Genomic DNA, 72089 nt, shown 5'->3' on the forward strand with positions numbered 1-72089 from the left:
GATTTTTCACTTTCACCAGTTTTATCTCGTTTTCTTTCAGTGGCCAAATTGGTATCTGAAACTTCCAGATGTCGACTGACAGGTGGATACTCAAGATCTGGAATTTCAACTATTTCAGTCTCTGTTTCTGATGCCGAACTTGTATCCAATATCTCCAAATGTCGCCTCACAGGTCGAGCTTTCTGATCTGGAGTTCTGTCTGATTCACTCTCTATGTCTGAGTCTGAACTAACGTCTTCCTCTTCCAGATGCTGATTTTCAGGTTCTGGTACTCGGATGGTGTGGCTAGCGTGCACCCACCTTTTCACACCTGTACGTTTTACTGCTGTAGTGCTGACCAGAATCACTTGACGTGGTTTGTGCCAACGTGGAACTAGGCAATTTCTCCTTCTGTGCACCTTTATTCAAACTCAGTCTCCAGGGCTCAAATCATGGCTGGATGTTTTTCCTGAGTACACGCATCAGTTCCAACCTGGTGAAACACAGAAGTCACGACATCAGACAAACCCTTGCAGTAATCCAGTATGATATCATCATTTATAGTTAGCAATTTGTCAACAGGTACAAATGCTTTTCTCATTACTCATCCCATCAATATATCATGAGGACTCAAACCTGTCTTTTTGTCTGGTATGCTTCTTAAGGTCATTAGAACAAGTGGCAAAGCACCAGGCCATTTAAGTCCTGTGGCCAAACACATTTTTCCCATTCTGTTTTTGATTGTTCCATTTACTTGTTCGACTACCCCAGAAGCCTCTGGTCTTTAAGCACAATGCAATTTCTGATGACTGTCCAGTGCTTCACATATCAATTATATGAGTTAATTTTGGTAGTGACTTCCTCTTGTCTGTTTAAATTGTTACTAGAAATCCAAATCTCGGGATGACTACTCTCAAAAGGGGTTTTGCTACTGTAACTGCATCATTTCTTCTTGTTGTAAAGGCCTCTACCCATAGTGAAAACAAGCAAATGATCACAAGGACATATGTTAGCCGATTACATGGTGGCATCTCTATGAAATCTAACTGCATTCTGGTAAAAGGACCTCCCTCTCGCCCTATGGTTCCCAGACTCACAACTGTTTTTCTTCCTGGATTCAATTGTTGACATACTAGACATCTTTGACATAGTCTCTCAACTATTACACAAAACTTTGGATTGTACCAAGTCTGTCTGAAAAGTCTAACCATTGCATCTCTGACAATATGTGCCTCCCCATGGTACATTCGGGCCATATTAGAGATCATGTTATCGGGCATGACTGGTCTTTCATCTCTGTATATCTACATTTCATCTTCCTCTCTTTGTCTACAACCTGATTTTATCCATCTGTCTTTTTCCTCGTCACTTGCCTCTTCTTGCAATTGTTTCACTTCCTGCCAGGTCTCATCTATGTTAGTAAGCATTAAAGGACTTGAAGCATGTTCTTTTTCTCTGTTGCGATTTATAGCTGATAGGTTTCTAGCACAATATTGGGCTATAGCGTCAGCAAATCGATTGCCCTCAGTGACCTAATCATCTCAATTTTTGTGAGCAGCACATTTCACAACCGCTGTACTTTTTGGCAGCTGTATCACCTCAAGTAACATACTCACAAACTCACAATTACTGATGGGTGATCCTGCAGAGGTCATATACCCTCTTTGGAACAACAGTTGTCCATAATCATGCACAACTCCGAATCCATACTGACTGTCAGTCACTGCAGTGATTCGGACATCTTTTCCCAATTTGCATGCTTGAATGAAAGTAAGCAACCAGCTCAGCCACTTGGGCGAATTGTATTCCCTTTGAACAAGATGCTTCCATGACATCTGCCAGTGTTCATACAGCATATGCAGCACTCAAAACTCCATCATCTGTTCTCAAACATGAACCATCCACAAACAGCACATAGTCTGACTCTTCCAAGGGTTCGTCTTTAATGCCAGGTCTTGGCTTTGTACAATACTCAAGCACATCCAAACATTTATGATCAATGTCATTTTTGTTTTTGACTTCCACATCCAATGTATCAGGCAGTAAGGTGAAAGTGTTCACATAGAATCACTTTTTCATATCTGGTCAAACGACTATTTGTCATGTGTTGCATCTTTGTTCTAGTGAGGAGTATTTCAACTGAATGTGGTACATAAACCTTCACTGGGTACCCCATCACAATACCTTTACTTTGTTCCAAACTCACACTCGTAGCAGCTACAGCTTTCAGACATCCAGGTAATGCCCTAGCTACTAGATCCAAAACAGCTGAAAAAAAACAATTGGTCTTCTCATTCTTCCATGCCTTTGAATCAGAACTGACAATGCACACCCATCTCTTTCACTGCAATACAATTCAAATTCTTTTTCCAAATCAGGCATGCCTAGCACTGGTGCTTCGCATAAACTGTTTTTTAGTTTTTGAAATGCTTCCATTTCTTTTTCATTCAGCACTATAGGGTATTTTACATCTCCTTTAGTCAATCTTTGTAAAGGCATTGCAATTAATGAAAATCCACTTATCCACTGTTGGCAGTAACTAACCATTCCCAGAAACATTCTCACTTCATTCTGTGTCTTTGGTGGATTCATTCCTCTAATAATCTTGATTCTTTCTAAGGTCACTTTTCTCACCCCTTTTCCAATCTTATGGCCTAGATATTGTACTTCTTGTTGACAAAACTGCAATTTTGATGAAGAACCCTTATGACCTCCTCTTGCCAAATGGTTCAACAATGCAATTGTATCAGAAATGCAAGCTTCTTTGGTCTTTGATGCCACTAATAGGTCAGCTATATAGTGAACCAAAACAGATTTCTCTGGCATATTCAGACTTTCTAATGATGTCTTCAGTATCTGATTGCAAATGGAGGAACTTTCAGTATATCCTTGAGGAATTCGGCAACATGCCAAAATACCCTCCCCAAACCTAAATGCAAATATTGGCTGGCTGTCCGGGTGCAATGGAACTGTAAAGAACGAATTACACAAAACAATAACTGTGTACCATTCTGCATCATGTGGAATTTGATATAGTATCACAGCTAGATTTGGTACAATTGGACAACATGGAACAACTATTTTATTGACTTTTCTAAAATCTTGCACTATCCTAAAAGTTCTGTTTAGCTTTTTCAGCCCCATGATTGATGAATTACATGGACTGCTCATTATCTCTTTCAGGATCCCTTGCTCAATCATTTTGTTAATTACTGGAGTTACTCCTTCAATTATTTCTGGTGTTAGTTTATACTGCGGGACATTTGGGTATATGGCATCTTCCTTTACAGTAATTTTTTCAGGACTTATTCCTTTCATTGGACCTATCTCTTCTCCTGTGAAGTCCCACACCTCCTCTTTAACTGTTTCTTTTAATTCAATAGGGATCTTCTCTTTTTTTTTTTTTTTTTTTTGGTGAACCTTTATTAGTCTTGCAATCAAATACAGGTATGGGCCTACAACCTTCTCGGCCGGCCGCGAAACAGGGTAAAAGTATAGCAATCAATACGGAGAATCAGAAAAGTTCAAAAGCCGGAATGATATATATATCAGGAGACAACACGTGGGCATACGGTCAGGTCCGAAGTCAGGATTACAGAGGTTCATTTTTAATATAGAGAACTGAAAAAGTGCCATACAATCACACGTGGTCCTACAACACAGCACGCAAATCAGGATATCCACAATTAATATAAATACAGACGAAGTAGTGGGGTTAAGGCACACAAATCAGGAGAGATGTTGGCACAAATCCGGTGGAGAGCAAACCCCGACCCCACCCCTCAAGAGCAATACACATTACAGGAACCACGAATGAAGACGACACTGTAGAAAAAGACAAAAGACTAAAGGGCCATGGAAACAAAGAACGGACAAACCCCGCCCCCCTACCCCCACCCTGCACACCCGCGGAAGGCCAAGGCCAACCCCCCCTCCCCCCGCCGCGTGCCTGTCGCCCTAATGGAACCCAAAATTTAGAAAAGAAAAAGACAAAAGACAAAAAGCATAGATGGAGGAGGGCCCTCAAAGTCGCCGCCCGGCCCAGCCCATCATCCCTGCACGTGGGGAAATTCCAAAAGCAAAATGGAGTATCACGGAGAATGTCAAGTACCAAGTACATCAATAATACAATCCCAGTACAAACACACCCAAAGCACCGTCAGTTAACATGAGGGCCACCGAAACCTAAAATGCATCACCCCTGGCCTCGTCTAGCAACGGAACCACACAATGACCCCTTGTCAATCGATATACAGTACTTTTTGGAGGATCTGGAGGATCCGAGCGAATCAGGCCCGAGTAATACCAAAAAAAGGTTCAGCAGCTCGAGTCCATCCAGACGTGTGCAGCTGAAGTCCAAGGGCGGCAATACCAAGCCCGCGGGTGCCACAAAGTCCAAGCACAGTAATACCATCCATAAAGAGGAAAACTCACTGTCCGGCAAATGCCGCGGTGTTGTTGGTGCGGCCTGAAAAGAAGAACAGCAGCGCGTCCCTAAACTCAAGGTAGGCACGTGTCCCAAAGAGGCACTCACGTGTACATCCGCACTGTCCAGGGAGGACGAAGCAACCAGGTCTCTCGGCAGTTCCCAAAACCCCGGCAGGCCCAGAGTCCTCCCCAAGGAAATAGACACGGGCTCAGCGGCACTACATTGAAATCGGACTACGCCCATACCGAGCGGTGAAACAGCAATGGCGGCCAATCTTCGATCCAGGTCACAGGCATTGCAAATCAGGGACTCGCGTAGATCCGTTAGGGCGGCCAAGACATCTTTGGGTGTGGGCTCCATTGTGCGCCGCCAGCATCCCAGCTCCGTGTCTACGGCAGCCGTCCGATCAGGACATGGTCCGTGATGAGGGTGTCAGCTGCCATCTTTGTCAATTCGGCCCCGTCCCTCTGCACCTCACTGTAGGGACCGGCCCCGGCACAGGGCGCCGCTAAATGTACGCCCGGAACACAAAGTTATGAGGCGGGTTCCCCAGGGAGAGTCACCAAAAGGCTACACAAAAGACCCTACCACTCCCTGGGGGCAGCCCGCCTGTCTCGGGGGCGATCCTTGGTTATGTCCGGGCGCGGAGTCCGAAGAGGGGGGCCAGGAGCCACACACCCCCCTCGACTCCAGTATGCCTTTCAGGCCCCCAGGGCTCTTTGACAAGGGACTGGGCTGATGCTGCCTTCAGCGGCACTCCAAGACAACGGCACCCTCCGACCGACTCCTCACCACCAGAGGCGGCCGCTGTTGTTGAAGTTGCGGCCGGCTGCCCGCTGCAATCGACACCCCGGCTTCGTCACCGCACGGGCCGCTGAGCAATGGGTGGGAAATTCTCCGGATTCACAGCACGCAGGAGTCTCAGGAGCAGGTGGTAAGTGAACACTCTCCTTCTATTATCCAAACACACTTTTGTAGTTCAGAACGAACCGCAGGATGGGCGTGCAGGGATATAGGGCTCACGGAGCCGAGCGGCTATGCGGCCATTTCGGTTGCTGGCTTGGCTCCTCCCCCAATAGGGATCTTCTCTTTGTCAAACAGAGGGAATATTTTGCTCTTTTCTGAATCTATTATTGACATTGTCATTTATTTATTTATTTATTTAGAAGTTTGTAGAGCGCGCATCTACCTCCGACGGAGGTGTCCCGGCGCTAAAGACAACATCTGGTGAGGTTCAGTGAAGCTTAGGGGGATACCGAGTGGGCTAGATCAAGGAGAAGAGCCAGGTCTTAAGTTTCTTTCGGAACAGAAGCTCGGAAGTCAGGAATCTCAGTTCCATTGGTAGATGATTCCACAGTCTGGAAGTGGCCACTGCAAAGGCCCTTCCTCCCGTTCGCGCTAGACGAAAACGGGGGCAGTTCATTAGGCGAAGATGGTTAGATCTGAGATTACGGGATGCTTGTGAGATCTTCAGTCTGTGTCTCAGGTAAGCGGTGCCACGACCATTAAGAGCTCTAAAAGCAAGGGTCAGGGATTTGAACTGAATACGTAGTCTCACTGGGAGCCAATGGAATTTGATCAGATGAGGTGAGATGGAGTGACGGTAGGGAACATTACAGATCAACCTGGCCGCAGAATTCTGTACAGTCTGCAATCGATTTATGAGATACGCCGGGGCTCCAACGTACAGACTGTTTGCGTAGTCCAAATGGGAAGTTATGAGGGCGTGGACTACTGTCTTGCGTGAGTCTAATTGAAGGAAAGGGATGATTTTTTTAATCATACGGAGCTTTCCAAAACAAGACGCTGTGACTTTGTTAATTTGGGTTTTGCAGGAGAGGGCAGTGTCAAATTGGAAGCCCAGATTGCGGGCAGCTTGGACAGGGGGAGGGTCTAATTCAGCCGGCCACAAGAGGCTAGTAGAGATGGGGGATTTCTGATTAAAAAATAAGACTTCTGTCTTATCTGTATTCAGTTTTAAATTGTTTGAGGTCATCCAGGCGGCAATATTTACCATACAGTGGCGAAAGTTTAGCAGAGAGCGTACAGAATATCATCATCTGCTGTTTGGAAAGCAATGCCATCTGGTTAACAGTAAATGGCACAATTCATTTTACAGAGTATGTCGCTTCCAAGCAAATTTACAGGACTGCTGTCACATACTACAAAGTGATGCGTTTCTTTAAAAGAGACCATTTCCACGTCCATAGGCTGTGTGAGTGGGGGTTTAATCTGTCTGTTCGTTACACCTACAACTTGGATGACATCTCCGGAGAGAGGAAGGTTTTGAATTTCTACTGATCTAACTGTAGAACGGGTAGCACCTGTGTCCACTAGGAAAGTAACATTTTCACCATTCACCTTTCCATTCACAAAAGGACCAGATTGATCTATCTCCAGAGTTGCGCCAAGCACGCACTCCACATCCTCTCCTAGGCACCGTCAATAACTCATCGGACTCGTTTCCATCCAATCTTAACCAATACTGGAGAACAGCAGCCACACGCGGCAATCTTTTTACCTGCTCTCCTCTGTAGAATCCTGTCTCTGCACTGTATTTATTAAGATTAACACTCTGTGGGAGAGGTTGTAATGGCACCTGACTCTGCTGTGTGACTACATGTTGCTGTAGTGGTGATTGCTGATTTACCTCATTCTGCACCTGTGGATTTAATTATTTATTCTCTGGATTAACTTTTGAGGGTAACTTACACTTTTTCTTCCAATGCCCTATCTTTCCGCAATTATGACATGGCCATTTCTTTTTAGCTTCTTCTATAATCATTTGTCCTTTTCCTTTATTCATACTACTTTTCATCTTTGCCTGACCCACATCATTAATTTGATTAGTCAATTGTGCTTCTTGTTGTTCTGCAACTTTTATTTGTGCCCACATTGCCTTTTCTTTAAGGTTACGCTGCCTAGCTTCAATATCATCACTACAATATTTTGCATACCTCAAAATGTCATCAACGGAACTAGATTGCCAACACATCATGTGATGTCTTATCATATCCCCTATTTCAGGTCTCAAACCAAACACGAACCTATAAACAAAATGACTCCTATCTTTTTCACTCAGATTTTCCTATCCACTGTATTGTTTACAAACTAGAAGCAGTCTTTCATAATAAGCATGTACAGATTTTTTAGGTTCTTGTCTAGTCCTATCAATTTTTAGCCTATCCGTTTCTTTTGGTGGAAATTTATTTTTCAAAAATGTTATGACTTGGTCATATTTCCTCATTACCTCTGGACCTGGGGCACCTGTTTTGGGATCTCTTGGGTATTCTTCTTTCAGCCAATCAATTGTAATTTTACATTCAGTCCATAAGTCTGCAGGTACAACTATATCAAACAATCCATCTAGATCCTCCCACAACACCTTGGAAACTTTTACAAACCTGTCTATACCATTCTAAAGGTTTTTCTAGTAATCTTGGAAAATCATTTGTAAATAATAATATATCCTGTCTGGTCCATGGTACATGTACATAACCTCCTCCTGACATTTCTCTCATGGGGTATTCTGTTGCCACTGGTTCTTTTTCATTAACGGGGAAAGCTAAGGATATTTTATCATTCGCCTCTTCCTTTTTCTTTATCCACCTGCTTCTCCATTGATCTACATCTCCCCATTTTCTTAGTAATACAATTAATTATTTTATCTGAGTTAATCTACCTGCTGTGTTCAAATTATCTATGTCTTTTCAGTGAAATCCACTCAGTAAGGTTTCTGTAATAATTTTACCTTTGCAAATTCTACTCCGAATTCATTTGCTGTTTCTTCTAGTTTATCATGTAGATTTTTAGCTATCCAAGTTATGCTCATACCCATGAACATCAATTCATCATCCTGATATGTTTTTAACTTTTCTGTTCCAATGGTTCCGATAATTAGTTCTTCCATATCTATTTTAAGTCTAACCACATCTAAATTTTTAGGTTCTGAATCTTTCTTTTGTAATGTTTTAACCCAATCGCTTAGTTCTTCTTCTGTTGGTCCTACTCGAGTTTTAGTCAAATTATACTGGCTACACTTTTCTCTGGAGTTTCAGTTGCTGATTATGCTCCCATAAGAATCTTATATATTGTACTCTGATTCATAGTTCAATATGGAGGTGTCCTAATTGTACTCTTTGTTTCATTCAGATCTGGATACATTTTTTCTCTTACTTTTTGCATACTAGAAATAAAGGAATAGTTAACGAATGCTTATCTATTTTCTGATTTTCAAAAAACTGTATTACAGGACCTATGGTTACTGGTACAGTTTGAGCTTCTACATTTTTATTTAATTCTTAAATTTTCTCGGCCTAATTCAGATTTACTTCATTTTTCAATCTGTACTAATTCTTGTTTTTCAAGAGCACTTTTTACTTCTAAAGGTTGTTTTGGGGTTTCTGTTATTCCAATTTCCATTGGCGGTGCATTTGGTGTCACCACAGCAGACGTTGGTTAATATGGAGGGGGATTCCTATTTAAAACGCTCTCCAGCACCTCGTCCTCCGTACCACTCATGCCACATCCACTCATTTCTGATACCTGATGTTTTCTTTTCTTTGTACATTTTCTCCCTACAATTTCATCTACTGTTCTCATTGGATACATACCATCCCACATATCAGCACACCTCCATATTTTCATCCTACTCTCATGAGAAGTTCCCCATAATTTTCTTGAACTGCCTAATTTTTCTCTTACATCTTGGAATCTCTCTTTTCTTTTTTGTACATCTCATCTTCCCATTCAAGCATCAAATTGTGTTGGCCTAGGTCTCGGCTCAAGTTTAATAATTTTTTCTCTTAAATTTTGTAACACTGCCGTGCTAAACAAACATATTTCTGGAAATGCCAATACTCTGTCGTATTTTGTGTATTTTGCCAAATTTTCCAACCATATGCAAATATGATAGACATATTTTGTCAACATGCATGATGCTGGCATTTTTGGTGGAGGAAGTAATTTTCCCTCTCTAGTAAATATTTATTTGTCTTTCTTAAATAGATTATTGTTTTTCTTAAACTATGAAGGTTTCTCCCTGTCTTGCTCATAATAATAATCAATTTTCATAAATTTTTCTCTGCAATACGATCGTACACTTCCTTTCAATACCTAGCGATATTCTGTCCTATCCCAGTGCGTCTCACTCTAACGCGCCAATCTGAGCAGTTTACGTCACAATCTGACTGACCTATTCCAGCGCGTCTCACATTAACACATCAATCAGAATTGTACATGTCACAGTCACGTGGACCTATCCCAGCACAACTCTTGCTGATGTCAGCTTCACTCCTGCTTCTGCTGACCCCTCCTTTACAAAATTTATCGGCACAATATTTATATATTTTACACTACCTAAACTTGTTAATTACAACATAAACACATTTTCACTGTCTGTTTCATGGAAACCAAAGAGCTAGTTTGACCAAACTTACAAGAATTCTGTATTTCCAGTAGACAACGCTTACCTTTTCCTTGCCACAGAATTTCATTTCGCCGATAAAGTAGCACTTCCCTCTACCTTACCCTTCTGACAATCTTAGGGGAAAACCCGTTACTCTCCCAGGGATAAGCGTCAATCAGAGCTATAAAATAAGCATATTTTTCTTTAGAAAAGCACAAGTCTAAGCATTTATTTAGTACATTTAGGAAATAAAGTTAGAAAAGCATATTACCAATCTGTCATAGGTTAATGACAGAGCCGCATTAAACAGGTTCCCAAGCTGACTGTCTCTCTATTCTCCTCGATGTCTCCCTTCTGACATAAAATCTCTGTAATCGATCATCTTCTCTGCCCCATCAGAGTTAAAGTCCAAAAATATTTGTCTTTTGCACCATAACAATCGTTCAAACCGACAGCATGTCGTGGTGCTAAATAAAATCCATGGAACCAACTCTAACCCTCCTTTGCACAAGCTCTTTTATACCCTTTTTCTAACTAACTTAAATCTGAAACTTTTAGGGTCCATAGTCATTTCAGATTGGTCCATTAGAAAGGTGGTGATGATCACCTCATGTCCTCCTTGTTCAAACCAGTTCAAAAATCTGCTGTGTCACTCTCAAGGCTTCCTCATGATTTCATACTTAAAGTTTGTACTTCTCGTTTAGTCTTTGTATCATTTGTTCATAATAAAGATTTTTTACTTCCTTTCCCAGGCTTTTAGATGCAAGCATCCTTTGGCACATCCTTGACATCTCTTGCTCCGAGCACAGGCCGTTCACTCACACTTTTTATATACACTGCGCATGCATGGGGGCCATCTTTCGGAGTCCTTTTTCTCGTTTCACTTAAACAGCCATTTTCAGACCAGGCTGCGCAGCCCTCAATGGGAACTAATGCAAAAATAAACGCAACAGAAATTAGATTTTGAATTTTAACCCTTCTGTTTACCTCCCACTATTCTAAGTGTCCCGGTTAGATGTTAATTAGCAAAAGCACACAAATAAGCGCCATTTTACTCACCATGTGCATTCTCTATTGCCACAAATACACACGTTTATTCAGTTAAATCTAAAATGCCAAAGGTCTATATTAGTATGACTCGTTTGTTTTCATTAGTATATTATTTCTGCAAAACAGCAATTAGTTTTTCCATGTGTTGTCGACTTTATGTGCATTTTGTTGATTAGTTTACATGCTTCACTCTATTCGTATTATTATGGTTATGAGAGATTAACTTTACAAGTGGTACACAAAAATGTTTTGTCTCTCACCTGCTCAATCATCTAGTATCCCTAATGCATTCACCCAACCTTGTGTTATTTTATATGTAACTACCTGATGGTGAATCTTACAGAATATTAAGTTTTTTTCTAACCACACCTTTTGTACAACTGATATTCTGAACTCACAAATTTTAAAAGTGCTTTCATACATGATAATGAAGAAATTGATTTTTGTAAAATACAAAAATTTGCCTAAGATAACAACTTTTAAGTGGGGTAGACATGATTTAGCAATATTTTCTGGTTTTACTTTGTACAAATCAGCCACTAAATTGTAGTGTAGTTCCTATATCCCTGATAGGCTCTGCGCATTGGAATAATATACACTATAGATTTGACATAGGACTGAGGTCAGTATGTCTCTATCGAGTACATTAAACTTAATTACTTGTGTGTGATCGCTAACTCAGAGGTCCCTAGAAACTTTCTCGAATGAACAAGAAGGGATTCGTTTCTGACGACCGCATAAACATGACAACTTTGTTTCCCTTAGAGTCTGAACAATATCTTCACAGTCGTGGAAACAATAGATTACAGTTTCACTCAGTCAATCGTGAACGCTTCGTTTCTACAGAGTTCACAGAAATAGAGAGACGGGTGTTTCAATAAAAAGAGTTTATTGAACAGTCTTATTTCTCATGCAAGAGATATGAACTGCTACAATCATAAGACAGAATGCGAAGTATAATGTGCACAGCGTTCGCAGTAAGATAAAATAATACTGCAATAGCATGGTCTGTTGCTATGACATATGTAAAAATACATACTTAAATAACACAGGCTACAATACTCAACTGGTGCTTCTAAAATAATTCTACCCCAGTGTACCTAACCTAAGTCTAGTATGAGGGAAGAAGTAGGTACTGTCTAGCTATAGTTTAGTTTAGTTTTCCAAGAATTGCCAAAAGTTTCTCTAGGGTCTAATTAGCGCCATACCTTAGAATGAGAGAAGTTGGTATCTCTTTCCCGGGACACTCTCTCTAACACCCCGCAAGGGGAATTAGAAACACTGGAGCTGGATTCTCAGCGAGGAGGATGACAGCGTCTGGTCAGTGCGTCAGTTGGGGAGTTGACTTCCTTCGGGACTTGCTGTACGAGCCACGTCGTGCAAGTAGGTAGCTGAACCGCACTGTGCCTTGCCATACCAAGTGAAGGTATATTTATACTGTGAAGGTGTTTAGGAATGCATGTATTGACATACAAGTCGGGCATATGAACGTCATGAATGAAACCCTAAGGAATAGATGTTCATGCATAATAAATGAGTTCTTGGAGAAATCAATATCCAGGCAAGAGGAAGTCCTAAAGGCTTAAGAGTCCGGTTTTCCTAGAACTCGTGACGGAGAGGATCGGATGTAGTTGACTATGCCTGTATTTTATTAGCATGAGCAATGCCTAAATAAGGGCTGGATTTCTATGCCTAAATAAGGGCAATGTGAATTGTACCTATAAAAGGGCATATATCGGGAAATCTATATACGATATCTAAATCACAACACTCACTCCACTTTTGTATGAACGGCATTACTAGATCCTAAATCTGATAACATATCTAATATATATCTACACACAGAGTGCTAAAAACATGTCAAAAAACATATTTCCAAAAAATGCATTTCAAAGTGTTGCTGTACGCTGTAAAGCAATGTTTCATTCTAAGCATATGTTTACATTTTAATACTAACTGAGTGAATCGTGAAAATATACATTTAATGAAATGACTCCTAAATATAGAACAAAACAAGCATTGGCATAGCCAATAGGTCTCGCTTTTTGGACATAATAAGTATTTAGTTATGCAGCACAATATCCTTGGTGCATCAACATCAACTGTTGCATGGCTAAACACATATAAGGTCCCAAAGGCGAGACTTATTGGCTATGCCAATGCTTGTTTTTTCTGGCCGCCAAACAAAGCCTAAGGAGGGGAAACTAGACAGATGTAAGTATCAATCCCAACCTACAATGGAACCTTTCTAGTACTGGCCCGACCTCAAAAGGAGAGAAGGGGGAGGGGTGAAGAATCTGCAGAAGATAGATTGGACACCATAAAAAGAGTTATCGGACACAGGGGATACTTCTTTGCCAGACACCTAATCTTAAGAAATTGTCTCAAAGCAGTACCAAACAGGTGGCACTAAAAAGTGCCAATCAGACAAGAAAATCATGCAAAACTGGCCAGGCAAATGAGTTACTGCTCCTCTCCTGAGAAGCCAGACAGTTGTCCTTGGCAAACACATGCCCCGTAGTTCCCGAGTCAGCCTTGACATGTTTAACTGTTCGAATTGTTGTCTTTTTACCGAGCGAGCAGAACATCAAGACCGGTCAAGGGGCATTGCAGGGAGAGCTTTGAGACTGTTTGTGGCAAGTTTGTAAGGAATAAGGGTCGGTGTCCCGGGTGATTAGCTCCATTTGGGAACAAGTTGTTTACACGATTTACAGCAGGCTGCCAGAAACAGATGAGCAAAGCATATAGAATCTGTATTACACCCACAGGATCTTAAGCTAAATGGGGTAAAAAATTACACACATCGATTAAAAAACACGTGTTGAAAATACATGCTTTGATCAGAAACATTAACATTTAATTTCCATTAGGAGAAAAGACTTTTCAATATTAGAAATTATAATGTTTTCTAGGGATATAGATTTAAATAAAACTTTTTATCGCCCTTAAAGGAAAAAATATTTCCTAATTTGACATTCTGGATGTAAATGTTACGATATTCTTAACACCTTAAATAAAGATCTCATATTTTTCTTGCGTCGTTCAAACAGTACTTAATAGGGAAGAAAAGGCAAGTGTTTCGGGGTGGGCAGAGGAAACAGATAAACGTAAAAAGACGAGTGTGTGTGCTTTAGACAGACAATGCCACAGAGAGCAAAAAAGAGACACAGTGAGGGGATACAGAGATGGAGGGAGAAAGTGCGAGACTAAGAAAGGATGAGAACATGAGAAAGAGGAGAGGACTATAGTGAGGGAGAGAGGCAGTTAAAGAAGGGGAGAGAGAGAGCGAGAGAGGAAAACGAGAGACGGAATGCGCGCAAGAGAGCGTTATTCCAGGGTGATGAAGAGTTAAACTTCCGGAGTTTACAATACCTCACCACACAGAGTAGATATTCATCTCCTTGCTGCACTGTTTCAAGTCCAGGATTGTACCCAGTGGGAGTAGGGGAACTGCGGGCGGAGATTCCAGGGGTGGGGATAACCCAAGGATTGGATCAGGGGCAGAGTCAGAGGTGTGGCCAGAATGTGCCAAACATCCCAATTTATAGTATTTGTTTGGCATTTCACTGACCAGTTACAGCTTATTGTGTTATTTAATTCAACCAATGGATACACTTAATTATTTAAGGTTTAATAGGAATTATTGACATTTAAATACATTCACAAAGTGTAATATATTTCCAATCACACAATGCCCCAAATACGCTTAAAAGTGGAATCACCAGCCATTTGTATCCAAGCCATGCAGTTTCTCTCATTAGCACTTCTCCCACAAGAGCAGTTCAAACATGAATGGTAAAATATCCTAGTTTGCAAATGTTTTCTATATAATTATGGCTCTGCCATATTTGTCACATAATACATCATCCACTGCATAATCTTGCAGTTTTAACTAATCATTTTGGTAGCTCAAACTGATAAAAAGTTACTAAAAACGTGACTTGATTTGCTGCAAAGTGGACTGCCCTTTGCAAAGGTTGACTGATCACCTTTCTCACTACTGCATTTGTATCTTATACTGATACTAATGAGGCAGATTCTTTGCAGAGACTTAACATGTGTAAAAATGTCTAAATATTAAATAATAAGAAAATATATTGCATTACGCTGCAGCCTTTTTTTTGTTGCATAATTTAGTCAACACTGTGGCATCATTTTGTCCCCCATTGCTGCATAATTCCAGTGACTCCAGAGCAGCTAGCGCATGTTAAAAGTGCTTGTGCATGAAGCAGAGAGTGTGAAGTTTGTAAACTTAGTTTGTTGTGTGTGCAAATCCTGCATTGCCGATCCTTGGTGAGTTGCAGCTACTACTGCTGAAACAAGGCCAATGAAGGTACCAATGGGTGAGGCAGACTGGCCTTTATTGCTGTTGGCGCCCTGTGCAAAAATGTTTGTTGGTGCCCCCAAAGATCACCTACGCCTTGGACACTGCACAAAGACAATCATTTATACTTGTGTAAATCAATGTATAGGAAATGTTACATAAGACAAAGGACTACAAGGTGTAGAAGCGACATGACAACCATACTAGTACCCAGTATAATTTAATAGCTCACTTCTATGTTAGGATGTTAACTTATAAACTGCAAGTAACAAAAGGATCTCTCTGACACAAGCAGTAACCTATTAACCTAGTTAACATTATGTGCCCTTTGTGATCTGCATGGTACATGTTCTTTGCAGCAGGCACATTAACCCTCTGTGCCACCTTTCCAGGAGTCAACCCTTCCACTAGACAAAACTCTGATCTCTCTCTAGGAAGAACATTAATCACCAAAGTTATCATGACATTTTTATTGTTGCTAAAAGTTGCTGGAGGCCAGAAAGGAGGCAGCAAGCTTTTTTAAAACCATAATATACTTAAAATAGGTAACTAGTTCGGTCACACTGTTCGCACCGCCCTATCCTGCTCAAAGTTCATGTGACCTCAGTGACAGAGTCACAGTGACTGGATCATTCTTGCTCTAGGGTGTGCTTCTTCGTAGGCCTGCCTGCAAGGCTGGAGATGAACTTCAGTATGGATTGTGGTGGACAGGCCTTCAAGGTTAACCCACACTTGCCACTGCAATAGTCCACCTGCTGGTGCTAAGACACCTGGGCTTCTAAGGCCTAGTGGGGATTTCGAAGGTCTAGTGGGGATTTCTATGGTGTAGCATGGGAAAGTGCTCCCTCAGGAGAGTGGTCTGGGGACTGGTCATGAAGGCTGAACCCGGTTCCAAATTTGACACATCCTCTCCCCCACTGAACACCATACTGCCCCACTGAGAAAAACTCCCACTTCCTTCAGCTACAACCCAATTGTGCCCCACTATAAACACCAGGATGTGCCTTAATTCAAATAATGCATATGATAGGAGTAATATGCTGCCTGAAATAAAAAAAAAGTAAAATCAAACACTCATAGGGAGTGCACGATTAAGTAAAGCATGTGAAACGTAAGCAGAAACAACATGGTTACCTTAACGATCTCTCACTCACTATTCAGAAATCAGCGAGTGGTTTTACCTGAAAAGTTAAGGACATGACTACAGGGCCCTGAAGGGAACCGTTTCAATGTTCATTGCTTATATCCTTAATAAACATAAACAGTATGGTTTAACCCCTTGCATGCTTGTGACGTAACCGTTCCGTCACAAGCCTCGGGTGAGCTGTGCTTGTGACGGAACGGTTCCGTCACGGCCCGCTCGGCGCACCTGCGTGCGCGAATTCCGCGCCTGCGCTGACTATTTAATGGGCGGGCGGGTTCGTGACGGAACCGTTCTGTCACAAGCACAGCTCACCCGCGAGCCGTGACGGAGCGGTTCCGTCACAAGCACGGAACCGCCGCGCGGCCGCCCCACCCCCTTAGCGCTGCGGCAGAATAGCCGCCGCAGCGAAGGGGTTAAAAAAAACACATCCATAAACACAGAGGTACATATTTTGTTTTCCAATCCACCCATCAACCAGGTATTGCAATACATCCAGGAATGGTGCACTTCCACACCTGGGGACAACAATGCTGTTCAAAGAAAGACAAGAAAAGTAGCGCTTCACTGCAAAGTCTGTAAAGTGCGGCTGATGTGTTTGGATGTGAATAAAACCAATCTGGCCACTTTGCAATCACTCTGCATTGCTTTATTTAGTTATGTATTTATTTTTCATATTTAAAACCTTTTATTTCTCTCCATCCCGAGGCTGCACTTTAGAATAGAAAAATGTCAGAAAAAGGGCATTTCCCACAAGAGTGTTTTTCTTTTTTGGATCCATTTCACAGGGAAGCAACTAAATGAAAGAAGGAAAGAGAGGTTGTGAACCGTTTCTTCAAGTCACGGTTTTCAGTAAGTGAGGAGCAAGACCGAAAGAGAGGGAATAATAGGAAGGGGGGAGGGGGGTGGGGGTCAGCTGCCAGCACAGAATAGAAGAGGACATTGTCTGTGTCTTCTCTGGGCAGTAAGGAAGAGACAGTGTACTTTTCCTTCACTGCCCGTCCCCGATCATCCACAAAAGCAACTACGATCACACATGTTGCCCCCTGCCCCTCTCAGAAGCATTCTTGAGCCTCATTGTGTTACAGCCTTAAGAAAAGGGGAAGAAGGAGAGGCATAGCGAGCATTGGAGAGGAGAAGCGAGTTGCGCACCCTTGTACGCGTTACCGCAAGCTCTAGGCTGCCACAAGCAAAAGCGTGTGGTAGCATTTTCTGGAGCCACACACTAAGGGGCAGATTTACAATAACTGGTGCATCCCTGCATATCAGCAGGGATGCGCCAGTTATTGTGCATCACCGCAGTTACCTCTTGCGCCACCATGGATGCGTCGCATTTACAATGCGGCGCACCATGGAGCAAGAATAGACAGATGCGTGACGCATCTGCTGCAGGAGTCGTGTCACAAGCGCAATGCACTTCCAGCAAGGCTCGGGGTGCCCCTATGCCTAACATTCTGTGTCAATCCTTAAGCCTGCTTCAAGCAGGCGCAGGGTTTTGACGAAGCATGGCCTTACAAGGGACTGAGAGAAATCTTGTAGATTTCACTCAGCCACTATTAGGAGGCGTTCCTGCGCCGGAACGCTCCCCCCCTGCACTGGAACGCCCACATGTGGCGCAGGGCTTTACAACGTGACGCATCTCCCAGATGCGTCCCATTGTAAATACCCCGCAGCATGGTGCTGACTTTGCGCCACCGCTGCGTCACAAAAGTGACGCAACTGCGGCGGAAATGTGGCTTACGGGGCTTGTAAATATGCCCCTAAATGTCTTGCACACTTGTGTGCTTAACCTCAAGCTCTAGACCGCCACAAGCAAAAGCGTGTGGTACCATTTTCTGGCGCCACACACTAAATGTCTCACAGAGCAGTGCATGCGCTGGCTCAGCGAGACCTAAAAAGGGCCGAAACCATTTCATGTCCAATTACATAAAACTGTTTGTTCTGTGGACAAGGTCATATATTGTCTCTGGAAGTATTCAAAAGAATTCTGTTCTCTATGAATAGTTCTACTATAAGCAGATTACTTGTGCCAAAAATGAAAAATACAAATTTGGAAGAAAGGAAGAAAAAAAATTAATCATAGGAAAAAGTTCCAAAGTCAGTACCTTGTTTTGAAAAATGAAGGTCAAATTCAAAGTTCTCTCAGGACACTGTGTGCCAAAATCAAAAGTCAGTGTTAGGGCTTGGAGAAAACATGAAATCTTCTATTTCTGTAGACAAGAAGTCTTCTACCGTTGTAGGTGAAAGTTGGAATACCTTGTTTAAAAGATTAACCGCTCATAGATGGGAACTATCGCCTTCAGCATTGGTCGCATCAGCAATGTTTGAATTGGATGTTACCTGCACTCCTGTTGTTTCCTCTCGTACCTCAGCAGTTGCAATTTGCGTCTGTGAGAAATCAATGAATGCCGTCATCAGAATTGGTAGCTACTGGGGACAACACAGAGCATGGACCGTTACAGGGTCCAGCAGAGTATCAACAACCGACAGATGTCTAGCACGCATTCTTCACTGTATAGCAGGCAGCGTAGAACAGGTAAGATGAAATCTTGCCAGATTGGTCTGAATGACAGAAACCATGTGGTATTTAATTCTTGTAGACGAGGTAAACCCAAAATTTGGACGATGCACTCACGACACTTCATCTCCTGCAGGGCTCTCTCCATGCTGAACTGGGTGTTGCTGGTGCTTTGGCTTGGAATATCGCAGCAGTAGGAGCAAAAATAATATCCCTGCAACGAGTCCCAAAAGTAGGGGCTGTCAGCCAAACAGAGAATGCACGAAGTTTGTAATGATTCCGAGGACTGCCTGAAAAGGTACTAACAGTCTGGAAAACACTGTCTTAAATACATGTACAATTCCGCTCGTATCAGACATGTTTAAGATACGACCTAATATTTCTGGGAAAAGGGCATGTATCTCGGCAGAAGTCCTTGCAATTTGTAGATCATATGTCTCTTTGGCCGAGGTCAGTGGCACAGTTTTTTGCAAAAGAATGGCTTTCATTCTGCTTAGAGTATCAATTTTTTATAGAAGAGTTGTTCAGTGAAGACCATAAAGGCGACTTCCTGGCTGTCTTGGTTTGTGGAAACAATACTTGCATACAGCAAGTGACCCTGGATGTAACAGTCACTAGATATGGGATACCTGGCAACATGCCACAGCAGCTGTGATCGTTCAACATGAGAACTTCCATGTGAAAGTTGTCCAAATATTGGATCAATCACTGCAGCTGGTGAACCTTGCAGTTGACAGGATAAGTTGTTAGAGAAACCACCGCAGGCCCATGTAAATTAATACAGTGGCAAAGTAGAGAACCGCTTAGCGCGTTTTCACAGGTAGTACCGCTAAGAAACACTTCACGTCCCCCACGCCAACATCTGTGTGTGTATGGTAAATTCCAGGATGTCTGGTTATATTCTTTACCCAACCTTTCATATTTGCCTGCTGGTATGTGTTTTAGGCAATACTGAAAATGGAAAATTGTAACCGTCAGAGTGATTGTTCCATGTATTATCCATTCAGTAGCTGTTTTTTCTGCCACTGTAGCTGGTAATCTTTCCAGTGTTCCAATGCTCAGCACAGTATAGTCTGCTCCCCTTTGTGCCAGTTTGATCTGTTTATCAGTGAGATTGAATTCTGAAAACAGTGACTTAGTATTGATTAAACGCCAAGGCACATAGCATGAACACACAAGTTTTGAAGCGTCCAACCTAATAGCATGATAGAACGTAGCTGAAACTGACCATGTTGCAACATGACCAAATCTTGTCCCATGATGTCTATGGCAGAAGAGACAATGCTGTCCAATGAATATATCCTGGACGACAGTCGTAAACCCATTGTCTACTACAGAGAGAGATTTCTCTAAATTAATACGATCAATTTCTCATATTTGTGCTGCAGTCTCTGCTTGTGTAATCTTCCATATTTCGTTATATGCTGCATATATACCAGCATTTTTGAACGTTTTTGACACAGTTTTCTTGGTCTTCGCAAGAATTCCCTAAGGTCTGCACCATCTTTAAGTAAAGATAAGTGTTGTTTTACATCCTGTAGTGCAGCTTTCTGTAGCCAATCAAGGCATAGCTTTCCTACACTGTATGTTATTACCCCATGATTCTGTCTTTGAACATATCTTGGGTCCAGCCTATTAACTTTGAAACCTTGAGTTTTGTTCAGGAATCAATCTTGACAGTTGTTTGTGTCTATGGGCAAGAGCAACCATTTGTTCCAATCTGGATCTGATCTGTTGTAATGCAAAATATTATGTATGTCGACCTACCCTCGTGTAGTGCTATTACTTGGCAGGCACTGGTATGGTCGGTGTGTTCATGTACTTTATCTTGGCTAACCCAAGGCAAAACGTTTGTTGGACAGTGTCATTCAAAAACATGATTTGCTCAGGGATGATACATGCTCTAAACAAAGCTTCTACCCCCTGCACTTGCCAATCTTTTGGACCCCAGACAGTTTTTGTCACAATATTGTCTTTCCAAAAGTTGAAACCCTATCTAGACAGTTATGCATTAAAGGCTGCTGAATAAATCAGTTTTGTATTGGTTAACATATTTTTCATTCCTGTTCTGTTCACATTTTTCTAAAATAAAATGTTTCAGCATTGGATACATTGAACCCTGAAAAATATGGAAAATTATTCGTTAACGTTTTCGAGTTACCCTTTGGAGGTGTAGGACAATGTTCCCATTGGTTATACATAAATACTTTTCTAGGCATTGCAGATTTGTGCAAGAAATGATGATCATAATGGTTATAACAATACATTTGTTCATAGTCTGATAAACCTTCTAAATATTCATGATTTGTGAATACTGCAGACATCTCTAGATGAGACATCATATTAACAGTCTCGAAGTCCTAATCAATAAAAAAGGTTCTAGAGGTAATAAAGTCTCTCAATGAAATCTTGAATAAGTGTGAATCTTCAACAGCTATGACTGTCATATTCTGTTTTGCCCCAAGCTATACCATATAGGAACAGCTGCGATGTTCACTGCGGGCAAGTCTCTTTGTCCACGATGGGATGATTTGTGTGGCTTCAGAAATAAGTTCACTTGTTTACTTGCTGTGTTCATTTTTACATATCTTCCATTTATCAGCATACCCAGAGTTGTTACCAAAGCTAACCAAAGTCGAAGAAAAAACACAATCCATAGTTGATTCTATGGTGAAACCAGATAAGTCTTTTCCAGGTGATGAAAAAGTCGCTTGTTCTTTGACAGTTCTTTTTGCTGGCATCATTTCAGGTCCGCTTGGATCCTCAGAAAACATATCAAAGTTAATGAAATAGCCATAGGCAGTTCTGTCAATGGTTGGAATTGCATCCGGATTTGTTGAAATCGCTAGAACCACTTGATCACTTATTACGTTTGTGTAAACAGGTGTTTCAGGACGAACTGTTACTTTGGTCTCAAGAGGAACGAGTTCCATAGCTTTGTTGCTTAGTCCTTCTTTTCTCACTGCAGATTCCTCAATGGTGATGAGTCTCTCAGTTTGAACCTCTTGGATTGTAGCTAGAGGAGTGCGTCTGCTACATTGGCTGAGACACAAATCGGTTCTCGTTTTTACCAGCAAGGGACAGCAGCATCACTGTTCTTGTTCCGTGGATTGCTAGGACAGGTACTGGTTGTCTGTAAGAAGGCCCAAATTCCTTCTTGTCCGCAATCTTTTCTCTGACTATATCACCAAGCTTTGGGATCCAGACAGGCCTTGCTGGGCCGGTTGTTTTTTCCCATTGGTGCTTGGCTTCAGGAACACGTTGCTTTGTTTTGTTCTTAATTCATTGAAGTCCTGTAAAACAGCCAAACAATCTTTGATATCAAATTTCTTATTTTTCAATAACTGTTGTATAACAATTAAGGTCTCAAACCAACATTCTTGTCCCAAATAGGACCTCATATGGAGTGACACCCCTAGAGAACTTCTTGGCAAGTTGTTAAGACTACATTGGACCCCATACAGATGTTTGACCCACCCGTCATCCGAACTTTATACCCTAGCTGTTATAGACTACTTTATGTCCCGTTTTTTTTTTCCACAACAGAATTTCCATCAGGATGGAATGGAGAAGAGTACCACAATGCACCGCCCAAACTAGCCATGGCTTCTTTGTAAGCTCAAGAGCTAAACACAGGGCCCTGGTCAGAATGTAGTGTGCCTATTGCATATGTGCCGATAAAGACTCGCAAATCTTTTATATCAGTTCGAGAGTCAGCTGAGCGCTAAGGCCACATCCTAAAGGAACCTTGACTTAGTGTTTATGAAACTGCATTCGTCGAGAGGGACGTCTGCACATAGATAGTCTAATGCTGTCTAACAATGGTATCTGTACTGAGCTGGCTACGCTGTAGTCAGGTATCTGGTGCCGTTCTGTGCTGCGGTCCCTATTACAGTTTATGCAGTTAATGACGAAGATGTGAATATGTGTATACATTCCTGGCCACCAGTACATCTCTTTTAAAGCTATTATTGTTTTAGAGAGCGCCTGATGTATCAGACCCTCTCCCAGATGTGCTTCATAAATCAAAGCTGCTCTTCCTTCCATGTTTGGAATTACCCTATCCCCCACTCCAGGGATTTGAGCAAACGGAACGCTGTTTGCATCAATTATATATGAGTATTTGAGTGGAAACTTTTTAGGTAACGCTGCACTGCTGCCTTTGCTTGTAGCATTGACAGCCAGTATTATTTCAATGTCTATTTTTGTTTTTGAACGAGTGATTTCAGCTACGGAAGCCGTTTGCACAGCCCCCTTCGCGGCTTCATCAGCCAATAAATTCCCTTCAGCAAGAACGCCATCACGTTGATGACTCCGCGTGTGTATCACGTGTTTTCTTAGTCCTTTTATAACTGAACTACTTGTTCCCAAAGTGTTTTATGCTTGATTGTGCTACCTTTTGTATATTTGAACCCGTTTTGAAGCCAGTTCTATAAATATTCATTATAGGATTGTACACAATATAAAGAATCGCACACTATGAGTGTGGGAATTCGCGGTCCGTATTTTCAAGTGCCATGATGAATGCTTGTAGTTCAACTCGCTGAGCTGTACAATCTCCTAGAGATTGCGTTTTTGTGACCATAGGTCTAAAATTGCCATTGTACATACGACCTTTAACGATCACGCATGCTGCACTCTAGGCTTGCTTACCCCCCGTAGCGGGTTGTGCAGATCCATCAGTATAAATTATACATTCATACTGGTCTAGAGATAGAATTTTAGAAGGCAGAGGACATTCTTGTTCGCAATGCTTGTGTTTTCAAATAAGGATCAAAAACGTATTCAACAGCAGTTTCAGCAAGAGAATTGACCCATTGTATCCATCTCGGATGTAAAGCTTTAGCATTTGGAATGCTTGCTTTTGTCACTGCCTCTAAGGCTGGTACAGGAGTAACAACCATAATGTGTGTCCCTTGTGCTAGGGCTCTTACTTTTGCTACAGAGGTTTGAACTGTTGTCAGAATTTTTTCTGTAGAAGTGAATTTCATTTCTGCTTGCGTGTACAAATGTGATTTGCATGCAATTGGTACTTTTTCACCTTCGTTAAAAGTTAAGTAGGTGAATCCGCATTGACCCAGTATGGTTCCGATCACTAAGTTGGGTACGTTTATGCGTGTTCATAAGTGTTTAGTTGCTAACATGTCTGTTTGGAGTAAACACAAAATTTCTGTGTGTTTTTTGTGACCAATTTACTGTTTTAAAATCAGGTTTGATTAATTCGCAGAGAGGTTTAACCCTTTCTGCGTATTTTAGAATGTATGTTCTTCCAAAATTAAGAAAACCTAGAATCGACTACGTTTTTCAGCATTTTTGGAGGTTGGAGCAGCGCACACTTCTCTAAAAAGTTGGCTGCCAGGCTTTTGCCTTCACTTGATAGTTCATATTCTAGAAGAAGGATGTTGCGATGGGCAATTCTTGATTTTTTAAAATTGTATATGTACCCTTCATAGGCGAAGTCCAGTACAATGGTGTTCATCCTGTTCAAGTGCCTATCCAGGTCATCGTCTGTCAGATAGATATCATCGACATATGACAATGCCTCCGTCATAAGTTTGTAGTAACTCTGTTACCCTTGCTGAGAATAAACCAGGACTTTTCTTGAATCCTTGAGGGAGACAACAGAATTGACACTGTGTCCCCATTATTGAGAAAGCGGTCAAATACCTGCTTTCAGGTGCAATGTTTTGACAAAAGAAACCATTTGAAATGTCTAATGTGGTTTTATATTTTGTACACACAATTATTCATTAATGCTGTACTGTGTGCATTTTGCCCTGTAAATGTTTTGCAACAAGAGTTTAGATGTCTGTAATCCAAAACTAGACGATATTTATTGTCTGCTTTGGAGACAGGAAACAAAGGATTGTTCATTGATGAGGTGCATGTTTCAATCACCCCTTGGTATTCAAGTTGATCTAAGATCTCCCTGACCTGTTTTTTGGCTTCTTGCTTAACTGGGTACTGTCTTTGTGCTGTTGGTTGATTTTTTTTACTGGATTTTGTGGTGAGGAGAATCCTCATACTATCCTATATGTTTTTTGTATAATGCTGGGGCTTCGGCAGCTGCCCTTTTCCTGGCATAAGTATATTTTAAAAGTATTGGAATATGATTAAAGAAGGCTGGCATAATGATGTCTTCGCCATGTGGGCACTCCCTGACAAATTCTGGTGGCCAGTCCTGTTCAGCTAGACGTATTTCATAACCATTAGGAAGTTGCTCCCAAAACAGTGCTTTCACTTTTCTTGGTATGTCTCCCTTCATCCGGAGTGTTATTTCATATAACCTTTGTGGAGAACTAACCCTGGTATCTGTAGTTTCAACTTGAATGTCTTCATTCAAGTCCACTGTCTCCAAAAGTCCCTTCAGGTTCTGGCAAGCTATTGTTACTTCTGCTGCGATGTCCAGCATTGTCTGAGGCCCGTTCTTGAGTTGTGTCCTCAAGATCCTCGGCATGTCTGATTTTTAGACCTGGTACCTTCTTTTTGGTGTATCAAGGTTTTTGTTTGCTTTTCTGAACGTGTTGATCGTCTTTGGACTTCACACGTTCTTCCTTGTTCTCTGACAGTCCTCTTCTTTCGGATGTCTGTGACGATATCTGAAAGGTACAAGAGGAACGTGTATCAGTATCTTGATAACTGTCAGGTTTTCTCAAATGATCCCTATTCCTGAGGTTATACCTCCTTTCAGAGGGCTCCTTTTGAGGAGACCTACCCCGGGAATGAGAACGCTTCTTTTTGGAAGTTTGTTTGCTATTTTCCCACTTCTTTTTAGAATATCTAGGAGTGTTTTTAATAAAAACCTTTTCAGGACTTCAGACAGCTGTGGTTTCACTGTATAGTTCTATTAATCTTTGTATATTACTAAGTAAATGATCATCCGACATTGCTTCAATGTCAGGGTCAGGTGTATAGCCGGCTAAGACCGACCATGTAGCTCCTGGTCTACCTAGTGGACCGAGCCTGGTAATGTGATTTAAATGTTTTAGGGCGCCTTTAAACCAGAGATTATGCTCCTGGTAAGTGAGTGGAATTCCAACATCCTCGAAAGGAATATATTCCTCTGGTGGATCATCTTCTTTGCAGAAGTGAAACATATGTGTTACTGGACTTGATTCCGGCAATACTATCCATGAATAGAATACCTCTGTCTGGTGATATTCATGTGCCTCTATCACAAAAACTGCTCTACCACCTCTTGATGTTAGGCCATGTTTTATACGTTTTAGAGTGATGGCTATCCTTAAATTCGGAGGAATGATTATAGCGTTCTCGTCGGTTTCTTGAAAACCTGCAAAGTTAAAAACTGCTTCGACTGGATCAGCCGCAGCTCCACCAGTTTCGGTGCTATTGTCATTATTAGACATTGTTTAATGAAAATTGCAGAGCAAGTTTCAAGGGAACAAAGATAAGGTGCGCAATATTTTGGAACACTGTATCCTTCAACATTGAACAAACCAAAAAGCTAATATACAAGATTTTTTGTCCTACTCAGCTATGACGGATATTATCCCTTACCTACTCCAGGCGTCTATTGGAGTATTACGAGAAAAGCACAAGTGAGTTACTTCAGTATCTAGTGTTAAATTAGTGCCTTACCAAACCGTTGGGCCCCAGGTAGTGTAGTTCCTATATCTCTGATAGTCTCTGCGCGTTGGAATAATATACACTATAGATTTGACATATGACTGAGGTCAGTATGTCTCTATCGAGTACATTAAACTTAATTACTTGTGTGTGCCAGCTAACTCAGAGGTCACTAGAAACTTTCTCAAATGACCAAGAAGGGATTAGTTTCTGACAACCTCATAAAAATGACAACTTTGTTTCCCTTAGAGTCAGAACAATATCTTCAGAGTTGTGGAAACAATAGATTACATTTTCACTCAGTCAATCGTGCATGCTTCATTTCTACAGAGTTGCACAGAAATAGAGAGACAGGCGTTTCAATAAAAGGGTTTATTGAACAGTCTTATTAGACAGAATGCGAAGTATAATGTGTACAGCGTTAGTAGGATAAAATAATACTGTAATAGCATGGTCTGTTGCTATGACATATATAAAAATACATACATAAATAACACTAACACAGGCTAAAATACTCAACTGGTGCTTCTAAAATAATCCTACCCCAGTGTACCTAACCTAAGTCTAGTACAAGGAAAGAAGTAGGTGCTGTTTAGCTATAGATTAGTTTGCAAAGAATTGGCAAAAGTTTCTCTAGGGTCTAATGACTCCATACCTTAGAATGAGAGATGTTGGTATCTCTTTCCCGAGACTCGATCTCTAACACCCTGCAAGGGGAATTAGAAACACCGGAGCTGGATTCTCGGCGAGGAGGATGACAGCGTCTGGTCAGTGCGTCAGTTGGGGAGTTGACTTCCTTTGGGACTTGCTGTGGCGAGCTGCGTCGTGCAAGTAGGTAACCAAACCGCACCATGCCTTGCCATGGCAAGTGAAGGTATATTTATACCTTGAAGGTGTTTAGGAATGCCTATATTGACGTACAAGTCGGGCATATGAACGTCATGAATGAACCCCTAAGGAATAGATGTTCATGCATAATAAATTAGTTCTTGGAGAAATCAATATCCAGGCAAGGGGAAGTCCTAAAGGCTTAAGAGTCCGGTTTACCAAGAACTCGTCGTGACAGAGGATCGGATGTAGTTGACCAAGCCTGTATTTGGTTAGCATGAGCATGGATTTCTATGTCTAAATAGGGGCAATGTGAATTGTACCTATATAAGGGCATATATCGGGAAATCTATATACGATATCTAAATCGACACACAACAAAATGGGTATCTATTTGCTTTCATTATGTTAACGCTTTATTTTTAACCTCTTAGTGCAGTTTTTATATAATGCAAACTTCACCCAAAATAATTTAGCGTTTTTATGAGCACCAATTACATTACACAAGGTAACATTAATTTTTTAGGTTTAAAGTATTTTATTGGTGCAACACAAAGGAACAAGCATACAAAGCATATGAGGCATCAGGTCACTGCGGCTAGGGCCATGCTCTCGGCGTTGCATCTTCAAAAGGATATCTCGACCACAGACTAGACTGCAGCGACATCTAAGGGCAGTTAATGTTGCTATAATAGAATAACCCTCCCCTCCCGAACTCCCCCCCTCCCCAACCCCCGGATCCCCCTTCCCCCAGCCCCCTTCGTCCAGTGCACAGGTCCATTCCCTGCCGTCTACCTAGGCCACTTTTTAGCAAAAGAGACTAATCTTGTGTCTATTCAAGTGATTGATTCTGCAGGTGTTGTGAGCCTTAAAAGGCGGAGGTATTTGGGGCAGGTGAGTTCCCTGAATTCAGTGATCAGCAAAGACTGAAACGGCTGCCAGAGATCGTCAAATTGCTCTATATCCCCCGCCACTGTGAGCGACAGTTTCTTCATGCCCAGTACATGCCACAGTCTATGGAGCCAGCCTGTGATAGAGGGAAGTGTGGGGGTGCGCCAGTGTACCAAAATGTTTTGAACTGCTGAGCCTAATGCTATAGCTATCTGTCTGCCTCTGCGAGATCTGAGGGGATACATCAATCTGTTTGGGAGTCCTAACAGGATGTATGCTGGGAAGCGTCGCAGTTCAGTGTCGAAATGGGAGTCTATCTCATCTAGCACTTCCTTCCAGTAAGATTCTAGTAGCGGGCATTCCCATAGAATGTGTGTCAGTGTGCCCACTTGCCTGCATCCCCTCCAGCAATCGCCGTCCTTACTCCGGTCCATGTCATGTACCCGTTTTGGCGTATAGTACCAGTAGGTAGAGACCTTAGTCAGTGTTTCAGTGAGTCCCATGTGGTATGCCGAGTGTCTTGCCCTGTAAGATATCTGCTCCCATTCCTTATGGCTCAAGGTCCTGCCTAACTCCTGTTCCCAGCGTTCCCTCCCGGGGTTGTAAAGGTGAGAAGAAGGTGGTTGCAGTAGTTTATAGAGGTCTGTAATCAGTTTCGCATCCGACTTGCGTGTCATGAGCCACCTCTCATAAGGGAGGAGCTGCCTGTCGGCCGCGTCCCGTACCTGCGGGTGTAATGCCCAGTGGCGAACCTGCATGTAGCAGAGTCTTTCAGACTCTGGAAATGACTGTACCTGTCGGAAGTGTGGAAAGGGGATGACCCCTTCTGGGCCATACACATGACACAGGGCCCGACACCCGGCCGCTCGCCAGTGGGTAAAGGCCCCCTTCTCCATCCCCGGAGTAAAGTCCGGGTTGTCCACTAGCAGCATAAGTGGGGACGGGAATGTGGTAAGATTGTGAACGATGTTGGTGGCATCCCAGACCCGCAGGGGCACCCTGGTGATGGAGGCGTATAAATTTGTGGGGCGATGAGTCCGGCGCAGAAACTGCACCTCCTGCAGGGCCCGCCCGCCACCGCCTGGTCCTGGAAGAGCCAGTGCTTATCCGATTCCCACCTACTCCATTCTACGAGATAACGCAACTGTGCCGCTTGGAAATATTTGCGGAGATCCGGGATCCCAAGCCCTCCAGCCTCAGGGGCCAACATAGAAAGCGTCCTTTGCATTCTGGGCTTCCTGCCCTGCCAAATAAAACGCAAGAGGTCTGCCTGTGTCTGTTGGATCCACCCAGCGGGCGGTTGAAGCGGTAAAGCCCTGAACAGGTACAGAACTTGGGGTAAGATCGTCATTTTTACTGCAGCTATTTTGCCTAACCAGGAAAGGGTGCCACGATTCCACCGCCCCAGCTCCTCTCGGATCTTCTTGCCTAGTGTGGTGTAGTTAGCTGTCACCATGGCCGACAAGGTGGGAGCCAGCTGGATCCCCAAGTAGGGCACCAGATCCGACGACCAGAGCATTGGGAACATGCCTTGTAGGTAAGATCTAGTGGCCGGAGCAAGGGAGATGTCCAGGGTCACCGATTTCCCCATGTTCATTCTAAAGCCTGCAACCGCAGCAAAGGAGTCCAGCTCCTCAATGCACGCCGGAAGGGCAGACCGGGGCTCATCTAAAGACAATATAATTTCGTCGGCATAGAGGCTTATGGTGTGAGTATAGCCCCTGAACCGCACCCCTGTCGCCGCCGGGTTGGTACGTATCCGTTGGGCGAAGGGCAGGGGCGAGAGCGGGCACCCCTGTCTAGTACCCCTCTCAATGTCAAAGCTCCGTGAACTGTAACCATTCACCCGTCCTACTGCGGTCGGGAATTTATAGCAATTAAGGATCATGGATCGAAATTTCTCTCCTATACCTACCTTCATCAGGCCAACGGACCCGGTCAAACGCCTTTTCAGCGTCCACCGCTAACATCATCCTTTCTCCAGGGATTCGGGAGGCCTTCTCTATGAGGTGGACAATCCTCTTGGTGTTATCCACCGTCTGCCGCCCAGGAACAAATCCCGCCTGGTCTGGGTCTATAAGTCCCGGTAGGTGGGGGGCTAGTCGGGCCACGAGGATCCCGGTGTACAGCTTAATATCTACATTTAAGAGAGATATCGGTCTGTAGGAGCCGCAGTGCGATCGGTCCTTCCCCGGCTTGGGAATGACCGTGAGAGAGGCCTTCAGGAGGTCAGGCGGGATGGCCCCCGGAGCGGCGAACGAATTAAATAGGCGGGTGAGAAGCGGAGCCAATGACGTGCAAACGTTTTATTAAAGAGAGATGTGTATCCGTCCGGCCCCGGAGCCTTACCATGCTTAAGTTTGACGATGGCGGAGATCACCTCCTCGATCCGAATTTCTCTTTCCATGTGCTCTTCCTGCGAGGGGGCAAGGGACGGGAGGGTGACTGAGTCCAGATATGCCGATGTCACATCTGGGGGATCCCCGGCGTAGAGATCCGCGTAAAACCTGCGGAAAGTTTCGGCAATATGAGCGTCCTCCGTGACCATCGACCCTGTGGGGTCAGAGATCTCCTTCACCATCTGACGCTGGTGCGTCACTCGGAGCCTGTTAGCCAATAGTCGGCCACAGCGGTCCCCCCAGTGTAATAGGTATGGCGCGAACGAAGCGCAGCATACTCCGTTCGGTCCACGTCCAGGGCCGTTAGGAGTTTCCTCACCTCTTTAAGCTGCTTCCAGATCCGGGGGGGCCCCGTCCGGTGGTGTATCTGTTCGAGCTCGCGGACCCGCTGGGTGAGTTCCTCCCTCTTAACCTGCCGTTCTTTATTTTTGGCTGAGGAGATGGCTAGAAGCTCTCCCCTTAGAACTGCCTTCAAGGCCGCCCATTGTGTCGCCAGGGAGGTGTTGGGGTTATCATTGTGTGACATATAATCCCGGATAGCATCTTCGATACGTTTAACCACCACTTTCCTGTGCAATAAAGTGTCCCTAAGGCGCCAGACTCTGGGAGGGCAAGATACCGGCGGCAGGTGTAGCGTGGCGGTGACCGGGGCATGGTCCGATAGGGATATCACTCCCATTTCGGACGTTGAGACCAGAGCACGTACCGGGGTCGTGACCAGAAGATGGTCCAACCTTGCGTACGTTTTGTGTGCGTGGGAGTAGTATGAATACCCCCGATCAGTGGGGTGCAAGGAACGCCAGAGATCGTGGAGGTCCACTTCCGACAACTGTGCTTTACTCCCGGCCGAGAACTCCCCGACCTGCGGGGAGCTTTGGGCGGATCTATCCAGGGCCAAGTCGAAGACCATATTGATGTCTCCTCCAATGATAATGTGCCTGTCTTGCGAAGCGGTAACGTCTACCAGTGCTGATCGTAAGAAGCGGTCCTGCTGTTCATTAGGGCTATACAGGGACCCAACCGTAAAGGCAACCCCCCGACCCTAAACCTGTAGACCAATAGCCTGTCTTTGTGTTCTGCATGTTTGTGAAGGACTTCCCCCTTGAAATGTCGGGCCACTAGGATTGCTACCCCCACTGTCTTAGTAGTGCTAGAAGAAAATAATTGTATCAGAAACTTATGGGAGCGCAGCCTATGGGAGTCGCGGGGCAGCAAGTGGGTCTCCTGAAGAAGACAGATATCCGCTCGGGTGCTCTCTAGGAGAGACATCACCGCTCGTCTCTTGACCGGGTTGTTTAGGCCCCTGACCTTGAGGGTCACCACCTTAAGAGTCATGGTAGGCATGAGACTTAGTGAAAGTGAAAGCGTAGAGTCTCCCCCTGAGTGGAGCAAGGTGCATGAACGTCGCTAAAGCGAGTAAGACCTGCATAGTTCACTGGATGACCCACCCTCCCCCCACAAATCTCCTACCCCTAATCAAAACTCCCCAGTCCCTCCCCCCTGGTCCTTAACGTAAAACAACACACACCCTCCTCCCTTCTCTGTGCTCTCGCTGTAAGCCAGAACCCCATAGTCCCAGTCCGATCCTCAGGAGGACGAGTCTGTGGTAAGTTACTGAAGTGGACGTCCAGCCACTGCACTCCCGCCCGCCACCCCACTCCCCGGAGCCCCCAAACCTGCGTAGCGAAGATTGCTGTGTCGATCTCCCCCCGGAGACATCTTAGGCCGTCAGCGCAACGTCACTCGGGTCTGTATCCCTGGCCACCTCACGCACTGCATTGTCCATCTCTGCTCGGATAGTGGGTGCGTCCGGTCGGGCAGAGGACTCAGAGGAGCGGCGTCCAGGAACTCGTTCCCATCCGTCCCTGGTGGCGCGCCGCCGCCTCGGAGTAGGTGCATCTCCATCTGTCGCAGTGATTCCCAATACCTCGCAAGTGTCCTGGAGAGAGCGAAGTTGGTGTAGAGTGCCGTTCCATTGGAAAATGAGGCAGAAAGGGTGGCCCCAGGAGTATTGTGTTCCATGTTCTCTCAAAAAGTCCGTCGCTATTTTAAATGCTCTGCGCTTCTGGAGCGTGATCGCCGAGAGATCCTGGAAGAGAGCAGCTGGGTGCCCTCGAAAGTGCAGCGACTGTTGCTTCCGTGCCTCACGGAGGATCCGTTCCTAAAGTGGGAAGTCCGGCAAGAAGGTCAGGATGTCTGGTGGCGGTGCTGAAGCCCGTCGTGTGAGGCCCACTCTATACGCCCTGTCGATTCTGATAGGGAAGTCCTCCTGTTCACCCAGCTCTTCCCTAAACAAGGCCTATAGATACCCAGCAGTGTCCTCACCCTCCTCCTTAGATGGCACCCCCCGGACCCGGATGTTGTTCCGGCGGGACCGGTTTTCGAGGTCTTCATTGTGCGCCTGGAGGTCCAGCTGCTGATCCCTCAGGCGCAGTACTTCCTGCTGCAGCTGCACGATTTCGTAATCTCGTGTGTGCCCCGCTCCTTCCAAGGTAGCCACCCTTTCTCCTAGGCCATCGACCTCTCTCCGTACCTCGCAAATTTCTCCGGCCACCTCCTGCTTAAACGTCTGGAAATTGTCCCGCAGGGAGCTGAAGAGAGACTCCAGGAAGGATCTGGTGACCGGCGGTTCTCCCCCGTTCGCATCTTGTGGGCTTCTTGATGGGCCTGGCGAGTGCTGTCCTTTGTCTTGTTTTGGTGGGCCCCTGTTCAGCATTTCAGGCAATGTCCGGTCTCCCTTCTTGCTCCCTCTGTTGCCGGCCATCTTATGAAAGGATGCTTCCGGTCAAAAGTCCTGCCGTGCCCGTCCACCAGCCTCAGAGGTCAGCAGTGTTCGAGGATATCCTCTAACTCCGCAGATGTGCTGTTGCTGTTGCCGAGACCCCGTTCAGTCCTCTGGCCTGAGGTAGCGGGTTGGTCCCACCGTTTGCAACCCCTCCGAGCCACTCCCCTCTCTCCGGCCGAGGTCAGTGGCCACCACTAGCCCCGGATCAGTCACGGTTAGGCCCGACCTAGCGAGGGCGTCCAGGCCACATCACCGCCTTCTTCACCCTCACTGCTGGCGCCGCTACACAGGGTCCAAGGCCCGCCGGGCAACCGCTACTGTTGGGCAGGGTCCGCCTCCGGCATCCCGGGTCACTCCGGCTCAGCTGTGGCTCCTCTCCAGCCATCTGTGGTCGATAGTCTGCCCTGGTCCGGTCGAGGAAGAAGCTCTACGGCCACTCTCTGGGCCGCGTCTCTCCAGAATTGTCTAGCAGGTGCCCCTCCAGGCGTCGGGCGCGGTGTTAAGCCTCTACTGCCACCCCTGCTGAGTGTCACCGGCACGCGTCAGGGCGCGGTGTTAAGCCTCTGCTGAGTCTCACCGGCACACTCCAGGGGTGCGTCGTCCACCGTTCCTCCGTGCCACCGGCTGCCCAATTCAGTTGCCTCTCTTGTCCGTCGATATCACCGCGGCACAACCACTAGGCCTCACAGCGCTCACCTCCGGTCATCGTGGTCGGCCTTCGAGGCTACAGCCAACCTCAGTTGCACTCCTGGCGGTTACTGTTGGTTGTTCAGAGGAGTACCCGGCTCACGGGATAAGCCGCTGAAGTACGCCACACTCCTATCTGGTACTCGGCAATCCCCCGCTGCCAGACACTCCGGAGTACCCGTCAACTTTGGGGCCCACCAGGCCTCTGCCCGATCCGGCGGTTTAATGGCTGTCCCTTGTCCCACCGGGCCAAGGGGGTTGCGGTGACTCTCTCCTGTTCCCTTAAGCGAGGACCCCCGGGGCTTGCTTCTGAGCCGGGGATCCGGCTTGCGGCTCCTCACCTCCGTCTCCAGGGGTCCGGCGGGTCCTCGGGGGTATGGCCCGTTCCTCGAGGTGCCGCCGCAGGGCCGGCTGTCTCCCCGGCCGCCGGTCGACCAGGCTGCACCCACCGGCACAAGCCCACCGGTGCTCCGATCCTTTCTCCAAAGGTGGGGCCGCACCTCCCCGGGGCTCTCACCACACCGGTTCTTCGCTTCCACCCTTGCAGTAGAGGGTACGCTTTAGTTCTGCTGTTCAATCACCGATAGGGGCTCAGACGACCCCCAGCAGCAGGCCGCGTCCTCGGCCTTGCATAAAGGAATAGCGCGGTTCCCGCGCACCGGGACCACCACAATCTCCGTCAGGTGCCTCCTCTCTGCCGGGCACCCCCACAGCTCCAGCAGGCTCTCGCCCTATGCACAGGCGGTGCACGTTGTTCGGGCCGCTTCAGGCCTGGCCGCCAAGTTGCTTCTTCAGACGGTGGGCCGCTGTCCTCGGCCCCTCCCCCGCTCCACTACGGCCCTTGTACGCCGGTTAGAGCTCTGTTGCCCCTTTTCGGGGGTTCGCCCAGGGCCTCCGTGGGAACCCACCGATGCTCTGTTGCCTCCGGTGCAATTCGTCGGCAGACCGGGGGGAGATCTGCTCAATGCACAGCTTAGGGGCATAGGTTCGCGGGAGCTCACGGAGAGTGCGTCCACTCACCTCGCCATCTTGGCCACGCCCAACATTCATTTTTTAAAGGGACATGTGAGATTTAGTGATTTACCCAGAATCACAGGATATTCACCCTGAGAATTAGACCAGATTCCCCAGTTCCTAAGTTTCTAGCTCTGGCCGTAGCACCACATTCTGGGTAGAGGGAGGGTGGCAGGCTGAAGCCAGTATAAGAACTCTATTTTCTGTCAACTTATCATGGAAAAATTGGTGAAAATTGCACCAAAATACACCAATTTTCAAACTTTTGCTCGGGTTGGGGGTAACCCCCCCCCCCCCCGAACGTTACCCCATAAACACCAGACATGCTTGGGCTACAATTTAATTATGCGTTTTACGCCCTATCATTTTCAAATTCTACCATCCGCCACTGACCCTAGACCTCTTGGAGCCTGGGCAGGGGAGGAAGGAAAATTCATGAACCAGACCCTGAGACCAACTCTTTGGTTCCCTCCTGGGCCTATGGATGACTTCTAGAAGGATTGCCTTCTCCTTCAAAGGACTACCCTGCTGCTTGAGGTCTGCTTTATACTTTGGAAGACTGCCCTACTGTGACCATAGGACTGCCCTGCTGGTTGTTGCTTGCCTTTAAGCCTCCAAGGCCTACCCTGCTGCTTGAGGCCTGCCTTGATGCTTCATCCCAGGACAACCAGAGAGACTCCCAAGTTGACTGGCCTCCAGCACCGGAGTACAGGAACACAAAAAGCTCAAATAAGCCTGCATCTTGACCCTGCTTGTAGGGAGTCCTACCCACCAAGTGATGCCCACCCAATCCTGGACCCTTGGAAGTTGTGTTAAAGGTGTCCATACAGCCAAAAACAGAAGTTTGGGATTTGGAAAATATTCCATCAAAAATTGCCTTGAGAACTGACAGAAAACCGGGACCTACCTGCTTTCTGATTCACCCAAGGTGCATCGCCAGTTGGCATGACTATGTGGTAGCTCCTGTTACATTCTTTTCTGCTGCAGCAAATCCTGTTCAGCTGGCCCTCTTCATAAGGGTAATAGGCCTCGTGGAGCTGTGGTCAGCTACAGCCTGAAGCTTTGTCCCGATGGAGATTTTCAACTTACAAAAAAGTGACAAAGTCTGAACAGAGAAATCTTCACCGCAACTTCGCCCAGTTGCTCACCGATGCCGCCTCCTCAGACACTGCCTTCCCCCTCAGAACTTTACCTTTCAAGACATTTTTATTAGACATTTCTTCTAAATCCGAAGGTAACCTGAGACATGGCCCAATCCACCTCCTCTATCCAAACTGCCCTCCGTCGCTGTCTGCCATAACATTTGAATTTGCCCCTGTCTCGCACAAATAGACGGCCATGGTTGACGCTTTGATCTTTTAGGTGCCATTTTTCACTAAAAACAATAAAAATTCTTAACTCCGGGACTGATTGGATTTAATTTGTTTTGGTATCATTTTATTTATTACAATTTTTGCTCTTTTTCTAAACTGCTATAGGATTTTTCTTGTGTTGTTTTTGTACTGCATAAATACTTCACACTTTGCCTTTAAGATCAGCATCACTGTTTTTGTGCGAAGCTAGCAGAAGGTTAAGCAGAGGTTAATTTAGTGACTTTTTTGTGGTTCAACCTGAGAGAGATTGCGGTTGCTGATTAAGGAGGGTCTTCACCCCCCTCAATCAAAACCCAATTCCCTACATTGCCTTACTACTAACATGACTGCTGTTCTCGGTGACTAAGGCCATTCACTTATCTGTTTGGTTACAGTCTATCTGCCATTACCTTTTGGAGGAGAAAAGATATCATTATTTTCCAGGATCTTGCCTTAGTACCAGACCCACCCCTCATTGCGCTCTTGTTGGCCAATATTGAGTAATAGCACCTAGTTTGCAGGAGCCGTCTAACCGAAGTATGTTGCAAAGTAAGCTGAGGCTTAAATACTGTTGAAGCAGGAGATGGCTTCAGGGGAATCCTGCAAACGGTTGTGCTGTTTCTCAATTGTTGTGAGACTTTGTCAAAGACCCCGGAGGTTTGTGAGCATTTACAGACTTGCTCTATGACCTGGTAATGTATCTGTACTGCTGGGCGCTAGTGGGAGCCTTGGAGAAAATAATTCAATGAATAGATTAATGTTAAACACAGAGCAGTCCGCATAGTTATGTATTCCACCTTTGATTACATTACTTTGCGATCATTGCTTTAATTGTTATTTTACATTTCTATTATGTTAGCACATGAGCTCCATGGAACTAGTTTAACTATGTTGGGCAAGCCTCCACTTAATGCATACTTATGTGCCCAACTAGAGATAGTCTTGCAGGATAGTGTTCCCAGTGAAGTAAGAGTCATTTTTGACAGCAGTGTTCAGATTTCTTGCTGGTGTGAGAGAAATGTAAAGGCACCTTAGTACCACCAAGCTGCCCTTCCTTTTATCTTTTTCCAATCTGTCCTAGGCTGTTTGGGAAACACAACAGTATTCAGCTCCCCCTACCCCATGCTGAACCCTTTAGGCATGTGGGGTGGTTCGTGCTTAGGCCTCCATAGCAATGTCTACATAAGGTATCTATGTCAAATTTGAATCCTTTTATTTCCAACATCCTGGGGATTTTAACACCTTCGCTGCTGCGGCTATTCCGCTGCAGGCTAAGGGGGCGGGGCGACCGCGCGGCGCACCCATGCTGGTGACGGAACCGCTCCGTCACCAGCCTCGGTTGAGCTGTGCTCATGACGGAGCGGTTCCGTCATGGCCCCGCTCGCTCAATGGAACGCCCAGTGCAGGCGCGGAATCCGCGACTCACAGGCGCGGCGAGCGGGCCATGACGGAACCGCTCCGTCATCAGCACAGCGCTACTGCGGCTGATGACGGAGCGGTTCCGTCATCAGCATCGAAGGAGCTAAAGGCACCCAGAATTTGTGGATCCCCTTGGAAGGGACTGAGAAAATAGCCAAATTTGGAGATGCTGGGGAAAAATAGGAGAAAATGTTTTTTTCCCCTAAAAACTGCATCAACGAACAGTTTGCTGTTTCCCAGCTTTCAGAAACATGCAGAGCTGAATCAAAAAACCTGATTGCATACCACAGTTTTGGCATTTTTTAAAGTGGTAGTCCATTTTCCTATTTTTTGTGTTTTCAACTTTTCTGGTGCAAACTACTGTGAAACTCATGGATGATCCAGAAAAGCTATATCTTTTTGAAAAGTTGAGACCATTCCAAATTCAACAAGGGGTCATATGTGTAGATCCCTCAAGCTTTTCTCGAAGAAACGAACTGTTGAAATAAAGATATATTGAAAATGAGTAGAAAAGGGGGCGTGGCTAGCAGCCGAGCATGGCGGCAGCCTAACAGAGGAGCTCCGTAGACCGGACGGCCTCTCCTAATATCCGACCACTTATCCGTGCACAAAAAAAGAAGCTCTAACGGAGGGTTCCGAAGCCTAGGACCGGGCGGGACCCAGGGCAGCAACTCCGAAGTCTGTCCTACACTAGAAACAGAAAATACGTCGAGACGACATTGAGGCCTGGTTGGCCCTGAGAAGCCGGGACGTGTCCTGAACTGTCGGCCGGCAAGAGACGAGGGAGGCTCGGTTCGTCTCCACCGGAAATGCACGATCGCAATCCTTGAAGTGGCTCATGAGCTCGTAAGCGGCAAAACTTGTTCAACTGTCTTCAGTAGCCACGACTACATTTGAGGAGCCATTCTCCAAGTGCTCAGAAGAAAGTTTCTCCGAACGGCAAACAGGTGAAACCGAAACTTAAGGAGAACAAAGGACTGGTCCGCCATCTTGGTGCATAATACTCAGCGAGTCAACTGCCTTTGAACACCTTCGCCTCCCCATCGAGATCAACTTCTGAGAGTGGAACCTCTGCCCTCATAACACCGGCACCTGACCCGCTGAAGGAATCATAAACCAAGGACTGAACGCGCGGGAAGGAGGTGGCCCGCCACACACATATGGAGACAGGTGTTGGCCGCCTACACACCAGTCCTCCGTGACGCCCCGGACGATTGGGCGGAATACCCGGTGTGGCTTCTAGGATACGAAGGGGTGATAATGGCTGGAAAGAATGCAAGAGGGGGCACCACGCAGACCCGAATTGATCGATTTGCCAGTGGTGGGGCATCATCCTCCCCGTCGGCCCAAGCCGGCAAGATGGCGGAAGGGGCGAACACACAAAAAACGACATTGGACGATGTCATGAAGACACTGACTCAAGTGCAGGCCACCGTGGGTTCAATCTCTACTGAGATCACATTGATCCGTGCCGACTTCCAGAAAATGTCTGAGAAAGTGAAATCGATGGAAGTGGTCACGAAGTCCCTAGTGGAGGACGTCTCTGAGCTCCAGACAGAGATGCAAAAACTGGCGATAGAGAACAGAACATTGCGGGAAAAGCTGGATGACCAGGAAGGTCGCTCAAGAAGGAACAACATACGAATTCTTGGCGTACCGGAATCCGAAGGTGTTAGAGCAACTGATCTCTAGGTGGAAGACCTAATTAAAAAGGAGCTCCAACCCAAAGGATTGTCTGCCTTTTTCTCTGTGGAAAGAGCACATCGAGTTCCGGGGGGCAAACCTAAGCAGAGAGCGACGCCGAGACCCATCTTGGCTCGGCTCTTCAACTTCCGGGACAGAGACGCCATTTTGCAGGCAGCTAGGGTGTCCCCTCCGGTGAAGATCCTCAACTCCACTCTGGCCTTTTTCCCGGACTATGTGGTATGCCGAGTGCCTTGCCCTGTAAGATATCTGCTCCCATTCCTTATGGCTCAAGGTCCTGCCTAACTCCTGTTCCCAGCGTTCCCTCCCGGGGTTGTAAAGGTGAGAAGAAGGTGGTTGCAGTAGTTTATAGAGGTCTGTAATCAGTTTCGCATCCGACTTGCGTGTCATGAGCCACCTCTCATAAGGGAGGAGCTGCCTGTCGGCCGCGTCCCGTACCTGCGGGTGTAATGCCCAGTGGCGAACCTGCATGTAGCAGAGTCTTTCAGACTCTGGAAATGAGTGTACCTGTCGGAAGTGTGGAAAGGGGATGACCCCTTCTGGGCCATACACATGACGCAGGGCCCGACACCCGGCCGCTCGCCAGTGGGTAAAGGCCCCCTTCTCCATCCCCGGAGTAAAGTCCGGGTTGTCCACCAGCAGCGTAAGTGGGGACGGGAATGTGGTAAGATTGTGAACGATGTTGGTGGCATCCCAGACCCGCAGGGGCACCCTGGTGATGAAGGAGGCGTATAAATTTGTGGGGCGATGAGTCCGGCGCAGAAACGGCACCTCCTGCAGGGGCCGGCCCGCCACCGCCTGGTCCTGGAAGAGCCAGTGCTTATCCGATTCCCACCTACTCCATTCTACGAGATAACGCAACTGTGCCGCTTGGAAATATTTGCGGAGATCCGGGATCCCAAGCCCTCCAGCCTCAGGTGCCAACATAGAAAGCGTCCTTTGCATTCTGGGCTTCCTGCCCTGCCAAATAAAACGCAAGAGGTCTGCCTGTGTCTGTTGGATCCACCCAGCGGGCGGTTGAAGCGGTAAAGCCCTGAACAGGTACAGAACTTGGGGTAAGATCGTCATTTTTACTGCAGCTATTTTACCTAACCAGGAAAGGGTGCCACGATTCCACCGCCCCAGCTCCTCTCGGATCTTCTTGCCTAGTGTGGTGTAGTTAGCTGTCACCATGGCCGACAAGGTGGGAGCCAGCTGGATCCCCAAGTAGGGCACCAGATCCGACGACCAGAGCATTGGGAACATGCCTTGTAGGTAAGATCTAGTGGCCGGAGCAAGGGAGATGTCCAGGGTCACCGATTTCCCCATGTTCATTCTAAAGCCTGCAACCGCAGCAAAGGAGTCCAGCTCCTCAATGCACCCCGGAAGGGCAGACGGGGGTTCATCTAACGACAATATAATGTCGTCCGCATAGAGGCTTATGGTGTGAGTATAGCCCCTGAACTGCACCCCTGTCGCCGCCGGGTTGGTACGTATCCGTTGGGCGAAGGGCAGGGGCGAGAGCGGGCACCCCTGTCTAGTACCCCTCTCAATGTCAGAGCTTCGTGAACTGTAACCATTCACCCGTCCTACTGCGGTCGGGAATTTATAGCAATTAAGGATCATGGATCGAAATTTCTCTCCTATACCTACCTTCATCAGGCCAACGGACCCGGTCAAACGCCTTTTCAGTGTCCACCGCTAACATCATCCTTTCTCCAGGGATTCGGGAGGCCTTCTCTATGAGGTGGACAATCCTCTTGGTGTTATCCACCGTCGGCCGCCCAGGAACAAATCCCGCCTGGTCTGGGTCTATAAGTCCCGGTAGGTGAGGGGCTAGTCGGGCCACGAGGATCCCGGTGTACAGCTTAATATCTACATTTAAGAGAGAAATCGGTCTGTAGGAGCCGCAGTGCGATCGGTCCTTCCCCGGCTTGGGAATGACCGTGAGAGAGGCCTTCAGGAGGTCAGGCGGGATGGCCCCCGGAGCGGCGAACGAATTAAATAGGCGGGTGAGAAGCGGAGCCAATGACGTGCAAACGTTTTATAAAAGAGAGATGTGTATCCGTCCGGCCCCGGAGCCTTACCATGCTTAAGTTTGACGATGGCGGAGATCACCTCCTCGATCCGAATTTCTCTTTCCATGTGCTCTTCCTGCGAGGGGGGAAAGGGACGGGAGGGTGACTGAGTCCAGATATGCCGATGTCGCATCTGGGGGATCCCCGGCGTAGAGATCCGCGTAAAACTTGCGGAAAGTTTCGGCAATATGGGCGTCCTCCGTGACCATCAACCCTGTGGGGTCAGAGATCTCCTTCACCATCTGACGCTGGTGCGTCACTCGGAGCCTGTTAGCCAATAGTCGGCCACAGCGGTCCCCCCAGTGTAATAGGTATGGCGCGAACGAAGCGCAGCATACTCCGCTCGGTCCACATCCAGGGCCGTTAGGAGTTTCCTCACCTCTTTAAGCTGCTTCCAGATCCGGGGTGCCCCCGTCCGGCGGTGTATCTGTTCGAGCACGCGGACCCGCTGGGTGAGTTCCTCCCTCTTAACCTGCCGTTCTTTATTTTTGGCTGAGGAGATGGCTAGAAGCTCTCCCCTTAGGACTGCCTTCAAGGCCGCCCATTGTGTCGCCAGGGAGGTGTTGGGGTTATCATTGTGTGACATATAATCCCGGATAGCATCTTCGATACGTTTAACCAACACTTTTCTGTGCAATAAAGTGTCCCTAAGGCGCCAGACTCTGGGAGGGCAAGATACCGGCGGCAGGTGTAGCGTGGCGGTGACCGGGGCATGGTCCGATAGGGATATTACTCCCATTTCGGACGTTGAGACCAGAGCACGTACCGGGGTCGTGACCAGAAGATGGTCCAACCTTGCGTACGTTTTGTGTGCGTGGGAGTAGTATGAATACCCCCGATCAGTGGGGTGCAAGGAACGCCAGAGATCGTGGAGGTCCACTTCCAACAACTGTGCTTTACTCCCGGCCGAGAACTCCCCGACCTGCGGGGAGCGTTGGGCGGATCTATCCAGGGCCGAGTCGAAGACCATATTGAAGTCTCCTCCAATGATAATGTGCCTGTCTTGCGAAGCGGTAACGTCGACCAGGGCTGATCGTAACAAGCGGTCCTGCTGTTCATTAGGGCTATACAGGGACCCAACCGTAAAGGCAACCCCCCGACCCTAAACCTGTAGACCAATAGCCTGCCTTTGTGTTCTGCATGTTTGTGAAGGACTTCCCCCTTGAAATGTCGGGCTACTAGGATTGCTACCCCCACTGTCTTAGTAGTGCTAGAAGAAAAGAATTGTATCAGAAACTTATGGGAGCGCAGCCTATGGGAGTCGCGGGGCAGCAAGTGGGTCTCCTGAAGAAGACAGATATCCGCTCGGGTGCTCTCTAGGAGAGACATCACCGCTCGTCTCTTGACCGGGTTGTTTAGGCCCCTGACCTTGAGGGTCACCACCTTAAGAGTCATGGGAGGCATGAGACTTAGTGAAAGTGAAAGCGTAGAGTCTCCCCCTGAGTGGAGCAAGGTGCATGAACGTCGCTAAAGCGAGTAAGACCTGCATAGTTCACTGGATGACCCACCCTCCCCCCACAAATCTCCTACCCCTATTCAAAACTCCCCAGTCCCTCCCACCCGGTCCTTCCCCCCCTGACCTTAACGTAAAACAACACACACCCCCCTCCCTTCTCTGTGCTCTCGCTGTAAGCCAGAACCCCATAGTCCCAGTCCGATCCTCAGGAGGACGAGTCTGTGGTAAGTTACTGAAGTGGACGTCCAGCCACTGCACTCCCGACCGCCACCCCACTCCCCGGAGCCCCCAAACCTGCGTAGCGAAGATTGCTGTGTCGATCTCCCCCCGGAGACATCTTAGGCCGTCAGCGCAACGTCACTCGGGTCTGTATCCCTGGCCACCTCACCCACTGCATTGTCCATCTCTGCTCGGATAGTGTGTGCGTCCGGTCGGGCAGAGGACTCAGAGGAGCGGCGTCCAGGAACTCGCTCCCATCCGTCCCTGGTGGCGCGCCGCCGCCTCGGAGTAGGTGCATCTCCATCTGTCGCAGTGATTCCCAATACCTCGCAAGTGTCCTGGAGAGAGCGAAGTTGGTGTACAGTGCCGTTCCATTGGAAAATGAGGCAGAAAGGGTGGCCCCAGGAGTATTGTGTTCCGTGTTCTCTCAAAAAGTCCGTCGCTATTTTAAATGCTCTGCGCTTCTGGAGTGTGATCGCGAGAGATCCTGGAAGAGAGCAACTGCGTGCCCTCGAAAGTGCAGCGACTGTTGCTTCTGTGCCTCACGGAGGATCCGTTCCTAAAGTGGGAAGTCCGGCAAGAAGGTCAGGATGTCTGGTGGCGGTGCTGAAGCCCGTCGTGTGAGGCCCACTCTATGCGCCCTGTCGATTCTGATAGGGAAGTCCTCCTGTTCACCCAGCTCTTCCCTAAACAAGGCCTATAGATACCCAGCAGTGTCCTCACCCTCCTCCTTAGATGGCACCCCCCGGACCCGGATGTTGTTCCGGCGGGACCGGTTTTCAAGGTCTTCATTGTGCGCCTGGAGGTCCAGCTGCTGATCCCTCAGGCGCAGTACTTCCTGCTGCAGCTGCACGATTTCGTCATCTCGTGTGTGTCCCGCTCCTTCCAAGGTAGCCACCCTTTCTCCTAGGCCATCGACCTCTCTCCGTACCTTGCAAATTTCTCCGGCCACCTCCTGCTTAAACGTCTGGAAATTGTCCCGCAGGGAGCTGAAGAGAGACTCCAGGAAGGATCTGGTGACCTGCGGTTCTCCCCCGTTCGCATCTTGTGAGCTTCTTGATGGGCCTGGCGAGTGCTGTCCTTTGTCTTGTTTTGGTGGGCCCCTGTTCAGCATTTCAGGCAATGTCCGGTCTCCCTTCTTGCTCCCTCTGTTGCCGGCCATCTTATGAAAGGATGCTTCCGGTCAAAAGTCCTGCTGTGCCCGTCCACCAGCCTCAGAGGTCAGCAGTGTTCGAGGATATCCCCTAACTCCGCAGATGTGCTGTTGCTGTTGCCGAGACCCCGTTCAGTCCTCTGGCCTGAGGTAGCGGGTTGGTCCCACTGTTTGCAGCCCCTCCGAGCCACTCTCCTCTCTCCGGCTGAGGTCAGTGGCCAGCACTAGCCCCGGATCAGTCACGGTTAGGCCCGACCTAGCGAGGGCGTCCAGGCCACATCACCGCCTTCTTCACCCTCACTGCTGGCGCCGCTACACAGGGTCCAAGGCCCGCCGGGCAACCGCTACTGTTGGGCAGGGTCCGCCTCCGGCATCCCGGGTCACTCCGGCTCAGCTGTGGCTCCTCTCCAGCCATCTGTGGTCGATAGTCTGCCCTGGTCCGGTCGAGGAAGAAGCTCTACGGCCACTCTCTGGGCCGCGTCTCTCCAGAATTGTCTAGCAGGTGCCCCTCCAGGCGTCGGGCTCGGTGTTAAGCCTCTACTGCCCCCCCTGCTGAGTCTTACCGGCACTCGTCAGGGCGCGGTGTTAAGCCTCCGCTGAGTCTCACCGGAACACTCCAGGGGTGCGTCGTCCACCGTTCCTCCGTGCCACCGGCTGCCCAATTCAGTTGCCTCTCTTGTCCGTCGATATCACAGCGGCACAACCACTAGGCCTCACAGCGCTCACCTCCGGTCATCGTGGTCGGCCTTCGAGGCTACAGCCAACCTCAGTTGCACTCCTGGCGGTTACTGTTGGTTGTTCAGAGGAGTACCCGGCTCACGGGATAAGCCGCTGAAGTACGCCACACTCCTATCTGGTACTCGGCAATCCCCCGCTGCCAGACACTCCGGAGTACCCGTCAACTTTGGGGCCCACCAGGCCTCTGCCCGATCCGGCGGTTTAATGGCTGTCCCTTGTCCCACCCGGCCAAGGGGGTTGCGGTGACTCTCTCCTGTTCCCTTAAGCGAGGACCCCCGGGGCTTGCTTCTGAGCCGGGGATCCGGCTTGCGGCTCCTCACCTCCGTCTCCAGGGGTCCGGCGGGTCCTCGGGGGTACGGCCCGTTCCTCGAGGTGCCGCCGCAGGGCCGGCTGTCTCCCCGGCCGCCGGTCGACCAGGCTGCACCCACCGGCACAAGCCCACCGGTGCTCCGATCCTTTCTCCAAAGGTGGGGCCGCACCTCCCCGGGGCTCTCGCCGCACCGGTTCTTCGCTTCCACCCTTGCAGTAGAGGGTACGCTTTAGTTCTGCTGTTCAATCACCGGTAGGGGCTCAGACCACCCCCAGCAGCAGGCCGCGTCCTCGGCCTTGCGTAAAGGAATAGCGCGGTTCCCGCGCTCCGGGACCACCACAATCTCCGTCAGGTGCCTCCTCTCTGCCGGGCACCCCCACAGCTCCAGCAGGCTCTCGCCCTATGCACAGGCGGTGCACGTCGTTCGGGCCGCTTCAGGCCTGGCCGCCAAGTTGCTTCTTCCGACGGTGGGCCGCTGTCCTCGGCCCCTCCCCCGCTCCACTCCGGCCCTTGTACGCCGGTTAGAGCTCTGTTGCCGCTTTTCGGGGGTTCGCCCAGGGCCTCCGTGGGAACCCACCGATGCTCTGTTGCCTCCGGTGCAATTCGTCGGCAGACCGGGGGGAGATCTGCTCAATGCACGGCTTAGGGGCATAGGTTCGCGGGAGCTCACGGAGAGTGCGTCCACTCACCTCGCCATCTTGGCCACGCCCAACATTAATTTTTTAAAGGCACATGTGAGATTTAGTGATTTACCCAGAATCACAGGATATTCACCCTGAGAATTAGACCAGATTCCCCAGTTCCTAAGTTTCTAGCTCTGGCCATAGCACCGCATTCTGGGTAGAGGGACGTTACCCCATAAACACCAGACATGCTTGGGCTACAATTTAATTATGCGTTTTACGCCCTATCATTTTCAAATTCTACCATCCACCACTGACCCTAGACCTCTTGGAGCCTGGGCAGGGGAGGAAGGAAAATTCATGAACCAGACCCTGAAACCAACTCTTTGGTTCACTCCTGGGCCTATGGATGACTTCTAGAAGGATTGCCTTCTCCTTCAAAGGACTACCCTGCTGCTTGAGGTCTGCTTTATACTTTGGAAGACTGCCCTACTGTGACCATAGGACTGCCCTGCTGGTTGTTGCTTGCCTTTAAGCCTCCAAGGCCTACCCTGCTGCTTGAGGCCTGCCTTGATGCTTCATCCCAGGACAACCAGAGAGACTCCCAAGTTGACTGGCCTCCAGCACCGGAGTACAGGAACACAAAAAGCTCAAATAAGCCTGCATCTTGACCCTGCTTGTAGGGAGTCCTACCCTCCAAGTGATGCCCACCCAATCCTGGACCCTTGGAAGTTGTGTTAAAGGTGTCCATACAGCCAAAAACAGAAGCTTGGGATTTGGAAAATATTCCATCAAAAATTGCCTTGAGAACTGACAGAAAACCGGGACCTACCTGCTTTCTGATTCACCCAAGGTGCATCGCCAGTTGGCATGACTATGTGGTAGCTCCTGTTACATTCTTTTCTGCTGCAGCAAATCCTGTTCAGCTGGCCCTCTTCATAAGGGTAATAGGCCTCGTGGAGCTGTGGTCAGCTACAGCCTGAAGCTTCGTCCCGATGGAGATTTTCAACTTACAAAAAAGTGACAAAGTCTGAACAGAGAAATCTTCACCGCAACTTCGCCCAGTTGCTCACCGATGCCGCCTCCTCAGACACTGCCTTTCCCCTCAGAACTTTACCTTTCAAGACATTTTTATTAGAAATTTCTTCTAAGTCCGACGGTAACTGAGACATGGCCCAATCCACCTCCTGTATCCAAACTGCCCTCCGTCGCTGTCTGCCATAACATTTGAATTTGCCCCTGTCTCGCACAAATAGACGGCCATGGTTGACGCTTTGATCTTTTAGGTGCCATTTTTCACTAAAAACAATAACAATTCTTAACTCCGGGACTGATTGGATTTAATTTGTTTTGGTATCATTTTATTTATTACAATTTTTGCTCTTTTTCTAAACTGCTATAGGATTTTTCTTGTGTTGTTTTTGTACTGCATAAATACTTCACACTTTGCCTTTAAGATCAGCATCACTGTTTTTGTGCGAAGCTAGCAGAAGGTTAAGCAGAGGTTAATTTAGTGACTTTTTTGTGGTTCAACCTGAGAGAGATTGCGGTTGCTGATTAAGGAGGGTCTTCACCCCCCTCAATCAAAACCCAATTCCCTACATTGCCTTACTACTAACATGACTGCTGTTCTCGGTGACTAAGGCCATTCACTTATCTGTTTGGTTACAGTCTATCTGCCATTACCTTTTGGAGGAGAAAAGATATCCATTATTTTCCAGGATCTTGCCTTAGTACCAGACCCACCCCTCATTGCGCTCTTGTTGGCCAATATTGAGTAATAGCACCTAGTTTGCAGGAGCCGTCTAACCGAAGTATGTTGCAAAGTAAGCTGAGGCTTAAATATTGTTGAAGCAAGAGATGGCTTCAGCGGAATCCTGCAAAAGGTTGTGCTGTTTCTCAATTGTTGTGAGACTTTGTCAAAGACCCCGGAGGTTTGTGAGCATTTACAGACTTGCTCTATGACCTGGTAATGTATCTGTACTGCTGAGCGCTAGTGGGAGCCTTGGAGAAAATAATTCAATGAATAGATTAATGTTAAACACAGAGCAGTCCGCATAGTTATGTATTCCACCTTTGAATACATTACTTTGCGATCATTGCTTTAATTGTTATTTTACATTTCTATTATGTTAGCAAATGAGCTCCATGGAACTAGTTTAACTATGTTGGGCAAGCCTCCACTTAATGCATACTTATGTGCCCAACTAGAGATAGTCTTGCAGGATAGTGTTCCCAGTGAAGTCAGAGTCATTTTTGACAGCAATGTTCAGATTTCTTGCTGGTGTGAGAGAAATGTAAAGGCACCTTAGTACCACCAAGCTGCCCTTCCTTTCATCTTTTTCCATTCTGTCCTAGGCTGTTTGGGAAACACAACAGTATTCAGCTCCCCCTACCCCATTCTGAACCCTTTAGGCATGTGGGGTGGTTCGTGCATAGGCCTCCATAACAATGTCTACATAAGGTATCTATGTCAAATTTGAATCCTTTTATTTCCAACATCCTGGGGATTTTAACACCTTCGCTGCGGCGGCTATTCCGCTGCAGGCTAAGGGGGCGGGGTCATGCTGGTGACGGAACCGCTCCGTCAAGGCCCCGCTCGCTCAATGGAACACCCAGCGCAGGCGCGGCGAGCGGGCCATGACGGAACCGCTCCGTCATCAGCACAACGCTACCGCGGCTGATGACGGAGCGGTTCCGTCATCAGCATCGAAGGAGCTAAAGGCACCCAGAATTTGTGGATCCCCTTGGAAGGGACTGAGAAAATAGCCAAATTTGGAGATGTTTGAGAAAAATAGGAGAAAATGTTTTTTTTCCCCTAAAAACTGCATCAACGAACAGTTTGCTGTTTCCCAGCTTTCAGAAACATGCAGAGCTGAATAAAAAAACCTGATAGCGGGGGGCGTGGCCGAGCGCGAAGCGAGATGGCCGCTTAGTTTGCGAGCTCCGCTCGCCACGGCATCAATCCTGCTATTATCCTGCCTTCCCCCGCTTGCACAAGCTCGGACCGACCTGCTGTGGCGTCGGAGGACTAGGGGATCCGTTTGCAGCGACTCCCAAGTCTGGATGTGTCCGGTAACCCTCCTTCCTGATCCTCTTTGCCCAGACCGAGACTGAGCCCGTCTGCTGCCCGAGGGGACGGAAGTTGTTGCCGGTGGCCGGGATTACTCGAGTGCGCGGCTCTGCGGGCCGGGACACCCGTCGCTCATCATCGCGGGAGGCAGCATTACCGCTGCTCAAGTTGCTTCAATTGACCCGCGCTGCCGAGGATACGGCCGCATTGGGAGACTCTGTGTCATCGGTCAGTGAGACTTTTTCTTTGTTCTTGGCTGCTTGTTTGGGCCGGCTGGAAGGACGGAGGGGCGCCATTTTGGGTCGGTTGGGACGCTGCACACGCTGGGGCAGACCTGTGTTTCCTTTGCGGACCCCGGAGCCAGGCTTATCGGAAACGTGGTATGTGTCTGGCGGAACTGCCCGTGGTGATGCGATTCCGCACAGCTCAGTGCGACTGCTGCATGCGCTTCCTACCAGGCGCCCACGGACAAACTGACACGATTGCAGCCATTGCGGTACAGTAGATCACCAGTGTTTATACAGTGTGGCTGACACCCGTATGCTATCTTTATCGCTAGCTCCTTGCCCGGGCACAATTGTGTGAGCTGCTGCCACCGGCTGGGGCGGGCGCTATATTGTGTATAAGTGGATCTGTGCTGGCCGTGCGCTATGGAACCCACGGTTCGGGACCTTGTTGCTGCCCTGGGTTCCCTCCGCCTTGCCTGGCTGAGGGAAGGCAGGAAGCTCGGGCGTAAACTGGACGCCATTCATGTTCTACTGACTGCTGAGGACTTCGACGGTCCAAGGGAGAGTGCTGCCATTCATGATTTCCCACTGCCACTGGATGTCCCTGACGAATGCTTACAGATGGCTCTGCGTGAGGCCCTGCTTAGTGTTGGAGACGCGTTAAAGCCGCCTGCCTGTGTGTATGAGACATCGGAGCCCGACACTGGCGAGCAGATGGACTGTGCTCTTCGTGCTGCTTCTTTGCCCGTCCACTCCATGCTGCTGGTACTGTGCCGGGACTTGGGAGCTGGACTCGATTCCTTCCTGCAGCGCCTCCACGTTTGAAATGGTGGTCTTCTCGGCCCCCTGCTTGTGGAGTTTCACAAGACATCGGCTCTGATTTATTTGCCTAACTATCCTGACTGTCTGGAGTTGAACTGCGTTGTTGACTGTCTGGGGCTGCGTATTGATGGCAGGGTCAAGGTGGGCCAGGGGTGAACTTTTCTTCTTTGGTTTGCATGATGGATACCCGGTTTGCTATTGAACTAAGGACGCTTCCCTGGTTTACTATTTGGTGATCCATGGGTCTTTTTGTGTTCGGACCTGAGCTACTTTGTGTAAAGGGGGGGAGGGTGGGCAATTGATATTTATGATTTCCCCCCGGTTTTTTCCCCTTTCATTGGGGCTCCTTGGGGGGATAGGCACGTTAGTTGGGGGGTGGGCCGTAGCCTCTTTGACGTGCAGGGTGGGGGGTTGGTGAGGTGGGGTTTCTGGGTTTATTTTTTCTTTGTTCTATGGCCTTATCTTGTTTATGTCTTCTTTCTACATTTCGGGTTCGTTTTGAGGGCGACAGGCACGCTGCTAGGGGGGGATAGGCCGTAGCCTCTGCAGGGGTACAGGGTGGGGGGTAGGGGGTTGGGGTTCTTGTTTTGTTTTCCTTAGTTACTATAGACCTTTTCTCTTCCTTTCTCTCTTTTGTGTCTTCTTTCTTTGTCTTTTCTTTCTTGTTTCCTTGGATCGAAGTGCTGGGTTAGTGGGATTCTCTCGCTGTTCTCCGCTTCATGCGGTCCTGTGGGAGGTACTGGGGTTGCCTATGGTGCCGGGATGGGCGAGGGCTGGTGTGTTGCTTGTATAGTATTTTGCCTACCTATTGATAGCCTTTAGACCAATAATATGAAAACGCTCGCTGTCCGATTACCCTGTTATGTGCCTTGCCCACTCGGTACCCTTGCTAGATTGTTCGGCTTTTGATCCTTTACATTCTATATATTTTAAAATTAACCTTCATTCCTCCTGTCACTCAATAGACGCTCCGGTTATGGTGTAACTTGCTATGCTATGTTTCTGATTATATCGATGTGCTATTGAGTTGGCGTAAATTTGCTAATGTTCTCTAAGTCGTAGCCGAGGCAGGCCAGGTGGTTGTAGGCCCGTAACTGTTTGCTGAACCTGTGAAATAAAGGTTTTTAAAAAAAAAAAAACCTGATAGCATACCACAGTTTTGGCATTTTTTAAAGAGGTAGTCCATTTTCCTATTTTTTGTGTTTTCAACTGTTCTGGTGAAAACTACTGTGAAACTCATGGATGATCCAGAAAAGCTATATCTTTTTGAAAAGTTGAGACCATTCCAAATTCAACAAGGGGTCATATGTGTAGATCCCTCAAGCTTTTCTCAAAGAAACGAACTGTTGAAATAAAGATATATTGAAAATGAGTAGAAAAAAACAGATATTTGTGATAGTGTTTTCATCTGTAACTTTTTGTCATGATGGACGATTAACAGAAGCAATGTACCATTACATTTCCTAGATGCATTTGGTTGCAGGGATATATGGGTTGTGTAGGTTTTCCAAGAACTCGAGGTACCCATAGCCAACAACTGAGCTGCACCATAAAATAGTTTTTCATTGTGTACTGAGTATAGACCAGTTAACCTGGTGAAATATTAAGAGTGAAAAATAGGTATCAAGGGAACATATGTATTTCTGAAATGGGCGGAAGATATGGATCTTAGGAGCAGTGGTTATTGTACATCTCTGAATTAGAGGTTACCCATTATTAGCGCATATGATTTATAGGGGAATTTTCCAAATATCTTTTTAACACACTGTCTTACATTTGGAAGGCACAATGCAGCAAAATCCAATTGGTAATAACAAATATTCTGCGATTCTTTGCTCTCACAAGACCTCTGATCAAAATGGTACCTCACTTGTGTGTGTAGGTCTATTACCTGCAAGAGGAAATGTCTGAAAACGCATTATGGATACATCACATTTTTCCTCTTAAAACTGACTCATATTTTGTAAAGTGAGTAGCTGTGGATTTGGGGCCCTACTTCAGCCAGCACCTATGAAAACCGAGCAAACCTGCACATTTTTGAAAACTAGACACCTGGGGCAATCCAGGGTGCGGTCACTTGTGTGGCTCTTATCAGCTTGTTTTCACCAAGAATCCCTTGCAAACCTCAAACTTTGACTAAAAAAAACACATTTTCCTCACATTTCTGTGATGGGCAGTTTTGGAATCTGTGGGGAGCTATAAACATACTTCCACCCAGCATTCCCCTAAGTCTTCAGATAAAAATGGTACCTCACTTGTGTGGGTTGGCTTAGTGCCCGTGACAGGAAATGAACCCAAAATGAACATGGCTACATCTAATTTTTCCACTCAAGTTGACCCATTTTTTGCAACGTGGGTAGCTGTGGATTTTGGGCCCTAACTCGGGCAGCCTTAGGGGAACCTAGACAACCTGCAAATTTTTTTTCAACTAGGAGCGTTAAGGGTGGTGTTTCTTACCTTACAATGCCGTGCAAAACTCAATCTTTGCCTTTAATCAAGCATTTTCCTTACATTTATTGGATGGAAACTTCAGAAATCCACAACATTCCTACCACCCAACATTGCCCCACTTGTGCCAATAAAAACACTGCGCTGAAAGTGTGGCTAGGCCAAGTGCCTGTAACAGGAATGAATAAAACCAAGGTCAACGGGAGCCTTTGCGTGGAGACTCCTATTGACCTCAGTTTGAGCCATTCCTGATGTGGCAGTAGGCCCAGTCATACAAGTGGTGCAGTATTTTAATCTGCGCAAGTGGATCAATGCTGGGTGGTAGAAATTTTGTGGATTTCTGTCTATTCCAGAAGTTTCCATCCCAGACATTTAAGGAAAATGTGTGATTTTGAGCAAAGTTTGAGGTTTGCAGGGCATTGTGGGTAAGAACACCTAATTGGATTCATGCAAGTCACACAACCCTGGAATTCCCTGGTTGTCTAATTTTCAAAAATGTCTGTGGTTCGTAGGTTTCCCTTGGTGGCGGCTGAGTACAGCCCCAAATCCCATAGCTACCCCTATTGCTGGCCTCTCCATGTAGCACTCTAGGGACTTTTGTGTGTAGGTCTCTTGGCCCACGCACACAAGTGAGGTACGATTTAAATTGGGAGACTTGTGTAATGTTGTGTGGTAGGAAATTTGTGACTCCCCAAATAACCTCTCGCTTGCCATGGGTATGGGATGCTGTAGTGTGCAGCGGAGCAGAAAGACTGTTATGGTTTTAGGGGTGAGGGTGGGTCTGATGTTGAGATGGGCACAACCCACCCCATTACTTTATTAAAAAATATATATATTGCTGCCATACAGTGAGCTTTCTGCCCCCAAGGAGGCAGATGGGGGTAATTACCTCTATCTGTTGCACCATTTACTTGTGGGGGCATGACCATGGCCATGCTGGGCAGCCCCCACGCCTATATTTAAAAAAGAAACTTGGCTGGACAGATCTGAGATAATTGCCCTTATCTGACAAAAATATAAAAATTGCCATAGGGGAACACCAGATCTTGCCTAAGGGGCCACTCCCCAAATCTCTGGTGGCTAGTGGGTGGATCCCTGCTTGGGGATCACTCTCATGTGGCGACCCCCAAGCAGGGATCCATTGGACAGATGTACCATCGTAAAGGGTAGTTTCTACCCTTTCCAATGATACTTCTCCCTGGAGAAACAATGCCTGGGGACGGAGATATGACCCCAAGCACTGACTCAGAAAAAGTAAAACAAGCCCATTGGTTCATTTTAATTTCACTTTTACTGCAATGCCGTTTACCCGCCCTGCACGCCATTCGTCATTGCAGAGGGGACTTTATATTCCTCCCCAGTGCCAGACAATGGCTGACAGATGCACCAGAGAGGTAGTGTGGCCAATGAGGTTAAGAAGTATTGCTCTATGCATAATTTACACTTTTGAATTTACTTACCACAGTTTTTAATGTGTTTGTTTATAAGGAAACCCAACAAAAAAAGTAAAGGGTGTTCTACAATATCATGCTTGTGATGGTGTAGAGAAAAAATAGCATTCTTCGGGGGATACTATTGTGTATACCAGGGCTGAGCTCAGTGAGGTTAGAAACATCAAGCATTGTAAGTACATCAGTTACGAGAGACCTTTTCATTTCAGTAGAAAATCTGGAAACCTTTGAAACACCACTGCGCTAGGTAGTAATATTGCTGCAGTTTGCGAAGCTGACATCCTTATCCTCAATAAATCGTTCACTATGTATGCAGAGATGTTTTCACTACTTTAAGCCCCTACCATTTTGAATAATTATTTAGTCTCCTTGGGAGTGCTTTTGATTGTTCTGTCCACCCTGAATATGATTTACAACATGCATATTTGTGGCAAGCTGCTTACATCGTGATGGAAATTATTTTTCATCTAAAACACTATTTCAACGTTTTTAGAGATTGACATCTGACCAACAAGTTCAATCTATTGTGTTAGATAAAGTAAGGTTATGAATATGTAGGTAGTGGGTGTTAGATCTATAATTTCAAACACTATTGCATTTTCTTTTAATTGAACAGATAACATGACAAAGTACATAATGTACAATTTGTTCGATTTTTGCAGTTATCCTTGTAACGTGTACTTTGTGGTTTTATTAATATGCCTATAGCTTTGTTTGTGGTTTTGTTGGGTGTTGACATGATGGAATAGTTCAGTACTTTTTTATGTATAGTTTAAAAAAAAAATTGAATTAAAGGGTTTCAAATATTGAGGGCCATATTTACCAAACATCCACGCAGGGCAGCGTTGCATGAAAGGGAGAGAGCACAGCTGCACTCTACTAAGATAGTACGGCTTTCCTTTATCTCTGTACCGGTGCACTTTAGGGTGCTATGTGCCAAAGCACACAGCTCCTCTGCACCTTAGTGTAAGGGTGTGTGCTGTCTGGAAGGAATGCTTTTTGTAATGTAAGGTGATCCTACAGCATTTTTCCTACTCATGAGTGCTATACAATGCAGCACACATGCAAAGTAGAAAACACAAGGAGAAATGAAAGCATTGCTCTTCGTTACACTTTCCTCAAGGTGTAAGATTTTAGCTCCAACCCCGATCTGTTTGTGCATAGGGTTAGATAAGTTTAGCTTCAGATTCCTCACCATTTGAATATTCCTCGGGTATCAGACTGGAACGAGACATTAAAAATATATATATATATATATATATTTGTATTTTTGTTTTTCTTTCAATACAGGTATAGTATACATTTTCAAGCAGTTGACTCAAGAGTACTGCAACATAACCATCCAGATGCATGGACACGTGTAACATCGATACATAGTTTAGTGTTGCATGCTTCTCAAATACCCAGTCTCTCAGTCTCACCCTTTTACTCTCCTGCACTTCCTTGCTGTTCGATTTGGGACTCTTCTGGCGAACCCTCCCCTAGAAGCCCATATTATTGCATCCACGGGTTCCAGACTTTTTCAAACTTCTTTGGTCATCCTCGGGCTATGTATGTGTTTTTTTCCCCTGACATAAATCCATTCCCTTTTTCCACTCACACAAAGTGGGTAGCTGCGCCATCTGCCACTTGTGTGCCAGATCTTGCTTGGCAACCGCTAGGCCCAGTTTGGCCAATATTAACTTTTTTCTGGGGAGATCGACATCCGTGGATATACCTAACAGCACAACTGAACCAGAGTCAGGGTACTCAATCAGAGCCCAGGGCGAACTCGCCAGCAAAGACCCAACTTGAGCCCCTACGCCCCTCTGTGGGGCCCGAAGGCGCACCAGGGAGCGGGGGTGACCCAAAAATTGCTTGTTAAGCCCTAGAATAGGCTTCCATTTGGGTCTGAGTCGCCCCAGCACCAGGGAATGATGGGTAGGTTGGGGGCCAACTCCAGGAGGCCCGTGTCCAGCAAAGACCGAGAGCATTGAGTACAGACATCACGGTGATGTGAGGCCGACGACCTCCGTGACTTCCTCCTGTGCTTAACTGCATCAGGTGAATTTCTTCTGCAGGAACAACTACAGGGCTTGTCCCGAACAGGAGCTTCAGCATGAGAAGCTTCGCGCTGCTTTGACCCCTCTGCCGGAGATGGAGACCAGGGCTGAGAGGGCTCCGAACAGGACATCTGGACGGACAGCAACTTCATACGATGTACCCGCAGAGACTTCAGCTTCATCCGCCGGCAGGCGTCTCACTCCATGGAATCGTGTTGCTCTCCCAAGCAACACATACAGATAAATGAATGAATGAAGGAACATTTATAGAGTGCATGGGGCATCCCAGCGCTAAAGATCTCGTGTAGATCCATCACCGACATCTGCTGCATACAGGACCCACACGATTTGAAGCCCACAGGCATCGCACACTGGGCCCAGAGGCCAACAATGCCGTCCAGAGGGCCTGAAACAACAGGCTAGAGGAATTGCTTCTCCCGGATCCGCATTGGGACGCGGAAAAGAAGGAAAACTGACGTCAGCGTGCCGGGAGGGACTTATATTGCTCCATTGACGTCATATCCGTGGACGATGTCAGGACGGAGCCGGGCGACACCGCCCCCAGCGCAAAGAGGTACTGCTGGGGGGAAAAAATTCTGGATCCAGTCTAACGCATGGGGGGTATTCTAAGTTAAGGAATCTGTGGCTAGATATATCTATCAGATGCATCCTGTTAACATATATTATAGCCAAGACATTGTCTATCCTCGGTAAAGCAGAGCATTTGAAAGATTTTCTCTGTAAAAAGCTTTTACTGCAAATGCGCCTGCTAACACGTCAAACAAGTTTTTATGCATCCAGCTCTTCTCATCTGTCCGACACCATATGTTTGTCAGTGAAGTACATCTGGCACCGCAGCCTTCTAAGCTTGAACCCACCACTATAATAACGTCCAGATTCACTCCAAAAATTGCTTGTCTGTTCCAAGCCTCCATATCTCAACCACCATTGCAGTTGCTCCTTAGCATCTCCTGTTAGAAAAACTTTTGAGAGTTTTTCAAACCACTCTTCATTCAACCTCTGCAAAGCTCTGTAATTCAACGGACGAGGATAAATAGCTTGAGTGTTTATTTTTAACAAATGTTTTTATTGGGGTTCTCAACAATAAACACATTGGCCGATTAAAGAATTACATATTGTCGGTACGAGTGTCCATAGGGCTGCTGCTCTACATGAGAGGATGGAAGGTCCAGAAAGTAGGCACCTGCGTGTAACAGGTGATAGGTAGGTGCTGTTTTGGCTGTGCCAATGGCTCAGTGGTGGTGTGTGCAAATCTTGTGCCTAAGTAGGGGGCATATTTGCGGAAAAAGGGCTGGGAGAAAGCCCAGGGCATGACCTGTGAGGGGTGAAGTTAGTGTCTGGGCGTGGGCATGAAATGAGCATCATTTTGCAGGCTGGAACATGGCTGGGGGGGATGTCCCGGGGTGGGGGAAGGGGGCCCATGAGGGGCTGCATCTGAATTTACGGGTGCAGATTGTCATCCCGGGTAAATTGGAGAAAGTGGTTGAGGAGAGGACCCACACAGGGGAGCTGCAGGTGGCAACGCAGCCAGCTGAGATGGGCCACTGAAAAGATGCGGTTGAGCTGATGTGGCATGAGGTAGGTTCTATCAAGTATGGTGAGTTGAATACTATTTATACATTTGTGTCATCAGGTGGCAGCCCCTTCGCACATGGTTAACAGGGACTTTATGACAGAGTGAGTGGGGGGCTCTGTACAGGGGCGGTGGGTGACATTTGAAAGTGGTGGGGCGCAAAGTGATTTGCATACAGCACCGTAGAGAGCGAGCACAGCGAGCAAGCCCGAACCCCAAAAGGGGGGTTTGGGGTGATAACCCCCCCCCCCAAGAAAATTTTGAAAAAAAGAAGAAAAATCGTGCATTTTCAAGCAAATTTGAGAAAGCAGGAAGGTTAATAAAGCAATTGTGAAAGTGCAGTTATTACATTAATAGATGGCATAACATAGGTAGCTGCTTATTCAGTATAACCACAGAGCTTCATACATTCTGTCCTATTCTGCTCAGACTGAATCCTGTCACCAGGCCAACTGGCTCACTTTCAAGAACAGGACCGTATTCAAACCACTTACATGGACATACAAATCAGCAAATGACATGGCATTCAACCTACTCTCTGACACCCTACCATGCTACACACCAACTCGGAACTTTAGATTCACCAATCACAACTTTCAAATCAGCAAATGACACGGCTCCCAACACCCTCTCTGACACTCTACCATACTACACACCAGATCAGAACCTTAGATCCACCAATCACAGCCTTCAAACAACACCAAAGCCACCATGTTTGCCTCCTAGTTCTGGGACTTTTACATCTCCATCCTTCTACACTGAAACTCCACATCACCCAATATGTGACCCATCCAATCTCTGCAGGAATTTCAGATGGCATTGAAAAGACATGTGCTTCAAGGAAAAAGCACAGCGGCATGGTGGATGCCGACAATGGCATTTAAAGAACGTGCAATACAAAATACGTTGTTTTCCCCAAACATTTTTTATTAAGTAAATAGAACACTATGAGCGATCCATACAGGAGAGCTGCATAATTGTGACCAATTGACTACAATCAACAATCAAGGGGAGATGATGTAGCCTTACGGCTAAAGCGGTCGGCTTCGAAGCTGGGTAACCTGGTTAGAGTCTCAGCAACAACACTCTACATCCTGTGATTCAGAGCAAATCACTTAATCTCCCCGTGCCTACCAATAAAAAAATGAAGGTGTTCATCTATAACGAAACTGGTGCTCATGTAATGCGCTCTGATACCCGATGTCTCAGGTCTAGTTCGCGCTATATAAAACTCAAAAAAGAAAAAAAAATCTGAACTTCAAGGTCTGCTTAACCATACAATATGACTATTCAATGATCAAATTATACAGGTCCTACACACGGTCACTGCGAGGAACCTATGAAGCAATGACTGATGACTCATATGCCTTCCCCATAGGCCTATACTTTCAGGTAGACTGACGAGTTACTCATTAAAACATAGTATTTATTTATTTATTTATTCAAAGTTTTATATAGCGCGAACAAGATCTTTGCAGATATCAGAGCGCTTTACAGAACCAAGGGGTAGGGGCAAGAGGGTGATTAAACAAACTATTGGGTACAATATAGAAGTTGGTAGTAAATGAGTAGCAGGATAGGATAGCAATCATGTAGAGATATAATACCATAAGCAATCATGTGACAGTCCACGTCAGTTAACTTGTAAATATTTATAATTGCTGGAATGACCCCATTATTGAAGTAAGGTCGCATTCTGGCCCACAAACTGACTAAAAGTAATAACCTGAATTTATGACCTCACGACTCCCTACTTAAATATTAGGCATTCTTATTAAAGCATGTACATCACCCACGTTCAAGATGCATGTAAACCACAAACTTCCCCATTAAGGTGAACACCGTAAAATCATTGCATTCACCAAGAAAATGGCCGTGCCAATGAGCACCTATGCTGACAATTCGTCAGCCAATTGAATACCAAGATCGCTGCTCATGGATAACGCAGCGCAACACCGATTAGCCTTGTATGTATCCCTTTAAGAGCTAGGATTTTGTGGTGCCAAAAGGCACGGTCTCCAAATCTTGCATTATTTGCATTGCATGTCCTGGGAATATAAAATAGAAAAAGTGTGAAAAGCATCACATGCGCCAAGCTTCAATTTGCAAAAACACTCCTACAGAGGGCACAGCGGACCCTGTGGCATCGTAGCGGCTTGCATGACGCAGAGCATTGCACCTTTCTCTGCAGCACTTATAAGCCACGAGGGTATGCACCCTTCTAAAATTCTAAATATACATTGTGTACATGTCCCATATAACGCATAACTTGCAGGTTCCCATCAACTGCGCTTCAGAACCTTACACGAATGATTAACAAAAATTAGAGCCAAGATATCACTCTAGCTACACAACAGTCATGTGCCAAGACAGACCCCACAGCGCTACCCGTTTAACATACTACTAGGAAGGTTTATGGTCACTAGTCAGTGCGTCACTGTTTTACCGGGCCGGACCAAGCTCTCTCTAGGGCACAGCTCCATCTTTGCTCTGAACACAGGTGACCTGCGCGGAGAAGGGGGAGTAGCGCTATTCCTTAAAAACCCCTGTCTGTTCACCCAATCAAAGTAACTTACTACAGACAGCGTGGAGCGCGCCAAGCCTTGCACATAAAATGATATCTCTGGTAATTCATGCCACACACATAATAAATCTGGGAGCGCAAGCCTGCTCTGCTCCGTCATCCTGCAGGACCGGCTTACATCGCCATACTCTATGACCCAATTTTTAAACTCAAGAATGCCGGCTGCGGCAAAGAACCTGTGTGCCTCTTATGCCCCTATTAGTGCTGCAGGACATAGTATACCACAAGTGCTGAAAGGATTAATATCCCAGCTGTATCACTCGTAATAACAAAACTATTAGGACACGCATGGTAATGCCTCAGCACAAACACAGCAGTACTATCACTCAGGATCGATAAACATTAACATTGCCCTGCAAAGCATACAACTGGCAGAACTAGTCCCGTTGTTCGTCAAGTGCAATTCCTCTAGCTGAATCCCCTCACTGGTAATGTGCAGTTGTTAGAATATGATGTGAGACAACTAATGTTCGTAAACGGCCTCACCTTTCACGGACAAACTAGTAATCTCTTTTAATAAACTAACTGGAACTGTCGGGGATCAAACCCGGCACTAGTTGATTGTATGCTCAGATAACCAACTGTGTGAGCCATCCTTTTTCCGATGCACCTCCCATGTCCACACTGCCCAAGTATTCAAACCCCCATGGCACAGGGCACGGACAGGCCATTACAATAACAATGTGGTGCCTCCCTGGGTCAGCATATCCCGGAGGCAACACCCACATAAAGTCAGCAATAGATGTGTTTTTTGAAACAGACAAGGAAAAATCAGTGTTGTTCAACACAAAATTGCCTCGGTATTTAAATACACCAATGTCTGGGTTTTGTGTAAGTACTTACTCGCCTAAAAATGCCCGGATTTGGTCTTGACAGTGCGCCAGCCATCTCCTTGACCCCCATTGTCCGCGCGCCGACCGACCCTGCAGCCAGATTGAGAAAGAGGGATGCAGGAAGCTGTCACACCTGCCTTTGGGGGAAGCGAGTAAATGCCCGCCTTTGCTCCTGACACCTTCCGAGCGGGCATGCGGGTGGACCAGCCAATCCTGGCGCTGCATGCAGCGCCAGGATTGGCTAGGGGGGCATATTTACTACTCGCCCTTTTGAACCTGTTTTCAGCGGCGGCGCTGCTGTAAGAAGCAGCACCCCCTTGGTCCCTCTCTATGGGGAAAGTCTAGCGCGCATGCTCAGGCAAGGTGGCACCATAACTGGTCATGCGCAGTACTGCTGCAGCTGAGTGTGGACTGTCACTCAAGCTGCAGCAGCCCAGCCAGTCCCAGCCCCTGCGCACTCCCGATTGAGTCGGGTGTTTCCCACTCCCGGCAGATTACCGGCCGGTACTAGCGCTAATAATAACACAGGTAATAATTATTGCCAAAAATACCACGGTGCGTTCATGTGGCTTAGTGGGGCTACGACCCTACGCCCCAATAGACACACCGCGGCTGGCTCTGTATCCACGTTGGACCATTGGGCACGGAGCACTTACTGCAGCTGATGAAACTGTAGATTCTGACCCCTCTGGAAAGCAAAGTCATTGATTAAGTGGTTGATGGTGAGGATTTGACCATCCTGGAATATGTTGACTACAGTGGTAAGAGAACAATCTTGCCAGGGCTTGAGGGCTTTGGATGAGTGGGAGTTGGGAGGGTAAGGGATACCATGAAGGGGGAAAGCAGGAGCATACGAGCCGACATGACAAGTAAGGTTGAGCACCCTCCGAACGCATTTGGGTGTTTGTTACTAACTGTGGTGATTGCCAGTGAAAGGGGGCACTTTGGGTTAGAGGAAGCCCTGAAGGCCTGTAAGAGCAAGGTAGCCTGAGTCTGCGCTTGTTTCCGCCAGATTACGTGGCGCCAGCCACCATAATTCCCTTTGAAGCTGGGCTGCAAGGAAATATAGCTCAAATGTAAATGTAAATGTACAGGAATTTATATAGGGCAAATCACCAAGCGGTTTCTAAGCGCTTGCTTAGGGAACTCGTCCTGGTCTTCCCCTGTGAGATAACCCCGGCAGGGTATCCGCAAGGTGAAAGCCAGGCATCCCGCCGCGAGGGGCCGTTGTGGAGATTAAGCAAGCTATTGTCCAGAGTCGCAGAGTGTGAACCCGTGAATCGAGTAGGCACTGGAGCGAGAATTGTCGAGTCCATGGACATTTTAGGACTCAAGACCCCGCCGAGCCGGGAATTGAACCCTGGTCCCGGGCTGACCTCTGCTTCCAGGTCTGCCTCCTCTAACCAGTGAGCCACACTTCTCCATATAAAGGCATGCCTAGGCCACCCTTTTACAAGGTCAACTGTAGTTTCTGCAACTCTATGTGATGGTGTTTATTGTCCCAGATGAGTTCTCTGACCAGCACGTTTAGGTCCTGGAAAATGTATTTATTTATTTAAAGAGTTTTATATAGTGCTGGCTAGACCCGAAGGTATCAGAGCGCTTTACATAAGGTTTCACATAGTTGCAAACTTACATCAGTTACATATTACCAATGATACCAGTAAAAACATTTAAGGAGCATAGAAGAAAAGAAAAATGGAGTGAGAAGGGTAAGGGGTATGGGAGAAAGGGGTAGGGTAAGGGAAAGTCTGCCCAAGATCCAGCTAGGTAGGTGACGGCCAAGGGGGAATCCGCAGCCCATCTCCTCTTTATCTATCAGGTAGCTCCTCCGGGCATCAGCTAGGTCTCACAGAAAAACATTAAAGGGATAGAAGGCAAGAAGAATGGAGCGTAGAGGGGGAAGGAGGTAGGGTGAAGGGGTAGGAGAGAGATACGACAGAGGGACGAAGGAACGTCTGCCGAATGTCCGGCTGGGTAGGTGACGGGCGAGGGGGGATCCACAGACCGTCTCTTCTTCAGCTAACAGGTAGCTCGACCGAGCATCGGTCAAATGGCAGGGTCTCCACGGTCGAGGGAAAGTTCAAAGAGTACATGTCCTAGCTCAATGCTTGTGATTCAGAGAGACCATACATCTACTTTGCCATCATACTGGCCTTCATACTGCAAGAAAGGACAAGGGGAAGGTTGGCAAAATAATAAAGGAGGCAGAGAAGCATAATCATTTTTGAGATAGCTGTTTTCTCCGTTGTAGCCAGCAGGAGTGTTTTCCAAAATGTACCTGGGACTTTAGGGCCGTAGATGCCCTTTAAAGGTTGCCAATAGCTTGAGTCATTGAAGACAGTAATCCCAATATATGCGTTAAAATTCTCAAAGTAATTTGAACTCTTGCAGTCTTCTCCTCCAGCAAGCACATCTCCTTCAGCCACTACACTGGACAGACCACAGCTGCGTCCACTTCAACTTCAGGAGAACCACGACCCACCACCACCTGCAAACGGTTCCCCGCAGAAGCTGGAGCAAGATCACCGCCGACCAGCTCACCACCTCCCTCAACCACAACCCGCCCACAAACACGACGGACCCTGACGAAGCAGCCCGCAACCTCACATGGTGGCTCACCGACTGCTCAGACGAACTCGCACCACTGAAGAACCCTCCCAACAGACCCGGCAGCAGGAAAGCCTTGTGGTTTACCAACGACCTCAAAAACTTCAAGAAAACCTGCCGCACCCTCGAGAAAGCCTGCCGCCACGACCAGACAGCAGAGCACATGACCGCCCTCAAGAACGCCACCCGCAAACACCACCAGCTGATCCGGACCACCAAGAGAACCACCTACAAACAGCGCCTGGACAACAACACCCACAACAGCAAGGAACTCTTCAGCATCGTCAAAGAGCTCTCCAACCCCAGCGCCTGCAACACCGACATCACCTCCTCGCAAGACCTCTGCGATTCTCTTGCCTCGTTCTTCCACCGTAAGATCGCCGACATACACAACAGCTTCGGCCCGCTGACCACGGAACCAACCACCGAACCAGCGCCCCCCACCAACACCCTCTGCACCTGGACCCCTGTCAGCACCAAAGACACCACCCGCATGATGAACACCATCCACTCCGGCTCCCCTACCGACCCCTGCCCTCACCACATCTTCAACAAAGCCGACTCCATCATCGCACCCCAAATCCGGAACATCATCAACAGCTCCTTCGCATCCGCCACCTTCCTGAAGAGCTGGAAACATGCCGAGCTGAGCGCCCTCCTGAAGAAAGCCACCGCGGACCCCACGGACCTCAAAAACTTCCGCCCCATCTCGCTCCTCCCCTATCCAGCCAAAGTCATCGAGAAAACCATCAACAGACAACTCTTCGCCTTCCTCAAGACCAACGGATCCCTCGACTCCTCACAGTCCGGCTTCCGAGCAAACCACAGCACCGAGATCGCCCTTATTGCAGCCACCGACGACATCAGGACCCTGCTCGACAATGGGGAAACAGCTGCCCTCATCCTCCTGGACCTCTCAGCAGTCTTCGACACCGTATGCCACCGCACCCTGATACAACGCCTCAGCAACACCGGAATTCAAGGAGCGGCACTGGAGTGGATCATCTCGTTCCTCGCCGGAAGAACCCAGAGAGTCCGCCTCCCTCCGTTCCAATCCGCGGCCACCGAAGTCATCTGCGGCGTCCCGCAAGGATGCTCACTCAGCCCCACCCTCTTCAACATCTACATGAGCCCTCTCGTAGCCATCGCCCGCCAACACAACCTCAACATCATCTCCTACGCCGACGACACCCAGCTGATCCTCTCCCTCACCAACGACCCCGCCGCCGCCAAATCCAACCTCCAGGAAGGAATGAGAGACGTCGCAGAATGGATGAAGATCAGCCGTCTGAAACTGAACTCAGGCAAGATGGAAGTCCTCATCCTCGGACCATCTCCCTCTGCCTGGGACGACTCCTGCCCTGTGCAGCGCACCCAAACCTACGGACCACGCACGCAACCTGGGCTTCATCCTGGACTCCTCCCTCACGATGACCAAGCAAGTGAACACCGTCTCATCATCCTGTTTCAACACCCTGCGTATGCTCCGAAAGATCTTCCGATGGATCCCCACCGGAACTAGGAAAACGGTCACCCAGATCCTCGTCACCAGCCGTCTGGACTACGGAAACATCCTCTACGCTGGAACCACAGCCAAACTCCAGAAAAGACTCCAGCGCATTCAGAACGCCTCAGCAAGACTCATCCTGGACATCCCTCGCCGCAGCCACATCTCTGCCCACCTGAAAGACCTTCACTGGCTCCCTGTCAACAAGAGGATCACGTTAAGACTCCTCACCCACGCACACAAGGCTCTCCACGACATGGGCCTGAAGTACCTCAACAGCTGCCTCACATTCTACACACCCACCCGCCAGCTCCGATCCGCCAGCCTCGCCCTCGCCTCCATCCCACGATTTCGGAAATCCACTGTCGGAGGTAGATCCTTCTTCTACCTGGCAGCCAAGACATGGAACTCCCTCCCCACTCACCTACGGCTGACCCAGGACCATCTCTCCTTCAGGAAACAACACAAGACCTGGCTGTTCGAGCAGGCCCCCCCTCAGCGCCTTGAGACCCTCACAGGTGAGTAGCGCGCTATATAAATTTTGGTGATTGATTGATTGATTGAACTAAACTCAATGTTTTCCGGATTCCCTTATTAATCCTCTTCAATTTGTCTATTTGGAGTATCAATATTCTCCCAACTTTAGCCACCATAAACGCTAAAAACTGAATCTCCACACTTGGAATTCAATTTGCTTCTGTTTTTTACAAACTCCAAATCTTCCAATAACATCACACCTAAATCTGTATTAATGTATGGCACAGGTATATTGTTAACCTTATTCCCCTCTCATTGACCTATGGCCACTACTGGGTGCAATAATGGTAGACAAACACATTTCCACATCTTGTTGTCTCCCCAAAACTGTAAAAGCCTATGGCGAGGCACCTAAACTGAGTTATAAGATAACAATATTTTAAATCTGAATGTTTAGTCTAATCTTCATTTTGAAAAATAACGTAAGAAATGCATGTCTTCCATCTTGAAATTGTGTTAAACTACCCAATTGTTCAACTCTATTAAATTTATTACAGGATGCACTTGATTGTCATCCTTTTCTACTAGAAAAATATTGCTTAGGAACCCTGATGTTTCTTCCTCTCCGTTCTCTAAAGTTCCCTTTGCTGGTAAGTCTTGAACTTCCTTTTTCACCACCCTTACTTGCTGTTTGCTAACAACCTATTCCCTTTGGTAAACAATCTTGAATCGGTTGTGCGACAAATTCTATCCGAACCCATTTCCAATAAAATTAAGCAAATCTGCATCTCAACTTTAAGGGGTTAGCAGCATAGTCTACATTTAACTGAGAAACCTCTACTCCATCGTTCATTATGGGTACCGTCACCATGTACTCTTTCTCCATGGCGTAAAAAAAAAGACTATGGTGTGTGTAGTACTTGATAAAAGGGTCTCAAACCACGTGGGAAAAAACTTCTTGTGAGGGCTTTGGATGAGTGGGAGTTGGGAGGGTAAGGGATACCCTAAAGGGGGAAAGCGGGAGCATACGAGCCGACATGATAAGTAAGGTTGAGCACTCTCCGAACGCATTTGGGCGTTTGTTACTAACTGTGTTGATTGCTAGTCAAGGGGGCCACTTTGGGTAACAGGAAGCCCTGAAGGTCTGTGAGAGCAAGAAAGCTTGTGTCTGCGGTCGTTTCCGCCAGATTACGTGACTCCAGCCACCATAATTCCCTCTGAAGCTGGACTGCAAGGAAATATACCTCAAACAAAGGCATGCCTAGGCCGCCCTTTTACATGGTCACTTTTTGGCTATTTTCTTGTTCAATCTTTGTGTGCCTCTGCTGTTTGTGAATTGACTGTCTCGTTTGTGAGTGACAGGGGCTGGGGTGGCTTCAAGAGGCTAGGTGAGTCAGCACTAGGCTGAATAGACCTATCTGCATTTGGAGTGGTGGGAGGAGTAGCACCTGGGTCTGAATAGGGTTGTGCCTGCCTTCCACAATGTGGGCTTCACCTCCTGTCGTGCGTCTGATAACCCTGGCCCACACTCACAAAGGAAGAAGATGTGCACTGGCAGAGTGCGCCCAGAACTGGTTTGGACTGGGTCCAGGGCCCCTCACACATATAGAACAAAGACTTTTGGGGTATAAAAATCAGAGCTGAAACCCCTACATTTTAGACTAGGAAACTTCATGATCAAGAAGAAATCCCTGCAAAAGAAGAACAGCTGAAGAAGACTGAGGAAAAGTGCTGCCATTGCTGTGTGTCTGTGGGCTGACCTGCAGTTGCTGTTGTTGCTGAGGAAGAGGACTAAGGGACTTTCTTCTGTGTGCTGTGTCCCTTTACTTGAAGATGAACTGTGCTGTGTGCTTTGTCACCTCTGAAGTGTAACTGTCTTCAAGGGCCTGAGAAGAGTCGGTTCCTGTTAGAAACTCAGGGATACAAAAGTTTCTCCAAAGCTCCTGAAGCTCGCACCCCCTGCTCTGCTGTTTCTACTGCCTCTGGGGATAATTGTGAGCCCCCAGGACGTCGCTGGTGCCGCCGGGAAGCTCGTCCTGTCTGCACGCCCCTCTGCTCTCAAAAAGCACCAAGAGCGCTGTGTGTATCACTGCTGCTGGCCCATAACCGGATAGAAGCACAGAGGGCCAGTATTTCCTCATCACCGTGTGCTGCGTGCTTGCTTTTACTTCACCACCGCTACTCGAACCAACTGCCCGAGGCCGGGTTCGCTGAGGAGAGGAGCTGGGTTGCAGCTGGAGTGGAGCACGAGGGTCGCCTAGCAACAAGGACGCCTGCACACCCACGTCACTACTACACAGAGTGGAGGGCTGCCCAGAAGGAAGTCTTGCCCCTGCCGACACTTCACCGCCAGAGGAGAAGGTCTCTTGTCAGGGGATCGCCAGGAATTGGACCCCAACCTGAGAGCAGCCCCAGGTAATACCCTCCCAGCCGCACTGTTGTCTGTGCGAGGCCTGGAGCGGGTTGGGAGCCGGTAGGGCTGCAAAAGACTGTGCGGTCGTGCTGTCTGTGCGAGGCCTGGAGCGGGTTGGGAGCCGGTGGGGCTGCAAAAGACTGTGCGGCCGTGCTGCTCCCCTTGAGGCTGCATTTTTTTGCTACAAGCGCAGCTGGGGAATATTGTGCATAGAAACGCTACCTTTGAGACCGCATTTTTTTTGCTACAAGTGTAGCGGGCGTATATTGGTGGTAGAAACGCCATCTTTGAGGGAGCATTTCAGCTGTGAGCGCCGCAATTAGCCTAAATCTATTCAAAGGATTAGAGAGGCCCCGCGCACAAGGTACCAGGGCCAAAGGTTGATAGGAGTACATTTTTAAAGTGACTTTCCACACGTTGGAGACAGCGTTTACAGCCATACTAACTCTACAAGTTCATTTGTTTTTACAAGAGCATTCCAAAGAACACTTCTTGAAGGAAGGATTATTTATGTATGTTGCATTTCTGTCGTAATTGGTCTTGCCAAATCACATAAATATATTGATATTTTTATAAATACCTGCGTGGTGTCCATTTGTGGTGTTTCACTAGTTTACTGTGGGTGTTGGTGTAAATACTTTACACATTGCCTTGGGGATTAGCCTGTCTGCTCGTGCCAAGCTACCAAGGGGGTGAGCAGGGGTTATCAACAGTGTGTTTCTCCCTTACCCTGACTAGAAGCAAGGGTCCCTATCTGTACAAAGGTACCTACCTCTGCCAACTAGAGACCCCCAGATCTAACACACCGTAGTTTTAGAACAAGCTTTGCAAGTTTCACCCTTCAGTGGACCCTCTCTTCCTGCTGCAAAGTCCATTTGCCCTCGCTGTCAAGACTCCGCCTTCAAACGTGCTCTCTGATCTCTCTGGAAAGTCCACTGAACAGATATCAACTTTTCCAGTTAGATACTGTCAGAGTGAAACCGTTCATGCAAACAGGTTTCTTTCTTGCATTCCCTAATTACAGTGCCTCCGGCAAACCAACCAGTGCAGAGCCGCGCCTTCCTCAAAACTTCCTGCTCCCCGGCAGCAGGATGTGACGTTCTCGTGGCACAAGCAATAGTAGCAACAACCTGAATGGCTATTGGACATTACCTCGGTTCAAGACGTCAGGCTGCAGGCTTTCAGTCAGCCACATTGCAGGGAATCAGACCACAAATGAATCCAGTCTGGCACTGCCGTGCAGTTGCCACTGTGAGTCGGCAAGCACTGCCTTAGCTCACAGTGCGAGAGCCAAAACCTGAGGGAGCAAAGAGTGTGCAGTGCACACCTCCGGCTACTCTGCCTTGTGTTTTCAGTGAAAGCTGAGACACAACACAGATATTCCTGAAAATGCATTTCTGTGTGGTAATTCAGATTACCGCATTGAAATGCGTTAGTCTAACGCCTGATGCGTGGTACTTGGCAGGATGGGTGCCCTGCTGCTGTATTGAAGTTTCCTCTACTGTTTGCTCAAAGAGCAGCATTTGTAAACGCCCCTAATACAGATATTGCAGACCGCAGAAAAAGTTACAGTAAGCAAGTTTATTTCATGTTCCTGCTTAAACACACTGACTGTAAGAAGAAAAGAAAATAATACACATGAATGAAACAAATGTATATGTAAAACTTTTTTTAATATAAAATTCGGGCTCAAAAAAGTAGAATATTATAAACACTTGTTCGGAGGTTCTAATAAACAACATATTTTAGCGCTGTCAGCCGTATTCTTGAGATTGCTACAGTTATAGTGCAAACTAGAGCAGGAGAACTGTCTGACTTTAAATAACCTGACAAGTAAATTTTAGAAAAAACCTGACTTCTCAAGCAGTTAGTTTACCCAGTGAAGAACAGTGCATGCACCTATTCATGTAGATGCAAGTAGTCCGCTGTGAATCTATCAGGATTAGCTGTAAATTACTGCTCTCCCATTTCTAGTGTTTTTCAGCAGTTTTAAAATCTTCTTTAAGTTTCTTGTTGCCCAAATGGGTGTAATTTCTGATATTTATATGTTTCCCTTGTCTAAAGTGCTTGACTTTGCTCGTGAGAAAGTGTCACTCATAGTCATTGACTGTCACTCATAATCGCCCTGAAATTATGTAGATGTCACAAATAATCAATCTGAAACTTTGACAGCATTGTGGAGTGTATTACCGCATAACCTGCTCTTGTCTTTTTTTCCACCAATGAACCTGGGTATTTTCACATAGGTACCACGTCACCACTTAACTGTCGCTCGGGAAGTTCTATGCTATCAAGTTAGTGGGACTGTGTAAACAGTCCTTATCTCTACGAAAGCAATTTGTGAAAGCACACTGAGTAGTATATAAATAAGACTTAACTTTCAAGTAATGTAAGATTTTTCTCTGTTTAATTAAGTAGCATAGAACAGATTAGATCATATAATTTTCATAATATCTTCTTTGAGTAGTCCGTATTTTGAGATTCGTAATTTTGTTGGGTTTGAAACTTTCCCAACCACGTGAGTGAGCAAGATAGGATGACATGTTTCATTCCTTTACATTTTTCAAAAGTTAAACTTTAGCTATGCATGAGGTACGGTGTGTTTTCAGCTACAACACAAAGTAAAGAGGAGCATTTTAAACTAGTGAAATAATTGTAGGGACATCTTCATATTAATATATATGTTGGTTTGTGCAAGTAGAACCTAAGGTTTTGAAAAGATGGCAGCTGGTATTAGCTTTGCCATCAGTCCGCTTTGGTTGCATGAAGAAACTTTGTATAACCACAGCGGATTGACAGCAATGTTAAAAAATTATGTAATCAATGTTGTATGTTGCATCATCAAATATAGAAACCTCTTGAATTATATGAAAGTTGAACTGTTGAGTCTGATTTTTATACTATTTGGAGTGCTTCCACGAACTTCTTTAAGTGTATGTAGGTGAGTTGGGAGTTATTTCCTTTTTCTGGGATGTATATTTTCAAAATTATTTGTGTTGTGCTATGAACAGCCACCACAAACTATCTAGGTATGGATATTGATAACCCTACTACCACAAATGAGTCAAGCTGTTTCATGTCACGCTACACGCTGGATGTGAGTGATGCTGGAGCATTAAAGTTTGGAACATCTGTATGTTCATAAATACTCTCTATAGGAAATACATTCCTTTTGTGTACCTGCTCACCAGACTGACATCTCTGGGATATGAAGCCTTGACCTGTCTGTATTGGTTGCTGTGGGTAAACCATCACAAAAAAAGCTAAAGCCACGAGAAGCATTACCTTCTCTTGGCAAGACTGGTGAAAAGGTAATGCTTTGATTCCTTTCAGCTAATACCATTACTCAGATTGGTATTCATTGTTCCAGTACTTAAGACTCACCTGGGGTTGACACCAGGCGCTGAATAAAATGGCCTACGTTAAAATACTAAGAAGATTACTGGTGTGTGCGGGGTGCTTTATAGTTCCCCCTCTATTGCTGGTGGAATCAAATGGCACAAGTCCATGTTTTGTGACAGGAGAGGTAAAGTCTTTCATGAAGTGCCGAAGCATGTCACAAATGAGACCTGGGACTAGGAGTACCTGAATCAGTGTGTTAGAACTATCAAAGTGAGGAAATTATGCTTACCTGTAACAGTTTCTTTACAGCTTCTTCTGTTTTAGATTCACATATTATGCCTTTACATGTCATCTGGAGTTGGGCCCAAAAGATTCCAAACTATTTTTTGCTGAAGATTTTGTTCTATGCACAGGCATGACACATAAACATGTCATCTTCAAGCCCAAAATGCACTGGAATACCGATTCCACCAAAGAATTGCTTTTTTATGCAGTCTTTTTTCTGCATATTTCAATAAACGATTCCTTTGTATGTGAGCTCAAAAATGTCATATAGTGACATCATAGTACCAGTAAATCCTTATTTCAGAGCATGT

Source organism: Lissotriton vulgaris, unplaced genomic scaffold (genome assembly GCF_964263255.1).
Source record: "Lissotriton vulgaris unplaced genomic scaffold, aLisVul1.2 SCAFFOLD_1069, whole genome shotgun sequence".
Lineage (NCBI taxonomy): Eukaryota > Metazoa > Chordata > Amphibia > Caudata > Salamandridae > Lissotriton > Lissotriton vulgaris.